A 72089-nucleotide genomic window follows, 5' to 3' on the forward strand; every position below is an offset into this window, starting at 1 on the left:
GCGAAGTCCAGGAGCCTTTGACTACGCCCTGGCAGATATAGCAAAGTCCAGGAGCCTTTGACTACGCCCTGGCAATAGTAAGTACAGAGGTGTTATATACACATATACATATATGACAGGAAGACCAGGTGCTCGATTCTACGCCCTGGCACAGAGTTACTGGGACTATGTGGTGACAGGTTTACTCTTGATGTGGTTTATCTGTGTTATGACGCATTCCATGAGAGCATGTTTTCCTGAGATGTTTTACTGTTCTACTCACTGGGCTATAGAGCTCATCCCACTCCCTTAACCCCAGTTTTGCAGGTTCAGTGGTCAGTGTACAGGGACAGTGCAGCAGAGTACAGAAAGAGTAAAAGAGCTTGTAATAGTATAGAGTGGACATGTAAATTGTAAAGAGATGGTATAGTTGTGTAATGTTAGAGTTGTGCTTGACTTAGTTGTATTGTGTTGTAAAGCTTTTGTTACATACATGATCTGTATATGTATATATGTTTTAAACCAGACTTAACAGGTATGAGTTAACCCATCTAGAGCAAGCTCTAGTCAGGGGTACAGAGTACAGAGTACAGAGTACAGAGTACAGAGATAGTGCATGCACAGGTTAAGCCTTGGTTCAGCAAAGAGTTTTTTTTTTCTTTTTCACAGAAAATGTATGTATCATGTATGAGTTTTACAGGTACACAGAGAGTATTGCAGGCTTGCTACGGGTTCTGGCGGCCTTAAGCCGACCTGAATCCTAGCGCCGGTGACGGTCCATTTTGGGGTCGTTACAGATTGGTATCAGAGCCCTAGGTTCACATGATCGGACCTATAGAGACAGTGTCGGGCTCATAGAGAGTGGTCAAGCACAATAGGAAAGCATGTCCACTAGGATAGGGTGTTGTGTCCTATCTGTTTTATGCCATGAGTTATGCATGTGCTTTATTGCTATGTGTTGTTTATGTGCTCAAGTGCTATGTTGTGTGTTGTTTTCCAGAGAGTCAAGATGAGAGGAACTCGTCGATCAGCTCGATTGACTGGAGTCCCACCAGAGAATGAGAGACCAGCTGCTCGTCCTCCTGCATTGCCAAGGGCAAGGTCTCAGAGATCTAGCAGGGAAGGTACGTCAATAGACCCTAGAAGGTCTGTCGACGAGAGCAGAAGAGGAACAGTGAGGGGAGGAAGATCAGAGGAAAGAAGGGAAGCGATGGAAATTGATCAGTCTAGAGATGATAGCATGGGTATAGGCAGTTTTGAGGAAGGTATGGGAGAGTCCCAGGGAGGTGCTCAGACCTCAGGTTTTGGCTATCCAGAGTATCCGATGGGAGGTATGTCGGAGTACTCTAGTTTTGTGCCATATCCTTCGTACATGCCATATATGTCTTATCCTCCGTACTATCCACCACCATATCCTATGTATCCCTCTTCCCCTACCCATCCAAGTGCAGCACACCCAGAGCCAAATGAACCCGTACCACCACCAGAACCAGTAGCCCCTGTCATTGACAGACATCAACCTAGCTCATCTGGAGGTAAAGTGCAAATGACGGAGTACTTGAAATTGGATGCTCCTAAATACAACACGGGAGATGATCCATTTGATTACCTCAGAGCAGTTAGGATGATAACTAGTGAATTGGGAGCAGATGATAGGAGAGCCATTGAGATGGCAGGTTTCACATTAAAATGCAAGAAAGCCAGAGAATGGTTTAAGAACTATGTGGAACCCAGAATGGACAGCATGTCATGGGGAGAGTTCGCCAATGAGTTTGCAGGGTGGGCTTTTCCTGACAGTTCTCGGGAGATGAAAGTAATAGAGTTCGAACAGTTGCGCCAGACAGATGAGATGAGTGTTGATGAATTCACAGATAAGTTCTTCGATTTGCTTCAGTATGTGGGTCAAGCCTATGATACTGATCAGAAGAAGGCAAGGAGATATACTATGAGATTGCATCCCAAGTATGCTTCCTTGATTCTTCCAGCAGAAAAGGAGAGTTTCCACACCATAGTAGACGCAGCCAGGAAAATGGAAGCTAGTGCCAATATTCAGAAACAATCAAAGGCACAGGCTTCGGGTTCTAAGGCCCCCAGTGCAGGCACGTCAGGCAGCAAGAGATGGGACAGAGCAAAAGGAACAAAGAGTAAGTTCTGGAATAAAGTGAAGTCAGGTCTGGGAATAGGTAGTGGCTCAAGCTCTGGCACAGCTCCAGTCTGCAGAAGATGCGGAAAACCACATGGAGGAGTTTGTCAGTTGGGATCTACAGCTTGTTTTCGCTGTGGACAGGAAGGGCATATTGCTCGGAATTGTCCTCAGGTGACTTTTGCACCATCCCAGCAGATGAGTTCAGGCAGTGTGGTACAGCCAGTTGCTCAGCCAGCAGCTCCAGTCATACCTCAGAGTAGTGGCAGAGGTAGAGGGAGAGGGGCAGCCTCTACTTCAGCAGCAGGTTCCCGAGGTGGAAATCTGGTAGCCCCAGCACGGATTTTCACAGTGACACAGGAGGAGGCTAACACGTCGAACACAGTGGTGTCAGGTAATCTCATCATTGGGTGTTCAGATGTGTATGCTTTGATGGACCCCGGTGCTTCTCATTCCTTTATTGCTTCGAGAGCCATAGAGAGATTGGGTTTGATCAGTTCTGAGTTAGAATATCCTCTCTGGGTCAGTGGACCTAAATGTGACCCATCAGTGGCAGTGTCAGTCTGTCGTTTCAGTCCAGTGTTTATAGAGGGTAGATACCTTCCAGCTGACCTTATGGTTCTAGATTTGACAGATTTTGATGTCATTCTAGGGATGGATTGGTTATCTACATATAGTGCGACGTTGGACTGTAGAGAAAAGGTAGTGAGTCTCAGAGACCAGGATGGGTCAGCGTGTGTCTTCAGAGGAGACAAGAGAGGTACACCCAGAGGTATGATTTCAGCCCTTCAGGCTCGTCGTTTGCTTAGGAGGGGTTGTCAGGGGTTTCTAGCTCATGTGAGAGAGCTAGACAGTCAGGTGAGGGAACCAGCCACAGTCCCAGTAGTCCAAGAGTTTCTCGATGTGTTCCCAGACGACTTACCAGGACTCCCACCTGATAGGGAGATAGGGTTTGAAATTGAATTGTTGCCAGGTACTAGACCTATCTCTATTCCTCCCTACAGGATGGCGCCAGCAGAGTTAAAGGAGTTGAAAGAACAGTTGCAGGACTTGGTAGATAAGGGTTTCATCCGCCCTAGTACCTCACCTTGGGGTGCTCCAGTACTCTTTGTCAGAAAGAAGGATGGATCCCTCAGACTTTGTATCGACTACAGACAGTTGAACAAGGTCACTATCAAGAATAGGTATCCGCTACCTAGGATTGATGATCTCTTTGACCAGCTAGCTGGAGCAGGTTGTTTCTCGAAAATAGATCTGAGATCCGGGTATCATCAGTTGAAAGTCAGAGAGGCAGATGTGCCTAAGACAGCGTTCAGAACCAGATATGGGCATTATGAGTTCTTAGTGATGCCGTTCGGGTTGACTAACGCCCCTGCAGCATTCATGGATCTCATGAACAGAGTATTCAGTGAGTTTCTGGATCACTTTGTCATTGTGTTTATCGATGATATCTTAGTGTATTCCAGAGATGCAGAGGAGCATGCCCAGCATCTGAGGATAGTTCTGCAGACACTGAGAGAGCATGGTTTGTATGCCAAGTTCTCGAAGTGTGAGTTTTGGTTGAGGAGCATTGCCTTCTTGGGACACGTGGTATCAGCAGAGGGTATTGAGGTAGACCCCAAGAAGATAGAGGCTGTAGCTAACTGGCCCAGACCCACGACAGTGACTGAGATTAAAAGCTTTCTGGGACTGGCAGGTTACTACAGGAGGTTCGTTCAGAACTTCGCAAAGATAGCAGCTCCGATGACCAAATTGACTCAGAAGAACCAGAAGTTTGTCTGGTCAGACCAGTGTGAAGAGAGCTTTGAGGAGCTCAAGCGGAGATTGACAACAGCACCAGTGTTAGCTCTGCCTGTGAGTAATGAGGATTTCACAGTGTTCTGTGATGCATTTCGAGTGGGATTGGGTTGTGTTTTGATGCAGAGTGATAGGGTGATAGCTTATGCTTCGAGACAGTTGAAGAAGCACGAGTTGAATTACCCTACCCATGACCTCGAGATGGCAGCAGTTATCTTTGCACTTAAGATGTGGCGGCATTACCTCTACGGGGTTAAATGCGAGATCTTCACTGATCATAAGAGTTTACAGTACATCTTGAGTCAGAGAGAGCTGAATTTGAGGCAGAGGAGATGGGTAGAATTGCTCAGTGATTATGATTGTAAGATCCAGTATCATCCGGGTAAGGCGAATGTTGTGGCAGATGCCCTAAGCCGGAAGTCACTAGGCAGTTTATCCCATATAGCAGCAGAGCGGAGACCAGTTGTGATGGAGCTGTATAAGCTCTTCGAAGAGGGGTTACAGTTAGAGTTGTCTGGTACAGGTGCGTTGATAGCATAGATGAGAGTGACACCTGTGTTTCTGGAGCAGATAGCTCAGAGACAGCATGAAGACCCTGAGTTGATGAAAATTGCCAGGACTGTTCCGTCAGGCAACAGCGCAGAGTTCAGATTTGATAGCAAAGGGATTCTTCGTTATGGGAGTCGACTTTGTGTACCAGATAGGAGCAGTGTGAAAGAAGACATTATGAGGGAAGCTCATAATGCGAGGTATAGTGTTCACCCAGGAGCCACCAAGATGTACCAGGATCTCAAAAGGATCTATTGGTGGCCAGCCATGAAGAAAGAGGTGGCGCAGTTTGTGACAGCTTGTGAGATTTGCCAGAGGGTGAAACTAGAGCATCAGAAACCAGCAGGAATGCTTAACCCATTACCGATTCCAGAGTGGAAATGGGAGAACATAGCCATGGATTTTGTAGTGGGTTTACCAGCAGTGTCCAACAGGATAGACTCTATATGGGTGATTGTGGACAGACTCACGAAATCTGCTCATTTTCTTCCAGTTCGGAGTAACTATTCTGTGGATAAGTTGGCACAGGTTTATCTGGATGAGATAGTGAGATTACATGGTGTTCCAGTGTCGATAGTTTCAGACAGAGGACCTCAGTTTACCTCTAGATTTTGGCAAAGTCTGCAGAGTGCGATGGGCACGAGATTAGCGTTTAGTACTGCTTTCCACCCACAGACTGATGGACAGTCAGAGAGGACCATCCAGACCATAGAGGATATGCTTCGACTGTGTGTGTTAGACTTTGGCGGTTCTTGGAGGCAGCATCTACCTTTGGTGGAGTTTGCCTACAATAACAGCCATCATGCGAGCATTGGGATGGCTCCTTATGAAGCTTTGTATGGGAGGAAGTGCAGATCCCCTGTTTGTTGGGAAGAGATAGGAGAGAAGGCTCTTGCAGGGCCAGAGTTAGTGGAGATTACTAGTCGCATAGTGCCAGTGATCAGAGATAGAATCAGGACAGCGCAGAGTCGACAGAAAAGTTATGCAGACATTCGCAGGAAACAGTTAGAATTCCAAGAGGGTAGTATGGTATTGCTGAAAGTGTCTCCAATGAAAGGAGTGGTTCGTTTTGGGAAGAAGGGTAAGTTAGCTCCACGGTACATTGGACCCTTTGAGATTTTGCAGAGGATCGGAAATGTGTCGTATAAGCTAGATTTACCGACTTCTATGGAGAGGATTCACCCGGTATTTCATGTTTCTATGCTACGGCAGTTTGTGTCAGATCCGAATCAGGTTCTGAGTGAGCCTGAGGTGGAGATTCATACAGATCTCACCTATATAGAGCAGCCAGTGCGGATTCTGGACACACAGATCAGACAGCTAAGGAACAAAGAGATTCCGATGGTGAAAGTTCTATGGAACCACCATAACCTAGAAGAGTGCACCTGGGAAACGCGGGAGTCTATGCTCCAGCAGTATCCATATTTGTTTTGAGGCGAGTTTCCTCCGGTTTCTGTGTTATTTGTTTTCGATTCATTCGAGGACGAATATTTTTAAGGGGGGGAGAATGTAATACCCGGCTAGACTCCGGCATCGGAATTCCTGTCGTCCGGTGGAATCCGGGGTGTCGGACGTCTAGAGGAGGGTAGGATTTATGTTTTACTATGTGTTATGATGTGTGTTAATGTGTTAAAGGCAAATGGAATTAAGTTTTGAGCTGAAAGGACCCAAGGCAGCTGAGCCAAGTTCGGCCGCCGAAGGTAAGTTCGGCCGCCGAAAGTGTTCAAGGTTCGGCTTCCGAAGTGCAAGTTCAGCCCCCGAATGTTGCATGGTTTTGCATGCGATTCGGCAGCCGAAGCTGAGTTGCTAAGCCAGCTCTTGTGCGATCCTTAGTCAGCATTGTGGACAGGTGTTATCACCAGATCATGTCCAGAAGTTGGTCACGTCTCCCATGCTTTATTTGCTCAGTTTGAGCAGCTCATGCACGAGTTAGCTTGTGTTCAACAAAGTTTGAAAGTTTGAAGCAAAAAGGTGAGGTTTGAGAGTTGTGACTTTGAAGAGGAGTTGATCCATTTCTCTTGTTCAGATCGTTCATCCTCTTGTTTACAGAGGGTAAGTGAAGATCTTGAACATGTTTTTTAATGGTTTCCAGCAGGTTTAGGAAAGGTGGGGTAGAGATGCATGCGTGGATAAGGTAGGGTGTAGTTTTGATGATTTATGCATGTATATATGTTTATGTGTTATGTTTGCTTTGTTGTTTGGGGTTATTAGATAGTTTTGGACCCCTGTGAACATATACTTGTGTATATGTGTGTGGAATCGTTGACGTATGCATGTTTGGAGATGTTGAAGGGAAGGAGGAGCTTGGTTTGCCATCGGGCTGAGTTCTGGATGAACTCAGGTTCGGCAGCCGAAGGTTCATTCGGCCGCCGAACCTCTTGCATGGTGGCTTAGGCTGCCACAGCTTGCCCCCGCGAGTTTTGCATGTTCGGCTCTGTTTGGAGACTTCGGCCGCCGAAGGTGCCGCCGAAGGTGCTTGAGTTTCGTTTCTGGAGAAGACGTTCGGCCGCCGAACCTGCCGCCGAAAGTGTTCTGTCCAGCCTTCCTTTGCATGCTTTGCATGAGGTTGAGAGTGAGTTTAAGGGGAGTCTGGGGAAGTTTCATAGAGTTGGTCATAAGCTAGTTTGGTCCCTCATTTGAGTTTATCTGTATCTGTACAGACCAGAGGAACCAGAGAGAGCAGCAGTGAGTACTGCTCCAGAGTTTTCAGAGCCTGCTCAGTCAGTCAGTCCAGTTAGCCAGAGGTGAGTGGAACTAAACGTAATCTTTGACTTGGACCATGAAATGCTTTTAGCATCAGTCATGCATCATGAGTATATTGTAGGTTATGTGCATTAGTATCCACGAATATGTTGCATTGCATAGTTATCTGTTGATGTGAGTAAATGCTGAATGATCCAATAGTCACAGACAGGAAGTCCAGGAGCCTTTGACTACGCCCTGGCAGGTATAGCGAAGTCCAGGAGCCTTTGACTACGCCCTGGCAGATATAGCAAAGTCCAGGAGCCTTTGACTACGCCCTGGCAATGGTAAGTACAGAGGTATTATATACACATATACATATATGACAGGAAGACCAGGTGCTCGATTCTACGCCCTGGCACAGAGTTACTGGGACTATGTGGTGACAGGTTTACTCTTGATGTGGTTTATCTGTGTTATGACGCATTCCATGAGAGCATGTTTTCCTGAGATATTTTACTGTTCTACTCACTGGGCTATAGAGCTCATCCCACTCCCTTAACCCCAGTTTTGCAGGTTCAGTGGTCAGTGTACAGGGACAGTGCAGCAGAGTACAGAAAGAGTAAAAGAGCTTGTAATAGTATAGAGTGGACATGTAAATTGTAAAGAGATGGTATAGTTGTGTAATGTTAGAGTTGTGCTTGACTTAGTTGTATTGTGTTGTAAAGCTTTTGTTACATACATGATCTGTATATGTATATATGTTTTAAACCAGGCTTAATAGGTATGAGTTAACCCATCTAGAGCAAGCTCTAGTCAGGGGTACAGAGTACAGAGTACAGAGTACAGAGTACAGAGTACAGAGATAGTGCATGCACAGGTTAAGCCTTGGTTCAGCAAAGAGTTTTTTTTTCTTTTTCACAGAAAATGTATGTATCATGTATGAGTTTTACAGGTACACAGAGAGTATTGCAGGCTTGCTACGGGTTCTGGCGGCCTTAAGCCGACCTGAATCCTAGCGCCGATGACGGTCCATTTTGGGGTCGTTACAGTTTAGATCTAAAATTATAGGCAATAACAAAATCTGAAATGTTAGATGGACTGAATGGTTGTATAATTTATTAGTAAGGGAGTAATATGTATTGAATTTAAAATATTGAGGGACTATTTACTATGAAATATGAAAATATAGGGGCTAAAGGTCTGTTAAAGTTGCAAACGAAGGGACTAAATTGATGGTAAACTTATTGATCTGGGGACTTGATTCATGACTAAATTACTAGTATCCAAATTGGGCAAAACATAAATTGCTATGAAATTGATAATAAATTACTAACATAATTAGCTCATAAATAAGTTGTTTAAAACAAAGATTATATCATTATATTTAGTCAGTACAATATCAAAGTTTGCCCATTCACTGTCCAAGTACAAAGATCATATTAATAACTTTTTTCTGCATATCCTAAAATTATCATAAGCTTCCAAAAGCCTGTACCCATATATACTCCAAAAAATTTAACCTATTTACCAGGACTACCTGTACCCATAATTACAAAAATACAAAAGTACAAAATCAATATTGTCCATAGAAAACCAGCTTCCAAAATCTTCAAGGGTATTGGTAGTATCTGCATCTTCCAAAATCTTCATTACTTGTGGCATCTCAGATAGATCTCCCATGTATGTTAGATGAACTGCCATTTCTCTGTTACAAAAAAAAAATGAAATGAAATTAATTTATTCACTATATGATCTAAAAAATAATATCCACAAATACTTACCTTCTCCTTAATAGGTGCCCTTTGGCAAGTCCTTTTATTATGCCCTAGTTGCTTACATGTGGCACATCTAGTTGTCTTTGATTTGGTCCTTACATTTGATGGAGCAGCTTCACCTTGACATATCACCATCTGCTGATAAGGCATCCATTAGTTTACCTGTTGATAAGTCATGACGCATTCTTTCACAAGTTCATGACGCATTAAGTCATAAGATATATCACCATCTGCTGATAAGGCATCCATTAGTTTACCTGCAACCCACTTAGAATTTGCATTTGCATTTTTATTATCCATTGCCCTAATACATGTATGATCACTTGCCATTGTTTTAATCATAAAGGTTCTACCATCTGGTATCACTGATGCATGTACTCTTCATGGACAACCAGCGGTGGCACATATAGCTGTAACCCTTTTCAAATAATTTTTTTCCTTGTAATAACATAATCCCCCTTAATAGCATAATATCGTAAAGCATTCCTAAAGGCAGAAGCATCAACAAAACATTGACCAATCTCAAATTGGATCTCACCTTCACCATTATATGCAAATGGATTATTGTAAAATCCATGCAAATGATCCTTCTGGTCTGGTGCATTGTCACCATCTGATGATGATGAATCTATTGAAGCTTCTGACTCTAAGTTGCTCAATCCATCACTATCCTTAGCAATATCCTTTTCATCTAACTAAACTTCTGAATCTACATGACTATCACTACTAATCTCATCTAATTCATCAATTCCAACAGTTTTTGTACAATCACTGCCATCAGAGGACTCAAATTGATATTCATTTTCACTCTCAGTCATTTCTGATTCTGTACATTTGCCCTTGCCATTCTTAGTACCCTTAGTTATTCCACTGCCACTAGCATCAGCAGACTCCAAATTGTTTCCACTACCCTTACCCCTGCCTCTAGCTAAGCCCCTTCCTCTGCCTCTTACACTAAAATTGCCTCTCCCATTATCCCTGCCCCTAGCTAAGCCCCTTCCTCTGCCTTTTATACTTACACTGACTCTACCCTTACCCCTGCCCCTATTTTCATTTCTACCACTGCCCATGTTACAATTAGTGCCTCCATCTCCATCAACTAGTATTTCAGATTGAGCCGTTAAGGGTACCTCTACAAAGTCACTTGCAGGTGATTTAGATGTATTATTTTTATGAACAGTTTGATCTCCATCATTTCTTTCCTCCACAAATACAAAATCATCATAAACAGTCTCATTTATAAATTCATTTGCATCATTTTCAGAATTCCCCTCACTTTCTTCAGTGACTTCCAAAATAATCTTTTCTTTCTCCTTACTACTGTCACATTTTTCACTATTGCACTTTTCTTTCATCTCATATTGCTTTAACCAGAAGGGCTTGAAAGGTGGAGGTTCACTTTTCCTACCAGATTCTGTGTCCAAAGCAAACTTCAAGGGCCCATCAGCAATCACAGATAATGCATAATGTTTCTCATAGCAATTCATTTTTATCAGAGGATTATCAGCATACTTTTCAAACAATTTATTCACATCATCATCCCCTTTAACATGTATTCCACAACTAGAAATAATATCCATAAAGTCAGATTTAATCCTAAATGCCTTATGGCAATCTAATAATAGACTAAAGTATGAGTACATATCTGGGTTAACATTTCGCACAATGACAACCTCCTTCTCAAAGTGCAAGACCAATTCATATAATGAAGCCACCATTTCTATCAAATAACAAAAAAAAACATTAATAATAAAACACAAATTGTAAAACAGGTAACCCTAATCCCTAAATCGTCAAAAACCTAATCATATCGTAAAACCCTAACCCTAATCCCTAAATCATAAAAATGCCCAACACCCTAAATCATAAAAAAACCCAAAACCCTAATATTTACTATATTCAACTAAGTAATTCATATATATATTACCTAAGATTGAGCTTTATAAAATAAGCGTCACGGCTTTGCCGAATAGAGATGAGATTCGACAGATTGCCAAATAGAGATGAGGTTCGACAGATCCAGATGGGTCAGAGAAATGAAGCTCCACCTTTTGTTTCTCGTTTGATTTGATAAATCGAATGGGAGAACAGGTTAGAACAAGTTAGAGAATTATATTAATGATGGGTATTTTAGTCTTTTAACTAAGACTAACGGTGATTTAACTGAAAATCTAACGGGAGGGGCTAATAGCATAATTTTTAAAAATCACAGTGACTAAATTGAAAGTTTTTTAAAATAGAGGGACGAAAAGTTATATTTCATTAAATCAGAGAGACTAAATTGTAGTTTACCCTTTATTTTATAAGTTAAAAAGTTGAATCTAGGTTTAGTTATAAAGTTGAATGAGTTAAAGCTCTTGAATAATGGGTAAGTACATATATATTTTAAAAAAATAGAATAAATTAGTGTTTAAAATCAGTTTTCAATTAAAGGGAAGGGAGCGGTTAAAGCAGATTTAGCGAGACGTGGAAGAGGCAACTTCGTTTCCTTTGTGAAACGACAAGAAGAAGAGCATATGTTATCTACACAGGTGTATTTGTTATCATATCAAAGCGAAGCCTGGTGGACCCACCGGCTTGGTGGCTTTAGACTCTCAACCGTACGGCTTCTTTAATAAAATAATACCAACAACAATAATAATAATTTAATAAACAACGAGATACGCGAGTCCAAATAATAATAATAATAATAACGAGATACGCGAGTCCAAATAATAAACAAAACGTTTATAATACTAATAATAATAATCATAATAAAAAATATATTTAAATATTTTTAAATTATAAAAAATATTAATTAATTATTTCATTAATTTTATCTATTAAACATAAAAAATATAAAATTATTTTAATTATTCACTTAATAAATAAAAAGATAAATTTAGAATGAAAATTTCTCTTTTCCATTTAATATTAAAAACAAAGATATTAATTTATTCTATCTTTAACTCATTAACAAGGCATCGAGCGTTGAACTATTAGTGGACGCGTGACTTTAACGGCAGGTCCTGTGCTGCTTCTCTTTTGTTGAAAGTTGGATTCTGAGGCAGTTTCCTGTCCATAAATTGAGAAGTATCAGTATTTAATGCATGGAGTGTGTAGCTGTGCCTCATACCCTACAAGCTACTTTTCTTCAGCTACTCCTAGCGCCAGATGGATGACAATGATCAAGAAAGGCACCAACCCTTGCTCACCACCTACTATGAGAATTGCCCAGGTTGCCAGATTGATCTCTCCAAAGAGACCAACCCTCGCATTCCCTTCAAGCTTTTATTCTACGTTTGGGTTATTGTGCTTTGCGCAGGTTTTTCTTTCTTTTCTGTTCTGGGTTTTTCTTGTTTCTTCCAAAATGTTTCTGCAATGCAATTTATTTAATGTCTGTTTTGCATTTTGCAGCTTTGCCTATATCATCTCTTTTTCCTTTCCTTTATTTTATGGTAAGCTTTTCATTATGGAATTCCTTTAATTAATATCTGCGTTATTCTTTCTTTTTTCTTTTCCAATTTATTTTAAGGTCATATGTGGATGCATTGACCCTTTTGTTCGGGTTGAATGAATTTCATAAAAAAATTTTGATTTCCTTTATAACATCCACTTTATTTCATAACTGATCTACTTGTGATTGGAATTAGTAGTTTATAGCACAATTGTATATTTTCAATGGAGTTCTTACTTTGGTAAAACTGAAAGAGGTGAATGACTTTACCTAGTGATTGTGATATTAGTGCTAAATTTTCTGGGAAATGTACCAGTAGAGTGAGGAATAGTGAGAGTGATACTCTTTCAAGGCAGAGGACAGGACATCACCCATTGTTGTTCTTAGTTCTACCAAAAACAATGCTACTTTATCATGATAGTATGAAATCATACACACAAAAATAATATTTATATATCCTCTCTCTCTCTTTGCCCAATCCTTATCAATGATTTGAGTCCGGTTTAAATGAAAATTATAGTCTCCATTGAGTGCCAGGGATTACATGATGCATTTATCTGTATATTGGTAGATATTGTTAGCATCATAGTTATCATCAATGAATTACAGTTTGAGGTGCTGCTTTCTGTGTTTTTATAAAAAAAATTCATAATTATATTTTTATCACTTCAAACCATATCCTAGGTATTGTAAATCACCTAATCATAGTCATCTTTCACACCAATTGGTTGTGAATCAACTCAGAGCGCCATTGATCAAAGGCTTGTCAAACTGTTCTTGATATATGTTCTTAAATTTTATTATGTGTAGCCCTTGAACATTCACTTTCTGCAGATAAGGGACTTCCATGTTGCAAAAAGAGAGGAAGATATTGGCTACTATGCTGGTTATGTGGGTAAGTGTATTTTTTGCATACATAGTGTACTTTTTTCTTCAATATCTTGTTTGAGAACTTGAATCCTTGATATCATTCATTTCCTTGAAGGATCTGCGTATATGTTTGGAAGAGCTTTGACTTCTGTTCTCTGGGGAGCGATTGCGGATCGATATGGTCGAAAACCTGTCATAATATTTGGCATAATTACATTGTTAGTTGTGCTGGATGTCTGTTTTTTTATACAATTGTTCATAAGTGAGATTCTGCATATATGGTATAGAAATTTGCTGATGTATTTGCTTTTGCGCTTCTGGCCTTCTCCTTTTATTACAGGATTATTTTCAACACACTCTTCGGGCTCAGCACAAGCTTTTGGATGGCAATTTCTATGAGGTTTTTTCTTGGAAGTTTGAGTGGCATACTTGGTCCGATGAGGGTACTTCATTTATTTTAGATGTTTTGAGTTCCACATGGGAATCATTTTGAGATTTCTTTTATTTTGTCCTGCTAAATGATTTCCTTGAATGTCTTCCTAATATATTACTGGTATTATGGAACAGAATGATAGAGTTTTTCACTCAATGTATGATCGAAGCTGCATTAGCTTTTGGTGTTGGTCTGTGTTTTAATACTATAGTGTGGTAGTGACAGCATAATGCATGAGTTTAAAGATTTAAGAAATTTAGAAATATGTTCTTAACTTAGCAGAGGCTTATTTTGGGATACTTTACTTTAGAATTCTTTCTAGTTTTTTCAGAGCGTCGTGCATATTATTGTTCATAATAGCTGATAGTCCATAGTTAAACATTATGATTCAATGGGTGTTTTAGCAATATGCCATTTCTTCTAGAATGGGCTTAGTTACAATTCTTTAGGAGTCCATTGCTATACTTTTAGAGTAAATCAGTTTACACCCATGTTTGTTATGATTTATTGCCATGTTTTTCGTTGAGTAAAAATTTCAGAAGTTTTATTTCTTTGAATTTTTTGACACAATTTAACTACATAAATTTGATGCTAATGCAAACTTTGGTTGTGATTGTTGATGTTTGATGACTTCAAGTAAATTATTAGAATTTGTGGAAATTACTATTTGGTTCCTCTATTTTAATGAAACTAACATGCATTAGTTAATTCCTTATTTTTGTTCGGTCTATTCATTAGTCCTTCCGTTTTGTTTAAATCAAATAGTTTAAATCAAGTTGTATTTTTGTTCGATCTATTTATGGACATTTTGATATATTTTTCAAAATTGAAAGACTAACCAATAAGTTTTTCTATATCACAGAGATCAAATAGTAATTTTTTTCTTATTATAAGTTTTTCTATAACCTTATGGACATTTTGGTTGTGCCTTCATATTACATTTCAAATCTTGTGGTTTGTGATATTGTGATACTTTGTAATTTGTAGTAATGCCTTAGTATCGAACTATAGAAATTGGGAAAGAGAAAAGAAAGAAAATGAAGATTTGTGAAAAGCTTGACTATTTCCTTAAGTTGATTAGAGTGTATATACTATTAGGCTTACAACTTGTATAGAAAGTTTTTGAATATGATCCATCAATTCTTATAATTTTTGCCCAATCCTAGCACAGTTATAGTAAACATCCCCACAATCATAGCATAATCATATTGTTGTCTTAACACTCCCTGCTAGTTATAGTATATATGTACCATGTGCACCCACCTTATCATAAATACAGTCAATCCTAAATTCTCTTAGAGATTTAGTAAAGATAGCTACTAACTAGTCACTTGAATCAACAATGATAAAAAAGTGAAGCTTCAACTCAATCTTCTATCTGATAGAGTGATAACCTCTATATGTTTTTTTCTTTCTGATAAATGGATTTGAGGCAATATGCAAGGTAACTTGATTTTGATATTTCATTTTGTTTATCTGACATCTCTATACATCAATTCTTAGAAATTGCTTTATTCAAATAAGCTTACAAGTTGCTATGGGCCATAAAATAGTATGTTTCCTCCATTATTGATTTGGTTATTACATTACTATTTTTTACTTCTCGAAATATTTGATTTCCCCACTTAGAACACAATAAATTAAAGTATATTACTTTTCTGAAGGATAACTTGTTTAGTTTGCATTTGAGTAACAACTTGTTTGTTTTCTTGTCTTTCATACAACAAAATTTGTCTTGTATATTTTGCACTTTATCTTATATGATCTTTCACGTAGGTATTTAAGATTGCCAGCTTGAAGTGTAAATAATAGAAACAATTGTATACTTTTTTTTGAACTTTTTCAAATGAGCAATACGAGATATAATTGGCATGTGGATTGGTTGGATTGTTGTACAAATTTTAGAAGTTTATGAATTTATGGATTATTGTACAACTTTAGAAGTTTTAAACTTTTCAAATTAACATTTTTAGTTTCTCTTTTTGGCATCTATATTATTTCTCATGAATTGATCCTTTTGGTTTCTCTTTTCATTTTCAATGTAATATCAATTATATTTATAGAATCGTCTTCTTTTGGACACCTTTAGGCATTTTGGCATTCGCTAATTAAAAAAAACTAAAATCAAAGTCTAATCAATTAAATTATTTAGAAAAACAAGTATCACAAGTTAAAAAAAATTGATGGTGTATTAAGTACTTGAAATAAAGCTACCTTGAGGCATTTTGGTATCTTTTAGCAAAAAAGTCATAGTCTAATATGTTTAAATTGTTTGGGAAAATAAGTATCCAAGTTAAAAAAATTGGGTAGTGTATTAATTACTTAAAATAAAACTACTTTTCTGTGGAAAATAATACATGAAATTTCTGTATGCCTCTTCATGATGCATTGTCTTTACTTTGCAAATGGCAAATATAAAGTAAATTCGTGTCTATCTAAGGAATGTGAAGACAAATTATAATGTTAAACATATAATCCCTTCTATATATTGCCTAGATACCTTTCTTGCCATATCTTTTTCCTTTGGTTTGGTTTACTAGTCTTTAGGTGTTCTAACTACTAAATGCCGCCTATGGCTCTTTGCATGATGCCTTGGCTCTTTTCTCCCTTTGTTTGTGCTATTTGGTTGGCTTACTTTGCCTATTATTATTATTCATGCTATGCAGATGCTTAATGCTATTATTATTATTATTTGTCAGGCATATGCCTCTGAAGTTTGTAGAAAAGAATATCAAGCTTTAGGAATGTCAATTGTAAGAATATTTTCTCCCTTTTTATCGTATCTTCTTTTGGGCTTTTATCTTTATCAAACCGTTGCATTATAGTTTATGGAACACAATTATGCTCTTCAGATAAGCACATCATGGGGCATTGGATTAGTTATTGGTCCAGCTCTTGGAGGCTTTCTTGCGCAGGTAATTTTTCTAATCAATGCATCATCTTACTACTTATAGTGACAAAGTTTTAGTTAGCATAGTGATGCAAAGAAACTTGAACATATTTATAGTGAACTAATACAATGTTAGAAGAATGAGCTCTATAATGTAGGAGTTGTTGGGTGTTGGACGTTATGTCATCAGAAAAATGACAAGTTTCTACATATTTAGTTGATAACATGGAATTTGAATCCATATGTTTATTCATAACATTTTTTATGCTATTCATATTGGATTGTCTTAGAGAGGAGGGTAATTTTATGTTTAGTTTTCAAGGCTATCATTTTTTATTCTTTGACAATATGCATTTAGAGATCCAAGGTTATTTTTTCTATTACGGAAAATTTTATGGTTTGCTGAATTAAGTGCTCTTTGAAAACACGGAGATAAGGATAAAAAAAGGGATGAAGTTGACATCTTATTGATTTGTTCTTGCTTTATGACTTGTAAATTTCTTTTTTTGGCTAATGGCATGAGTTCATGACCTTGAGCTTTCATTCTCATTTTTTCTTCATTGTTGTTGGCTGTTATAGGTTATAGGAAGTAAATATGTTAATATAGGAAGTAAATATTGATAGATGGGTAAATTGCTTAATCTTAGGGATTGTATAATCATAGACTTGATTCTCCTTCCTGTTTAGATACCGTCACTCAAGTATGAATAGGTTGTAATCTCTATTGTGAAATATAACAAATATTATCTTTCTACATGGTATCAGAGCCATTCTCGTAGAGATTTAATATTTTTTTCTCTCTCGACAAGTTTTAAAATTTTTGGAGACTTAGAGCTCTGTTTATTTTGGTTACCCATAAAAAGGGTAACATTTGTAGACTTAGGGCTTTGTTCATTTGGGTTATCCATAAAGGGTAACATTTGGATCTCACCATCGCCGAAATCGTCACACCGTCCCCTTGTCAGATCTGAGGTTTGTTTGCCGTTCAGGTGTTGGGTGGAGGTGTTCTTTTCGGTACTGTTCATCGGTACTGTTCACGGGTACTGTTCATCAGTGCTGTTCACGGGTACTGTTCATTGGTACTGTTCACATCGGGTACTGTTCACGCCGGGTACTGTTTTCTGATTCTGTGTTTCTTTTGTTGCAATCATTTTGGGTTGTTTGTCCTTATGGCTGAAGTTAAAACCACCACTGTAACTGATGTGATTCCTATGACGACTAAAATCACGGAACACAAATTGAATGGATCTTCAGATCAGGGAATTTTGATATCTGCAGATGAATATGCACAATTCATCCAATACCAGGCATCTCTAAAATCCTCTAATTCCTCTATCACTACAATTGCCGAGTCAGGTAACTTTACTGCATGTCTTGTGTCTTCGCCCTCCAAATGGGTTATTGATTCTGGTGCTACCGATCATATGTCAGGTAATTCTACCATTTTGTCCAATCTTGAGTCTCATGCATCGCCTTCTTATGTTACTCTTGCTGATGGCACTAAATCTTCTGTTATGGGTTCTGGTCATATCAACTTAACTCCTCTTTTTGTATCCTCTGTGTTATGTCTCCCTAAGTTCGCATTTAATTTACTTTCCGTTAGTAAACTCACTCGTGCATTGAATTGTTGTGTCTCATTCTTTCCTGATCACTGTGTTTTTCAGGATCTTTCGACGAAGCAGATTATTGGTAGAGGGCATGAGTCAGAGGGTCTTTACGTCTTGGATCAGCCACTACCTCGATCTCCTCGATCTCTGTCATGCTCCACGCGCTTAACACCTTTTTATGTTCATTGTTGTTTGGGACATCCTTCTCTCTCATCTTTAAAGAGGTTATATCCACAGTTTCATTCTTTGTCTACTCTAGATTGTGAGTCTTGTCAATTTGCCAAACATCATCGTTTACCTACACTGTCTCGAGTTAATAAACGGGTTTCGTCCCCCTTTGAGTTAGTACATTCAGATGTTTGGAGTCTTTGTCCTGTTGTGTCTAAGTCTGGATTTAAGTATTTTGTTACTTTTGTTGATGATTTCTCTCGTACTACTTGGTTATTTTTAATGAAGAGTCGTTCAGAATTATTTTCTGTTTTTTGTGCATTTTATGCTGAAATCCAAACTCAATTCAATACTTCCATCCGTATATTACAAAGTGATAATGCTAAAGAGTATCTCTCTGGGGAATTTCAGTCTTATTTGTTACGAAAAGGGATTCTTCATCAGTCCTATTGTGTTGCCACTCCTTCACAAAATGGAGTTGCTGAAAGAAAAAAATCGACATCTTCTTGAAGTAGCCAGAGCTCTCTTATTCCAAATGAAGGTACCTAAATGTTTTTGGGCTGATGTTGTATCCACTGCTTGTTTTTTGATCAATCGTATGCCTTCCTCCATCCTTCATGGTGATATCCCTTATAACATTTTGTTTCCCACTAAATCTTTATTTCCTATTGAGCCACGTATCTTTGGTTGTACTTGTTTTGTTTGTGATGTTCGTCCACAGGTTACTAAATTGGATCCCAAATCACTTAAATGTGTCTTCCTTGGCTACTCTCGACGTCAGAAAGGGTATCGTTGTTTTTCTCCTAATCTGAATCGGTATCTTGTGTCTGTGGATATAACATTCTTTGAGTCCACTCCGTTTTTTCCACAGTCATCTATTTATAACACTCAGGGGGAGGAAGATGACCTCTTGTTATACACTGTTCGCTCTCTGTCTCCTCAGACTACTCCTACACCTTTCGCTCATGTGCCAGGTCGCCCTCCCATCTTTCATGTGTATTCCAGACGCTTAGAGGACTCTGACTCCGTTCCGCTACCCGCTTCTTCGTCGACAGATCCTGCTCCCATTGATCCTTCATTGTCTGATTTGGATTTGCCCATTGCTCTTCGCAAAGGTAAACTTACTTGCACTTATCCTATTTCATCTTGTGTCTCTTATGATCAATTATCCTCTTCTTCTCGTTGTTTTGTCACTGCTTTAGATTCTATTTCAGTCCCCAAAACTGTTATTGAGGCTTTGTCCCATCCTGGTTGGCGTGCTGCAATGGAAGAGGAAATGATGGCCCTTGACACTAATGGTACTTGGGAGTTGATGTCCTTGCCCCCAGGAAAGCGGGCTATTGGGTGCAAATGGGTGTTTGCAGTAAAAGTAAACCCTGATGGATCTGTTGCTCGCCTCAAGGCCCGTTTAGTGGCCAAAGGTTATGCACAAACTTATGGAGTTGACTATTCTGATACATTCTCCCCAGTTGCCAAACTCATCTGTCCGATTGTTTATTTCCTTGGCAGCTACTCATGTTTGTCCTTTGCATCAACTGGATATTAAAAATGCTTTTCTTCATGGTGATTTTCAGGAGGAGGTTTATATTGAGCAACCACCTGGTTTTGTTGCTCAGGGGGAGTCAGGTAAAGTTTGTAGACTTCGAAAATCCCTTTATGGCTTGAAACAAAGTCCTCAGGCATGGTTTGGCAGGTTCAGTGAGGTGGTCCAACAGTTTGGAATGAAGATGAGTAAATGTGATCACTCAGTGTTTTACAGAAATTCTGATAATGGAGTAATTTTGCTTGTAGTATATGTGGATAATATCGTTATTACAGGAAGTGACATTGCTGGCATCACATCCCTAGAATAATTTCTTAAAACACAGTTTCATACAAAGGATTTGGGCTCCTTAAAATATTTCTTGGGAATCGAAGTTATGAGGTGTAAGAAAGGCATCTTCTTATCTCAAAGAAAATATGTTCTTGATTTGTTGGCAGAAACAGGAAAATTGGGTGCTAAGCCTTGTAGTGCCCCAATGATCCCTAACCTTCAACTTACCACAGAAGACAGTGAGCCATTTGCAGATCCTGGAAGGTATAGAAGATTAGTTGGCATTTTGGTGATGGAGTAATGGAAACCCCAGTTTCAGTAATTAGGCATGTAAGCTTACAAATTTGGGGATTCACACTCTTTGGCATGTGATTCTCAACAAATGGCCTAAGGCAAGAGCTTGATTATTATTAAAATTTCCAAGCACCAAGTCTCGAAGATGCAACTCATTTTTTAATTGTTGGAGAAAGAGTGCGTAAAGTATTCTTGTGGGATTGAATATTAAGTAGGATTAAATATGAGTTTAGGTACTTAGAAAATATGATTTCTATTTTTAACGCAAAGTTATTGTTTTGTTCAACGAGTTTAGGTACTTGGAAAATATGATTTCTATCTTTAAGGAAAACTTATTATTTTGTGCAACAAGAGTAGAGTGAGTGCTTTCTTGCATATATTTCCTGTTATTGATTTGATATGATGGCAAATTTTCTTCATGAACCTGTTAAAATTATTGATTAAAACATGTCAGGAAAGGACCATACTAAATGTGATTATTGTGGAAGCCTAAGCATACTGAAGAGAATTGTTGGAATCTTCATGGTTGACCAACTAGGCGTTGTAGTAGCAAGTGAATGGGTTCTTCAAGGTCACAAGTTCATTTGTTAGGAACTATTGAGCATTTCTCTCCAAATGAAAAGAGGCTAGACTCACCCTATCTTCTTTGGGTATTTGTTGGTGACAGAAAAAATACTCACAATTGCTCAAACATCCCAATGGATCCTCATTGCTGTTGAAACTTGGAAAGTCCAATTTTGTGTATTTTGGGACAATAGTGCCAGTACTTGAATTGTTTGAATAAGTAGCTCCCACGCCTTTTCCCTTTCTATTCCAACTACTACTCTCTTCCCTTGTCTAAACATTTCCAAGTCAGATGGTTGAAAAATTCTGAGTGAGTTCATCTAAGTGGGCATTGATAGCTTTCTTCCTTGTACGGTTGACTGCACGCTCTTCTTTGAACATTTGAAAGAGTTGACTCAATTGTTGTTGACTGCAATCCCCAGTAATTGTAGGCTCTGATACCATGTTGTTATGGTGCCTGCCAAAGTATTGAGTTATAGGTTTGTATGGATGTAAGTAGGGGAATCAATTGGTAAGGGAGACGAGTTTTTCATTTTACGACCTATTGCAGATTATGGTCATCAAACGGAACCTACAAGCTTTTGAGTTTTAAGTACTCAAGAACTAAATGAAATTTTGAATGCCTTTTCTTAAAAACTTGGCTGCCCTCAAATACATTTGGAAAAACAATAGTTTTAAAAATAAAACTAGGACATTATGTGGAGGTATAGCCTCGTAGGCTGTGCACTGTTCTTGGGGCTCCGAACCGAACTAAACTGGAAAGAACCAATATTGCAAGAATCGAATTGTACTGATCTGAAATTATTTAGCTATTTGGTTCTGGTTTCAGCCATACCAGAACCTTATCGGATCGGAACCTTACAGAAGAACCAATTTTATATATATGTTTTTTAATGATTTTAGTGATATTATGGTTATATTATATAATTTTAGTAATATAGTTTATAGAGGTGTAAACGAACCAAACTGTTCGTGACCTATTCGAGACTCGGCTCGATAAAAGCTCGATTAGGCTCGGCTCGTTTTCTAAACGAGCTGAGCTCGAGCTCACTTTTTAGGTTCGTTTAATAAACGAGCCGAGTTTGAGCTTAGCAGTATTCGGCTCGTTTTCAAGTTTATGAACAAGCTCGCGAGCTGACTCGTGAATAGGCTCGCGAATAAGCTCGTGAGCAGCCTCGTTCGCCAACACCAATCCTGTATCGAAAGTTGAAGGAATATGGAGGATTGTGACTTATCTATAAAAGGACAACCTTTTTACATTCTTTTTCATCAGTTTTGGGTTTGAGAGAATTCAATTAAATAAAAAAATTTAATTTAAAAGTCTCTTAATGACTTTATAATTTAAATTTTATTTTTAATTTAAATTTGTTTATAATTTAAATGAATTTAAATTATATTGAGCTTAATTATAATATAATCGAGCTGAAATTCGAGTCTAAATAAGCTCAAATTCAAGCTTTTTGAATAGAGTTTGAGTTGGCTCGTTAATGTAATAAACGAGTTTATTACGAATCGAGCTCGAACTGAGCTCGAGTTTAATATTTATTTTATGAATCGAGTTTAAGCTTATAAATAAAGTTCGAGTCGAGTTTGAGCTCAAACTCGAGTTTTTAAATTTAGCTCGAACTTGAGTTTTTAAATTTATTTTTTAATTGAGTCTGAACTTATCAAAACTTGGTTTTGTTCGGTTCGATTACAGCCCTAATATTTTATATCTTATGTAGTTCCAATATAATCTTATTAATTTATACTACTAAAATTATAGGATTCTATTTAATGAATTCAAATTTTAATATTATAAATTATTAAATAATATATAGTAGAAAATTGTAAATAAGGAAAGGTATAAATAAAATAGTTATTTGAGAGTTATTCCAAACTCAATAAAATTTTAGTTCATTGTGTGTGTATATATACTCTCTCTTTATTATTTTTATATTTTATACTACCTAACTAATTTTACAAATTAAATTATTCATGTAATTTATATATGATTCTCTCTATTAACAATTAAATAGCTATTAAAAATATTATAAAATAACCATATAATCTAATTAGTTATTAAAAATTTATAACAATATGATTTAAATAATTTAATTAATTAATCATAGTTTATTCTATCTAAATAGGTTATATATATATATATATATATATATATTTGTTATTTCAACTATAAATATATTAATCACATAATTATATTATATAAGTGAATCACATATTAGTAATATAATATATCTTTATATATTAATTAAACATATACTTTTTCATTAAATATATATAATTAATAACTATATATAAAATAATATAATAGTTTTATTGAGAATTGTAGAGAATATATATTAATATTGATATTATTATTGTTTAAATGTTAGTATTATTATTTTTTATTATTATTTTGATATTAGTTATTTATTATTTTAACTAAACGTAAAAATATTATAATTTTATTTGCAAAAATCAAGATTTGAACTGAGATTGAAATTAAAATTAAAGTTAAAAAAGAATCAAAATAAGAATTGGAACCCTACCGAAATTGCTTAGAACCGTACCGAAATCATACCGAAATTTGGTTCTAAGTATGGTTTTTAAAAATTAAAGAACCGGAGGTTTAGTTCCGGTTCTTGTTAAGTACTGAAATTGCTTAGAACCGTATCGAAACCATACCGAAATTTGATTCCAAGTATGGTTCGTAAAAATTAAAAAACCGGAGGTTTAGTTCTGGTTCTTATTCTTAACAAGAACCGTACCAAAACCAAAACCGAACAGTTCTATTAATCTGAAATAAAAAAATTATCACTTTAACAGAAAACTAATTGATAATCAATAATTTGAAATCTGCAATCTGTCGCTTGATTCAATTTGTTGTCGACTTCCTTTAGACTTCCCATGTGGAAATCTCTTGTATTTCAAAAGATTATCCGTCCTCACATTATCTGCTGTGTTATCATCTTTTTCCTAGGATAACAGGAATATTATTAATATTGTGCTAATAAATATTCTTTTTCCTTTATTGCCAAGTGGGTTGTAAAATAGGCTTAACTTTTCTGTAATCTATATTGTCTTATTTGCTAATTCAGAATATTCTTATAGGCTTTACATTTTTAATGGGCTGCCTTGTAACTTTCAGAAATAAGACCATAAAAATTGTTCAATTTAATTTTTTGTCTTCTTTGTTATTGATGGTATTGGCTTTTGATAATTTTAAATTGTTTGTTTATCCATAATATTATAGAATGTAGTTTAAGACTGAATATGGAGATTTTGGTAGAAGGAGATGTGCTTAGAAATAAAGGTCTTCATGCTTAGGTTTTGGAACCTTTGATTTCATTAGGAACTAGCAGTGATACTTGTGCTTTGCACAATTCTATGAAAAAAGTATATATGATTACCTATCCAATATAAGAAAGTAAAAAAAGTTATTTTAAATATGATGTTCCTACACATAAAAATAGTATTATATTAATATCTAATAAATAAATAAAATTTTAATTGTCATCATTATCTTATTTAAATATTTGTTCTATTATAGAAGTCAATTTTCCCCAAGGAAAGTCTTCTATATGCTTAATCTAATACAAGAAAATAACAAAATTTAAAAAATAGTCTGTAATGAATAGTTACAAATTTACATGCCTTATTTGCTAGTAGATGTGATATTTATATACTTCATATTACCGTCTTTGATGTCCATTGGCTGGTCTTTGCTTGCAGCCTGCAGAGAAATATCCAAACATTTTTTCCAAGGATTCTCTTTTTGGGAGGTACACAGTCTTTCTATAAAGAGCTGAGTAGTGAAAAATAATCCATATAGTTGACCCCAACTAGTTTAAGATTAAAGCTTAGTTGTTGTTATTATTGTAAACCTTTCTAGTTTTTACTTTATTTTACCCTTTACTTCCTCACAACAATCTGTTTTTTTAAGGCTAAATTTTCTAAACGTAATTGGTATTGCAATATTCCTATATCTTACTTTGTATTTCTATTTGCTTTTTTTTTTTTGTGGTTCTTTTTAATTAATTCTATGCTTTCTAAACATAAATGTTGTTACAGGTTTCCATACTTCCTACCTTGCCTTTTGATATCAATCTTTGCATTGGGTGTATTTGTTCTTTCTTGTTCACTTCCGGTATGTTTTTCTCTACTTGTACCGTGTTAATTGTATATCGTGTGTATGTCTATATATATATATATATATATAATATATTTATATATAACTTATATTTAAACATAAGTTTTTATAAAATCACATCTTGTATGACAAGTTGCAGTTCATAATGTCGTTGTACGAGGACTATAAAGATGTCAAAATCAAAGTCTATGCTATTCAAATAATTGAGCTTTCCGTGATGCATTTTCTCACTTTTGGGGTGGACTTGTTATATGTTGTAGATGCTGGATAGATCAAATCCATTTTTCAAAAGAGTCCAAAAAATAGAAAAGTCTTTCCAAAATCAATTAATCTTAATTATTGTTAATTTTTAGGATAAACTTTTTGATTATTATCAACCTTTTATTATTTTTTAGAATAGGGTAAACCTTCTAGTTATTATTAAGTACTGTAAGACTTTCAATTTATGAGGAATCCTTATGCTACTGTATGATCCTCACTATATATGTGGTTAGTTCATGAGAAATAAGAAAAGCCGATGAATTAAAACTATATTGAGATTTAAGACTCTCTTATTAACGTGTCTGAGGTGTTAAGGGGCTCCTTCAATGAGCTCCTTCCTTGTCCATTGTCTTGTGACGAGTTCTACGACTCAGGAATATGACAAATTGGTGTCAGAGCTACTCGTCATGGGAGATTTGACAAACTCAAGTGAGAAACTAAAATCTCTACTTCACGAAGTTCAGGCACAAAATGAGGCTAGATTGTTTCAAGTGGAAAAAAGGACGAAAGCAAGGATTACTCAATTTGAGTTCTGTATACAAAATGTCTCCACAATTGCAAAATTTCTTAATAATCCCCATGGCAATTGCAAACAAAGACTTGAATGCAAGTACAGATAACAGCAGCAGTATCTCGAATAGAAGCATTCAAATTAAAGATAGAACTGGCACTTGGGCAAGAGCAAAAGAAAGATGACTGCCATGAATCTAGCATAAAGATTTGAACGGAAGCAACAACTAAAGAGAAGTAGTAGATAGAAGACAATTTCTTAGTCCACCACACTTTATACAATGATTCCTTCTAATATAACAAAGGAATCATTCGGCCTAACATGAGCAATATATTGACTTCCAAATTAAGATGTGTTATAGGAAGTAAATATGTTGTTATAGGAAGTAAATATGGACAAATTCATTAGTAGCTTGATCTTAGAAATAGTTTGATATTAGGCTTGATAAAGGGATTCACTTTCTTAGATCGGTTTTTTGTGTATAAATATGTTGTAATCTCCGTTGTAATATACATAAGAAATATTGTTTCTCGACAAATGATTTAAATTTTCTTTCTGTTCTATTTGGAGACCTAGGGCTCCATTTGTTCTGTTCTTTTAGGTCATCCTTATAGAGTTATGTTAAATACCTAGATCTCTTGTATGATCTACGAGTTTAACTCCTTTTAATATTCATTGTTGGTCGGTGCATCCTTCTCTCCCTGCTTTAAAGAAGTTATGTCCATAGTTTCAGTCTTTATCCATTTTAGATTGTAAGTTGTGTCAATTTGCCAAACATCATTGTTTACCTATAGTGTCTCAGTCAATAAATGGGTTTCGTCTTCCTTTGAGTTAATATATCAGATGTCCGGGATCTTATCCTATTGTGTCTTAGTCTGGCTTCAAGTACTTTGTTACTTTTATTGATGATTTCTCTCGTACAGTCGTACTACTTGATTATTTTTAATGAAGAATCATTCAAAATTGTTATCTATTTTTGTGCTTTCTGTGCTGAAGTTTAAAATCAATTCAATATTTCTATTCGAATGTTGCAAAGTAATAATGCTAAAGAGTATTTTTATGGGAAATTTCGATCTTACTTGTTACAAAAAGGGATTATTCATTAGTTTTCTTGTGTCGACACTCCTTCAGAGAATGGGGTTATTAAACGTAAAAATCGACATCGTCTTGAAGTAGCCAGAGCTCTTTTGTTCCAAATGAAAGTTCCTAAATATTCTTTTCCTGATGCTCTGTACTTGTTTTATTCGTAATGTTCATCCACAAGTTACTAAATTAGATTCTAAATCACTAAAATATGTCTTTCTTGGTTACTCTCAGCTTCAAAAAAGGTATTGTTATTTTTCTCTTGAATTTAATCATTACTTTATTCTTATTGATGTAACATTTTTTTAGTCTACTCCATCCTTTCCACCATCACCTGTTTATGGCACACAGGGGGAGGAAGAAGGAGGAAGATGACCTCTTGGTATACACTGTTCGCCTTTTGTCTCATCCTCAAAATCTTTCTACTCCTTCAGCTCATGTGTGAAGCCGCCCTCCCATTGTTCATGTTGACTCCATTCCACTACCATCTTTTTTGTCGGTAGATCCTGCCCTCACCATTCCTTCCCAGTCCAACTTAGATATGCCCATTGCCCTCTGCAAAGGTAACGTACTTGCACCTATCCTATTTTGTCTTTTGTTCCTTATGATCAATTATACTCTTTCTTTTGTTGTTTTATCACTGCTTTAGATTCCATTTCAGTCTCTAAACCTATTGTTGAGGCTTTATCCCATTTGGTTGGCATGCTGCAATAGAAGAGGAAATGATGACTCTAGATACTAATGGTATTTGAGAGTTAGTTTTCTTGCCCTCCAAAAATAATCTCTAGGCTATTAGGTGAAAGTAAACCTTGATGGATCTGTTACTTTCCTCAAGGCTCCTTTAGTGGCTAAAGGTTATGCTCAAATTTATGGAGTTGATTATTTTAATACTTTCTCTCCAATTGCCAGGTTGGCATCTATTGATCGTTCATTCCTGGCAGCTACATGTGATTGGCCCTCGTACTAATTGGACATAAAACATGCTTTTCTCCATGGTGATACAAGAGTAATTATCAACAAAGGTGACACAATATTTAAATCCAGGCTTGAAAACAATGGAATATGAACCTCAAACATCAGAATGTACAAGATCAAAAGGAGATGGTATTCGTTTGTTAATTCTAGCAATTCAAGGCAAACAATGATATTTGGCAAACTGATATGACTCACATTCTAAAGTTGACTGAAACCTTTGATGAAAAGAAGAAAAAAAAAGAGAGCAAAAGATTTGAGAGAAAATACTTGATTATTCCCCTCAAGCCAATTGGGGTGTATATACTACTTACAATAGTACATACTAGGTAAGAAAATAAATTAATTCCCTAATTATAGCCTAATCATATCCCAATCATATCACACAATCATATCCCTAATTATCACTACAAATCTAGGCTATTTACAAAAATAATCTCAACACTCCCCCTCAAGCTGGAGCGTACATATCATATGCTCCAAGCTTGTTACAAATATACTCTGTTCGTGATCCTCGAAGTGATTTTGTGAAAACATCAGCTAGCTGATCATTTGAGTTGACAAAGCTAGTAGAAATGCATCCGGAATCAATCTTTTGCCTAATAAAATGACAATCCACCTCTATATGCTTCGTCCTCTCATGAAAAACTGGATTTGATGCAATATGGATGGCAGCTTGATTATCACATATCAACTTCATTTTACCAGTATCGCTATATTTCAATTCCTGAAGGAGTTGCTTCAACCAGATGAGTTCGCATGTTGCTAAAGCCATAGCTCGATATTCTGCTTCTGCACTTGATCTTGCAACCACACTCTGTTTTTTACTTTTCCAGGATATGAGATTCTCTCCAATCATAATACAATATCCTGAAGTAGATCGTCTATCTGAAGGGGAACCTGCCTAATCTGCATCAGAATAGCCAACAATTTGTGAGTGACTCTTATCCTCATAGAGTAGTCCTTGTCCTGGAGCTCCTTTGACATATCTAAGAATGCGAATGATTGCATCCCAGTGACTACTGTGTGGAGTTTGAAGAAATTGACTAACCACACTTACAGCAAAAGAAATATCTAGTTGAGTGATGGTGAGATAATTGTCTAGCAGGATCTGTAAGTGGCTCCCCCTATTCAGGAACCAGTTTGACATTTGGATCCATGAGAGATGTCTACAGTCTAACATGTCTGTTTCTTCCAATATATCCAAAACATATTTTCGTTGAGAAATTGTGATACCTGTTTTAAATTGTGGCACTTCAATCTCCAAGAAATACTTCAGTTTTCCAAGGTCTTTAGTTTGGAAATGACTAAACAAATGTTGCTTAAGCTGAGAGATTCCATCATGATCATTTCCTGGAATGACAATATTATCAACATAGACCACCAAGTAGATGCATCTATCGCCATTATGTCGAAAAAATACGGAATGATTAGAATCACTTCGAGACATTCCAAACTGTTGAACTACAGTGCTGAATCGTCTGAACCATGCTCTTGGAGACTGTTTTAAACCATATAATGAACTTCGAAGACGACATACTAAGCTTGACTCCCCCTGAGCAACAAACCTTGGAGGTTGCTCCATATAGACTTATTCGGCGAGTTCTCCATGAAGAAAGCCATTTTTAATGTCCAGTTGATGAATGGTGTAGTGATTAATTGCAGGCAGTGAAATAAGGAGGCGAACAGAAGCTATTTTGGCTACTGGAGAGAAAGTATCACTGTAATCAAGCCTAAAAATCTGTGTAGCCTTTAGCTACAAGGCGAACTTTAAGGTGATCAATTTTGCCATCAGGTGCCACCTTAACTCTATAAACCCATCGACAACCAACAGTAAACTTGCTAGGTGGTAAAGAGACCAGTTCCCATGTTCCATTATTATGAAGAGCAGTCATCTCCTCAACCATTGCATTACACCAACCAGGATGATCCAATGCTTCTCTAACTGTCTTGAGTATAGAAACAATAGACATGATGAAAACAAAAGTATAATAGGAAGGAGACAAACGATGGTTACTCACAAAATTATAAATGGGATGAGGATTTCGAGAAGAGCGGATACCTTTTTGCAGAGCAAGTGGAGTAGCTGTTGCTACTAAAGGCATGACCGAAGCAGGTGATGATGGAACTAGAGGTGAGTCATTAGAAGTACCTACATCAGGGAGATAAATATCATTGTTAGTAGCAGATGGGTGGGGCTGACGTGTGTAGACCTGAAGGGGTGGTGTAGGAGTGGGAGATGGACTGACATGAGGTCAAGGAGAGATAAGAGGTGCAGATATAGACAAAGCTCTAGGAACAAAGGTTTTGTGCATTGAACTAGAAGAAAAGTAAGGGGAGGTTTCAAAAAAGGTGATATCTGCAGAGACAAAATATCTGTTAATAGTAGGATCATAGCATTTCTGACCTTTTTGAAGCCGAGAATAGTTGAGAAAGATACATTTAACTGATTTGGGCTGGAGTTTGTCTTTACCAGGAGTATGATCATGAACAAAACATATACATCCAAAAACCCACAGAGACAACTGGTTGGAGGTCTGGTTAGGAAAGAGAACTGAATGAGGATTGTGATGCTGCAAAACAGAGGAAGGCATACAGTTGGTCAAGTAGCAGGTAGTAAGGACCGCCTCGCCCCAAAAACGCAGCAGAACATTATGATGTATAAGTAAGGTGCAGGCGATTTCAATCAAATGCCAATTTTTGCGCTCGGCAATACCATTTTGTTGAGGAGTATGGGCACAAGAAGTCTCGTAAGTAATACCTTGAGTAGACATGAAATAAGAAAAAGAGGAGGAAAGATATTCTTGTGCATTATCATTACACAAAACCTTAATGCGAATGCCAAATTGGTTATGTATTTCAGCACAATTTTTGAAAAATGGAGAATAACTCAGAGCGATTCTTCATTAAAAACAACTAAGTGCAACGAGAATAATCATCAATAAAAATAACAAAATACTGAAATCCCAAAGTTGTACTGACACGACTTGGACCCCAAATGTCGAGTTTGTTTCCCAAGTTGACATGAGTCACATGCTAAAGAAGACAAAGAAGAAATACTGGGGACGATTTTCTGCAATTTGAGAAGACTAGGATGTCCCAAACGGTTGTGAATAAGCTCAGCGGACGTGGTAGAAACAAAAGCAACTGGAGAGGTGGAGAGGTGATACAATCCTTGTGACTCAAATCTTGTTCCAATTATTCTCCCAGTACTCCGGTCCTGCACCACAACAGAATCAGTAGTAAAGGTTACTGAACAATTAAGATTTTTAGTCAATTTGCTAATAGAGATTAAATTATATGGATATTCAGTAGTGAACAAGACAGTAGTTAAGGAAATAGAAGGAAAAAGTTGTACGTTTCCTATTCCTTTAACTTGAGTTTGTGAACCATTAGCTAAGTTGACTTTAGATGGTGTAGAAGGTGAAACAAGAGTAGAGAAAAGATTGTGATTACCAGAGATATGATAAGAAGTACCAGAGTCTAGGATCCATGGACCAACAGGTGAAGACTTGGTTAGACAAGCAAAGGAATTACCGGAGTGAGCAATGCTAGAAGATGGAGGATGTTGCTTAGCTGCTTGGAACTTCAAGTATTCTTTATAGTCCTCTCCAGTTAAAGTAATTGAATCTAGGTCCTGAGATTTATTAGTAGGTTGTGGAAGCAGACCTTCTTCATTAGATTGGGCAAGATGAGCTGCCAATTGGCCGTGGTGGTCGGCCACGTAGTGCCCAATATGCATCCCGTGTGTGACCTTTCTTATCACAATAGAAGCAATGAAACTTTTTCCCTTTACCTTGCGATTTCCTCCTTGTTCTTGATTGCCTTGCATGGCCAAAACCGAGGATTCCATATCTGTAGCGTCACTCTTACTAAGGGAAATACGTAAGAGCCTAGCTGACACATCTTCTAAAGTTGGAATAACTGAACCAGTCAAAATTTGATCTTTCACAGAGAAAAGGTCAGATCGCAATCCAATTAATGCCAAAACCATAAAAAATTTATCACGTTGTTTTTCTTGCGCATCAATATCATCAATAAAGGACATAAGAGAATTAAATTTATCTTTCAGAGTTTCTACTTGTCCCAAGTAACTAGGCATATCCTGATGATTTTGTTGTAAGTGAACCATATCCGACACAACCTTGTAGATGCATTGTATATCATTAGTATACAATGTTTTGGCCTTAGTCCAAACCTTACAACAAGTTTTGCAAGACTGAAACAAAGCAAACAATTTTGGATCTAACCAATGCCATAAAAGACTACATAGTTGAGCATCAATCTTAAGCCAGTTGGGTTTATAAGTGGCAATGATATCAATGACATTTTTTGTTAAATGATCATCATACCCTTGTCCTACAAACCATAATTCTATAGATGCAGCCCAAGACACATAATTATTACTACCTTGCAACTTCACCGTAGCAATTGAAAAGAATGGTTTAAGAGACTCAGAACCTGTTTTGAGGGTGTTTTGCTTCTTAGACATGTCGAGAGAGATTCTAAAACAACAAGGGACCGAGTAGGGACCCGAATCTGCCAAAAAAGAGCCAATTCTGTCAAGAAAAAAGGAACCTACGCTTGTGAACAGTAAATCCGATGTTACTGTTCACAAAGGGCGTGTGAAGGCGAGCTGAATAGGCGACTAGACCTGTTCTGGAGTTGCCGGTGCTGGGCGATGCTGGGGAAGAATCGCCGGCGTGAAACGGTCACCGAAAGATGGTGCATGCGTCGGCGCGTGGTCGGAGATAGGCTGCTTGGGGTGGCGCATGGGGCCGGATCTGGAGGCGGTACTTTATCGGAAAGCAGATCGGAAGCCGGCATGGAGAATGGGCTGGGTGGTGAGACTAACTGATTTCCAAAAAGTCACCAAAGCAAGGTGGCAGATTTGCCACTCAAAGGTGAACCAAGTTTCTTGGCTCTGATACTATAAAACCTTTGATGAAAAGAAGAAAAAAAAGAGAGCAGAAGATTTGAAAGAAAATACTTGATTATTCCTCTCAAGCCAATTGGGGTATATATGCTACATACAAGAGTAAATACTAAGTAAGAAAATAAATTAATTTCCTAATTATAGTCTAATCATATCCCAATCATATCACACAATCATATTCCTAATTATCAATACAAATCTAGACTATTTACAGAAATAATCTCAACATTGACAATGATTAAAACTAAGGACACAATTTCTTTAAAGTGATTAGGGAAGGATGTCTTGATCATAATGATTGTCAAATGGAGTTGAGGTACTAGAACAAACAAGAGACCTTAGTACTTGTTGTTTAAGAACGTAGAGACCTCCTGACTTACGACCTCGACCAATAATCTGCTTCGCAGTAAGATACTATAAAAGACAATGATCGGGAAAAAATGAAACACAACAATTCAAGAACCGAGTGAGTTTACTTACAGATAGTAAATTAAAAGAGAATTGAGGCAAATACAAAACAAATGACAAAGAGATAGATGATGTAGGACTTGGAATCCTAGAACCCATGACATGAGAGGTAGATCTTATCAGCTAAGGTAATAGAAGATGAGGCTGTATGGGACTAAAAGGCTGATAGGAGATTATAATTACCTGTCATATGACCTGTAGTACTAGAATCAATGATCCATATGGATAAAGAAACAAAACATGAGGTGGGTTTATCTGATCCCGTGATAGTATTGATAGAAGAACTGATGAGCCTTAATAATTCTTTATATTATGAAAATTGAGCATATTCTTCTGCAGACACTAAAATAATTTTCTCAGTGGATGATGTGATTTCCATTTGATGAGGTTTAGAAAATTCCCAGAGAAAAAGAAAGGTAGCTTCAAAGCAAACCCCAAAGCTAAATGATAAGACAACACCAAGAAGAACATAGGAAATAGCCAACAGAAAAATATCACCAAATAGGCAACATAGCCCTTAGAAGCCACAAACAGAAGAAACTTTTACACATCAGTAGAGGATGATCAAACCCAAAATGAAAAAAGGCTAATCTCCTCAATCGGAGTACCAAACTTCAAAACAGCATCCAAGGCTGCAATACCCAAGCTGAGTCGATGCCAAAAGAGGAGTTAGAAACACTGGAGGTTGCTGGAAAAAGCTCATGCGCCAGCGTGTGGCGAACGCTGGTGAGGGCCACGTGCTGCTTTCTGGAGGCCGGATTTTGGGGAATGACTGGTTGGCATGCGAAGCTCCTTTTGGGACAGGCCGTGAGTTGTTTAAGTCACGCTAAGTAGGTGACCAACTCTCCTTATATGAATAAAACAGGAAGCTTAGCAAGCAATACTCAAAGTCTTACACACAACACAACTCACAAATATTCACATATTACAATAGTGAAAATAGTGATTACTATTTGCATATACACATTACAATTTGCATATAGTATATACATATTCTCATAACTCACAAATTTGTTTTTTGCTATTATTACATTTTCGCAAATTCACAACTCACGAGAGGCAGTTCTCTTTGGGGCAACAATATACAATTTCAATTTTCAATCACAAAAATAAAATTAATTGTGACAACAACATAAAGAATGCAAAAAGAAATATCAGTCAAATTAAGAATAGAGGAAGAAAATTGCAGTCACTAACTTGGAGCACAAAAAAAAAATCTAGTTAACTTTGACAATTACACCAAAATAGAGGAAGCTTCTTCTTCTTCTTCTTCTCTCTCTCTCTCTCTATGTGTGGTTTGGCATGGAGTTGTCTGTGATTTGAGAAAGGGGGCAGAAAACCTTGAGACACACCTTACGACCTTAGTGCACTTAGTGAAGGGCACTTGACTTGCCAGTTGCAAGGCGCATGCTAGTGAGCCTCCTATGGCGTGCGCTTTGCTTCTTAGGTATACCTTTGACTATTATACTAATTTTCCACCTCATGAGGCATGTCCTAACTTCTCGTTTAGGGTTCCTACCATGGTTTTAAATAACAGCCGTTACGTAACGTAACGGCCGTTATGTAACGGGTTTTGGGAGGGTCGTTACCCATTACGTAACGTAACTGCCGTTATGTAATGGGTTTTGGGGGGGCCGTTACCCGTTATATAACGGCCCCTCCTGATTTGCAGGTGTAACAGCCATTACTAATGATTAAAATTCTTTTATATCCTTTATCTCTTGTTCCCTATTCTCATTTTCATTAGTTTCTACACTTTTCAGCAGCTTCAAAAGACTATATTTTTTAAGTTTTCTCTTCCCTTTCTTTTTCAAATTTCAATCTTCCCTGCATATTTCTCATATAAACTTAGATTCATTATAAACTACTCTATTTCCAAGCTTATTTCTTCTAAAAAGTTAGTTAAATTTTATCTATTTTAGTTTTTAATTGTTGTTTTTTTTTTCCTTTTTTTTGTAAGTTTTTGTGGATTAAAGTGTTAGTTTTGAGTTAAAATTGTACTTTGAGCTATTAGTTTACTCGATCTATAAAGATTATATTGATTTTTCTTATTTTAAACTATATGATGTTTAATTTAAGTTAAATAATCTATATTTTATATATTTATATTTATTATGTATTTGTATACATTGTTCTGAATTAAATTTAATCAATATCATTTTATTTATGAACTTTGCAAATTTTTTTAAAAAATTTGCGTAGCGCCAGGCCGTTACCGTTACGTTACGGCCGTTACAGGTCTGTTTCCATTACCCGCGATCACGACCGCGAATGTGGCCGCGACCGTGATTTAAAACCATGGTTCCTACTCATCATAGACATAAAACTTGGTATCTTCAACTTGCATAGGAAACACATGAATTAGAGAGATATGGGCCTGATAAAGTGATGAATTTGGGCATTTTTGGGGTGGAAAAGGCATTGCTAAAGGAAATCCATTTGGGTTTGTCACTGGGTCTAGGGGTAAAATAGTTATTTTTTGAAACGTGAAGAAGCTTTCTTCCTAAAGTTTGGCCTTATGCTAAGAAAACATAGTTATCTCCTACTTCCAAATCCTAAATCAATTAGAAAAATTATTTTAGTTCTATTTCTTCTATGTATGGCATGTAAAAAAATATATGGGCAGCCACAAGACTTCTGTTTTAGTTAGTATTTCATATTTATTATGTAGTAGGATTACTTAAACTAAGTACTATTATGATTTAGTAGTTTACTCTTAATAGGACTCTATGTAAGCCTATAAATAGGCCTTTATTTCATGTAATTTCTACATCTATGAGAACAACTTTCAGATTTCTTTTCAAGCTCAATTCTTATCAATTTATAAGTATGCGGATTCGAGTTATCATCCTACTCTAAGGATGTGGCGTCAAAGGTGTTAATTTTCTTTGTGGCGTTCTACTTATCAAAGAAAATTAATTCTATGTATCTTTAATCTTTTGTTTAAGCTTAATCATTGTAATCGAGTCAGTCTCATTGTTTAAGCAATGGTATGGCTGAATACATAGAAGATGTTAAGTGTGTGCTTTCCTTATATTGAGTTGTCTTTTTCCTTGTTGGCCAAACTCTTTAATGAGTTTTTGGTAAAGTTTTTTTTTTTTTTTGGGTGCTGGTATCCTTGAATCACGTCAATTACAGAAGTCTGATGTGGTAAGACTTTTTTGCCCCTGGTATTTTATGGGTAATAAAACTGCTTTTCCAGCCTTTGTTGCAGTAATTGACTTTTCTTTATAGTAAGTACTTGTGTTCATTTTCTTCTCCATTTACATGTTCTTGCATTACTATTGTACTCTAAATAGCCTTGGTGCCTAAATTTGGACACTTGTAGGAAACATTGCACAACCATAAAGGAAGTGACAAAGAATGCAATGAGTCTAACTCAAATCAAAGAGCAGAAATGTGTGAAGGAAAAAGCCTAGTTTCTGAAGAAAGCCTGCTGAAAAATTGGCCCTTAATGTCCTCCATTATAGCGTATTGTGTGTTCCAACTTCATGACATGGCCTATGCAGAGGTAATTCTTAAGAATTTCATTGCAGTCCATTTTATGTGACATTGATTATGGTTTTGATCCCATCTTATCATAATTTTCATAATACATGTATGTGCATATTTGGATGATTTTGGAGATATAATATCTTATTTTAGGTGCACCGTGCACATACCTTATTCCTTTCAAATTTCTTAATACTATAGTTCTTGTGTTATGAGAGATTATTTTGGTCTATACTTTTTAAGTAAGGAAAAAAAGGACGTTATGTTGGTAGGTCCAATTGCTTATTTGAAGCTTACGTTGAAACAGAATGCATCATGTTTTGGCCTACCCGAGTTTACATTGTTTCTTTTTTTTGTAAATATTGATCTGTTTTGATATTCAGTCTTTCTTATACTGTTTCTTCAGCTTTTCTCGTTATGGGCTGTTAGTCCCAGGAAAAATGGGGGATTGAGCTATTCCACTGCAGATGTTGGTGAAGTTCTTGCAATTTCAGGTTGTATACAGCAACCATTTTCATATCATTGATAAATGATAAATTTCCCTCTGTCCCTAGTTCTTTAGCCCTTGTTTGGCATATATTTCTTGTAAGAAAAGAATTGAATTCTATTAATAGAATTCAATTCATTTCTAGTCATAAGAGAATTTCAATAGGAGAATTTATTTATTTGGGATCAATTTAAATATAATAAAGTTCAATTGAACTCTTATAATAAATTTAAATTGATTTAATTATTCTTTATTCTTATTATTTCTAAACCAAACATAAAATTATAAATAATAATCATTTTTATCACATTGAATTTTTCTTTTTTGAAAAATCACTATTAATATTTTCACAATATTTAAAATGTAAACTTTATATAATTTTTTACCATTAAAGAATATAAATTAAGATGGGACTTCTTTTTTTTTTCAAAGATTAACAAAATAATATAATAAATTCTTAATATTAATTTTTAAATGCATTAAATATTAAATATTAATAATTAATATTAAATTAAATTACTTTTCTAAAGAGGAGTTATTAATTAAAAAATAACAAATAAATTTAAAATTAAAACAAAAAAAATAAAGGATAAAAGGAAAAGAAAAAAAAAAGAATTCTCAAGGGCTAATTAAGTAATTTTATATAAATAGCCTTAAAGTAAAATCGTTTCTTGCAAAATCTTAACAATTTTGACAAGATTTACTTTTAAGTCAAAGTTAATTCTCACAAGAATTCAATAGAATTGAATTTTTACATTATTAGTTTTGTTAAAACACAAAAATTTAAAAAAAAAAAAAATTCTTTTGATTTCTTTCAAAATTAGCCATTCCAAACAATGGGTTAGTCTTTCAGGAATGCACTTTTCTTCAACTATTATTGAGTTGTTTTCTCTTGATAATAAAGTTGGTTGATGCTTTCACTACCAAATATATTCACTTACGTATTGAGAAACATGTGTTATACGTTGTCATAACTTTAAATTTATGAATATCATGTCTATTTTTCTATTTGGCATGCAAACATCAGGCTTTGGACTGCTGCTCTTTCAGCTATTCTTATACCCACTGGTGGAAAGAAATTTGGGACCTGTCATGGTATCTCGCATAGGAGCAGTATGTCTTCGAACCAACTTCCTTGCATATAACTTGTACTTCTGTTTATTTATTTCCCTTTTTCATGTGATCTTTTCTTGCTTTTAAATGTGAAGGTCCTGACCATCCCATTGCTGTCTAGCTACCCTTTTATAGCTATGCTAGAAGGCCTCAACCTCACACTACTGATTGACTGTGCATCTGTGCTGAAGAATGTGCTCTGTGTAAGTGCATGCTCCAAATGAGAGTCTCTTCTAATGTTTATAGCACTTACTAATTTTGGAATTTGGATTGTCAATGGTGTTAATATTGTGTTTGGAAGTGTTTCACATTTTTTTACATGTACATAGATGCTTATCTTAATCAATGTTATATATACATCTACAGAGAAAATTACTATTTAGTTCCTATTGTGTGGGAAAATTCATTAGTTGATCCCTCAGTTTTAAAAAATATATTAAAACATTCCTGAAAGTTTAAAAAATTTATTAATTAGTCAATTCCTTAATTTTAGCTGTTAAGTATTGTAGAAAAAAGTCTCAAGTGCTCTCAACAAATTGGGATTAATTAGTAGACATTTTTACGAAACTGAGAAACCAACTAATGAGTTTTCCCATGTCACAAGGACTAAATAGTAATTACTTAATAGTGAAAACTAATAGAGGGACTGATACAGGACTAACTAATAGATTTTTTAAATTTCAAAGACGTTTTAATATATTTTTTAAAGCCGAGGGACCAATTTATATATGTATATGTATATATATACACCTTCAATTTTTTGTGATCAAGTGCTCAAACAAAATTATAATTTCTTTCCACGTGTATTTGGTTAGAACTTATTACAGAAATACTAATGAACAGTGTGATCCACTTGTGATCAAATGCTAACTTTGATGGGAAAAAAAGAAGGAAGAAAGTTACAGCATTATTAGCCAAGGGACAATCAAGAAAGTCACATTGAAACCCACAATAATTAATGAATAACAGACTATTGTAAAAATGTTCAGCATAATAAATATGGTTTCCATTTTACTATTTTATCTATAAAAGAATTTTGTGATATCCATATTCTTTCAGTGCCATATGCACTTCTTTAGAAATTATTGACTTTTTTTATCATCTGCTACAAAAAATTAACGCTTAAGCACTCAAATGGAAATTGTGTAGAAGTTTAACCAATATTGGTGTTGTTATCCCTTTTAAACATTTATTTTCCACTTCATATAAAGAACTAAACATTCATTAAGAAGGGAAACTAAATAATTCTAGATTATTCAAATCACACTTACAGAATGAATATGTGATATACATCTTGTATTACCCAATGAAACCATATTTGTATGCCATTATTTGATTAAAGTTTCCTCAAGTTCTGGAGCATTCCATTTGAGCTGGGATTCTGCTATTGATCCCTTCACTTTTTATTAGTTTTTTAGCATCAAAGAGTTGACGTGTGCAATTATTTTCTGACTAGCAAAAGAAAATTAAAATCTAGGAATTGGTAAACTTTTAGTTTGTAGTGAATGTTGACTTATTTGCTGATTGCTAGTGATATAATTTGATTTGATTACGGATTTTAGGCATAAATTAGGATCCTTAATTATCTCTGTAATTGTTTTGATTATTTGCTTCCTATTTAGTCATATTTCTTTGTGTATAAATAGTAATATAAATCACTTGTAAAGATTAAGAGTAACATGCAAGAATACTCTAAAATTCTCCAAAATTCTTTATGATATCAGAGCTTTTTCCTGATTTTAAGGTTTAAATTTAATTTTTTCTCTTTAGGGTTTCTAAAACCCTAGATCTACCTTTTTAGTACTGCCCTATCTAGGGGACTTTTTTCGTGTCACTGCCGCCACCAGCAGGGTCGTCGGACTGTCACCGGCTAGCCCTCCAATCTGACGCCAGAAATCCACCCGCGTGAGGCTCACACGCCCTTACTTTCCGACGCGTGAGGTTCTGTCCGATGCTGCTACACTGCCCAGTCCACTCCGACGCCATTTTCGACCTCTTTTTAGCCATCTTGTGCGCTACCTGATCTCTTGGTGATTTAGTTGGGCTCTCTTATGTATACAACCTTGGATACATCCTATTCTTTCACGGTTCATTTGATTTTATTATGGCAGAAAGTAAAAAGGTCTCGGTTCCTAACTCTGATAAACCTTCCTTGCAATTTAGTCCCGATGAAACCAATTATCTTGCTTGGTCAAGATTTTGTTTGTTGTTTATCGAGGGTAGAGAACTGCAGACTATGTCACTGGTATTAATTAAGAAGCAACTAGATGAGAGTAATCCAGATTTTCCTCAATGAGACTCAGATTTTCTTGTTATGACATGGTTACTTAACTCAATGCAACCTCATATCTCTAAGTCCTATTTATTACTTGATACTGCTGCAAAGATATGGAAGGTTTTGTCCTTAACTTTTTCTAAGATTGGGAACAATGTCCAAATTTATGATATTCGGAATAAGATCTATGATACTAAGTAAGGAGAAATGATTATCACCCAATTTTATTCTGAGCTACGTGGCTTATGGCAGGAGCTTGATTATTGTCATGACTTCCAGAGAGATTGTACTGGAGATGCAGTTAAATTTCAGAAAATGATTGAAAGGGAGCGGGTTTATGATTTTCTTGTAGGGTTGAATAACGAATATGATCCAATTCGGGTTCAAGTGTTGGGGAAAAACCCTTTTCCTTCACTAGAAGAGGCCAATGCCCATATTCAACCAGAGGAAAGTCGCCGATATGCTATGCTCTATATTGCACCAGTTGAAAAGGCTAGGTTGGCTACTAGTTTGAGCATACTGTAGCCTTCTAATTCTGAGAAGAATCACCTGCATTGTGACTATTGTGGGAAACTGAGACATATCAAGGAGACTTGCTGGAAGTTATATGATCGTCCCACTAGAGGCCTTGGGAGCCTTTAGAGCTCAAGCTAATTTATCAAAAACTGTGGAGGAGCCCTTTAAAGAGACAACAACTGCTGAGTTCCTTTCCCCTAATGAAATTTAGAGTCTCAAGCACCTCCTATCTCATATTGATACATCTTCTTTCTCTGGTGCCACATCTAACTTTGTGAAGTCAGGTAATTCTTCCTCTCTTGATACTGTTCCCTCATTTATTGATTCTGGTGCGAATAGACACATGATAGGCTCTTCTAAATGTTTTTTCAATTATTTCCATTCTCTAACCAAAGACAGTGTCAAAACTGCTGATGGCTCTTTTACTCATATATTCGGAACAGATTCTGTTATTTGTACACCCAATATTAAATTATCATCTGTCCTTCATGTTCTCCGTTTTTCTATCAACCTTTTATCTGTTAGTGCTATCATCAATTCTCTTAACTGCAAAATTGAATTATTTCATGATCATTGTGTCATTTAAGATATTCTCATTGGGAAAAGTATTGGCAATGGTAGACTGCATAATGGCGTATTGAAGAATTTTGAGAGGAATTTTTTATTTTTTATTTTCTTTCCTGATCATTTGCTCCAGTTGCAAAAATAAACTCAATCAGAGTCCTGTTATCTTGTGCAACTAAATTGGATTGGGACTTATAACAGTCTGATGTGAAGAATGCATTTCTCCATGGAAATTTAGAGGAAGAGGCATTCATGGAGATTCCTCTTGGATTTGCTGATGAGAAGACACAAAGAAAGGTGTGCAAATTAAAAAAGGTTTTGTATGGGTTAAAACAATCTCCCAAAGTTTAGTTTGACAAGTTTAGCATAGTCATGATATCCTTTGGTTACTGTTAAATTTGGGCCAAGCCTAACTCACCCCAAAAGCTAGCTCAAGGGAGAGGAGTGCCTATGACTCATATAAGGGGCACATTACCCCTTTCCACAACCGATGTGGGATTCAACACACCCCCTCACTCCCAGAATTTTATTGGTGCGTGACATATTTATGGAAGGTCCAATATCAGATGGGGAGGCTCTGATACCATGTTAAATTTGGGCCAGGCCTAACTCACCCCAAAAGCTAGCTGAAGGGGGAGGAGTGCCTATGGCTCATATAAGGGGCACATTATCCCTTTCCACAACCGATGTGAGATTCAACAGTCACCAACATGCAATGTTGATCACATTCTGTTTATTAAACATCACAAGCTTTGAAGAAATGAAAGCCTTAGTTAAAAATGAGATATGGGAGTTAATGTCTCTTCTACCTGGAAAAAAAACCAGTTGGCTGCAAATGGGTGTTCGCTGTGAAACACAAAGCAGATGAATCAATTGAAAGATTCAAGGTTATACTAGTTGCTAAGGAATACACTCAAACCTATGGAGTGGATTACCAGGAGACATTTGCCCTTATTGCTAAAATAAACTCAATCAGAGTATTGCTATCTTGTGCTGCCAATCTTGACTGGGACCTACAACAATTTGATGTGAAAAATGCATTTCCCTATGGAGACTTAGAGTAGGAAGTGTATGAAAATTACTCCTAGATTTGCTTATGAAAAAGCATAAGGAAAGGTGTGTAGACTAAAGAAGGTTTTGTATGGTTGAAGCAGTCACCCAGAGTTTGGTTTGATCGATTCAGCAGAGTTATGATTTCCTTTGACTATCAACAGAGCAATGTTGACCATACTCTATTTATCAAGCTTCACAAAGGTAAAATTACTTTTTTCATAGTCTATGTTAATGACATAGTAATGATAGGGGATAACACTGAAGAGATGACTCAGCTGAAAAAATTTTTTGCTCAGGAGTTTGAAATTAAAGATTTAGGAAAATTTCAATATTTTTTGAATCAAGGTTGCCAGATCAAAGAAGGGGATCTTTATTTTTCAGAGAAAATACATTCTGGATCTTTTGGAAGAAACTGGTATGTTAGGCTGTAAACTAGCAGAAACTCCCATTGAGAGCAATCGCAAGCTTCAAGCAAGGATTGGTGAATCAGTGGAGATTAGCATATATCAGAGGTTGATAAGCAGATTGATGTATCTTTCGCATATTCGACCAGACATAGCATTTGCAGTTAGTTTAGTCGGTCAGTTTATGCATGATCCTCGTGAGTCTCACATACAAGCTGTTTTTTGCATTTTGCGATACTTGAAGTTTGCTCCTGGAAAAGGTTTCCTATTCTCTAAATACGATCATCTCCGCATACACGCATTTACATAAGCAATTGGGTTAGATCCATTGATGATAGGAGGGCAATTAGTGGTTACTGCACACTTGTAGGAGGAAACATTGTCACTTAGAGAAGCAAAAAGCAAAGTGTTGTTGCTCGATCAAGTGTTGAGGTGGAATTTAGAGCGATGGCACAAGGTGTTTGTGAACTCCTATGGTTGCAGAGATTATTGGAGGAATTGAAGCTATTAGAGAGGGACAAACTCCTCTTATGCTGTGACAACAAAGCTGTCATCTATATAACTTAAAATCCAGTTCAACATAACCGAATGAAGCACATAGAGATTGATCGACACTTCATTAAAAAGAAGTTAATAAATGACGTCTTGAGATTATATCATATTACATTTGATGAACAATTAGCTGATGTGTTTATCAAAGAGCTCAGCAACAAGATCTATCACACCTTGGTTTGCAAGTTGAGCATGTGTGATATCTATGCACCAACTTGAGGGGGAGTGTTGACCAACATAGAAGGTTCTTAATTAGGAGAATTCAGATCTTTGGAATTCTAATTAGACTTGATTATAGGGCTTGATTATAAGGATTTTATTCTTATTGTAAATATTTATATTTTAGGTTGATTGTTTGTGTATAAATACTCAAATCTTGTAAAGATCAATTCAATTGGAATAGAATAAAAAATTTCTCTCAAAATTCTTCAGATTTGGTTTGATTATTGATTCTAGGCATAAATTAGGATCCTTAATTATCTCTGTAATTATTTTGATTATTTGCTTCTTGTTTAGTTGTAATTCTTTATGTATAAATAGTCATATAAATCACTTGTAAAGATTAAGAGTAAAATACAATAATACTCCAAAATTCTCTAAAATTCTTCCATTAAAATTTTGTATTTTCAATTTCTGTTGCATTTATATGTTGCATAGCTCTTAAATTTTCTAACAAGGAAAGGTAGATTCCTTTTCTATTTAGAAATTTATTAAATATTATTGCAAACCTTCCTATGAAGATGTTCCTGCTCCATAAGATTAAGTTCCTAAATAAGATCATGTAATCTTTTTCAAATATTCAAAATAGATTAGCCTTAGGGTTGATGCTTCTGGAATTTTGTATGTGATACATAAATTCTTCCAGGACTTACCCTATATTCATATTTTATTTTTCTTCATTGAATCCTACAAATCCCCTATTGCAACTTTAATTTATTACCTGATCAATTAGCAGCAGTAGTTCTGATATCTCCAGGGCAAACAGCCTTGAGCTTTATTTTCTTGTACTATTGGATCCTTGGTTCCACTTTTTTCCAAACTCTGACCACCACATAGTTCCTACTATTTCAGCACTCAAAATTTCAAATACTATGGTTATAGTTTTTACTTGCTTGCCTATGTGAATACAAGCTTTCCAACAATATATTTAATTCTATGTACAGATGAGGATTAGGGCTGGGTGGGCCATGCTCATAAATGTATTTGTGCGTATAGACTTGCTTATATATATATATTGGCAACGGAGTTTTCTTTCATAAGAAACTTAAAATAACGGGAAAAACTTGCATAATTGATCTGTACAAAGCATTTGTGCTGTAAAACAGACAAATAACTGTCCATCTCTCTCTTTTTCTCCCCCTCGTGTTTGCATTTGACTAAACTTTTCTATTTATTTTTTTTCAAATATGCAGGTATCAATCACAACAGGATTGTTCCTTCTACAAAATAGAGCTGTGGTATGCATATGCACTCGCACACAAACATACGAATACATTTATGCATTCAGAATTAAAAAAGACCTGACATTGAATATGATATCCACTAACTAGTGACTTTTTTCAAAATGAACTATATTCTCCTCAACTTTTTCAAATTCCTTGCTTTTGAATCCTTCAAAACAATATAAACTTAGCCTTTGAGTTTTAAATAGACTACCTTTAATCTCGACATCTTAAATGAAACAACCTTTTCAAACATGAATTTATATATATTTTACACTTCACTGCAATTGAGACTAATCATTATTATATATGAATAATTAAGGGATTAAAAAGGTTTCATGTCAGGAGTGATATAACACTAGAAAAGGATTAAAGCAAATAATAAAGGAAATTGAGAACCATCTCTTAACTGTATCAATCATATCAAAGCCTGTTGAGATAATAGAAAACTGGCGATTCTATTGTGCCTACAACCCTAATCAACTTAGAAATAGAAATCCTAATTGAGTTAGGAAAATCAAATTAGGAAGAGAAACCCTAATTAACTAGTAATAGAAAAAAATCCTACAATTTCTAGTTTCTATTTTCATATTGCTTCCTAAAATAAGTGCTAAAAACTCTAGAATTATGATTTGCATCAAAGTTCTTATTAGAATGCAATTTGAAAACTGAAGTGCAACAAATTTGAGAAGTCAAGGACAACACAGTTAACTTTGGTAAAAGAAAAAAGGATTTAAGTGTATGTTTTGTCAATTTCCATGACACAAACATATATATTGTTGAGATTATTTCTATAAACAGCCTAGATTTGTACTGATAATTAGGGATATGATTGTCTGATATGATTGGAATATGATTAGACTATAATTAGGGAATTAATTTATTTTCTTACCTAGTATGTACTCTTGTAAGTAGTATATATACCCCAATTGGCTTGAGGGGAATAATCAAGTATTTTCTCTTAAATCTTCTGCTCGCTTTTTCTTCTTTTCATCAAAGGTTTCATGGTATCAAAGCCAAAAAACTTGATTCACTTTGAGTGGCAGATCTGCCACCTTGCTTTGGTGATTTTCTGGAAATCAGTTAGTCTCACCACCCAACCCATTCTCCACGCCGGCTTCCGATCTGCTTTCCGATGAAGCACCGTCTCCAGATCCGGCTCCACGCGCCACCCCAAGCAGCCTGTCCCCGGCCACGCGCAGCCCATTCTCCATGCCGGCTTTCGATCTGCTTTCCGGTGAAGCACCGCCTCCAGATCCGGCCCCATGCGCCACCCCAAGTAGCCTGTCCCCGACCACGTGCAACCCATTCTCCACGCCGGCTTCCGATCTGCTTTCCGGTGAAGCACCGCCTCCAGATCCGGCCCCATGCGCCACCCCAAGCAGCCTGTCTTCGGCCACACGCCGGCGCGTGCACCATCTTCCGGCGACCGTTTCACGCCGGCGACTCTTCCTCCAGCATCGCCCAGCGCCGGCGACTCCAGCCCAACAGGTCTGGTCGCCTGTTCAATCTGCCTTCACACGCCCTCCGGCCATGTGCGGACGCGTGCACCATCTTCTGGCGACCGTTTCACGCCGGCGACTCTAGCCCAGTAGGTCCGATCGCTTGCCCAACCCGTCTAACGTTGGATTTACTATTCACAGGCGCAAATCCTTCATTTTTGGCAGATTCAGATTCAGTCTCCATGGCCCAATCAAATATTGCCCATTCTAGTAATTCTTTTACTTATCTAACCAAGTCTTTACCCATTGGTTCATGGATCCTCGACTCTAGTACTTCTGATCATATCTCTGGTAATCCCTCTCTTTTCTCTACTCTTGTTTCACCTTCCACACCATCTAAAGTCACATTAGCTAATGGTTCACAAACTTAAGTTAAAGGGATCGATAACGTATATCTCCTTCCTTCTATCCCTTTGACTAATGTTTTATTTACCCCTGACTATCCATACAACCTAATCTCTGTTAGCAAATTGACTAAAGCTCTTCACTGTTCAATCATCTTTACTACTGAATCTATGGTTGTGCAGGACCGGAGTACTGGAAAGATGATTGCAGCAGGATATGAGTCACAAGGATTGTACTATTTTTCCACTTCTAACTCTCCAATTGCTTTTGTGTCTTTTACCTCCGCTGAACTCATTCATAGTCGTTGGGGACATCCAAGTCTGAACAAGTTACAAAAACTGGTTCCTAGCCTCTCTTCCTTGCCTTCTTTAGAATGTGAGTCTTGTCAACTCGAGAAGCAAACTCAAGCTTCTTTTCCCAAGCGAATCAATAATAAGGCCAGTTCTATGTTTGACATTGTTCATTCAGATATTTGGGGTCCAAGTCGTGTTAGTACAACTCTGAGATTTCAATATTTTCTTACCTTTATTGATGACTATTCTCGTTGCACTTGGCTTTTTCTGATGAAGAATCGTTCTGATTTGTTCCCTATTTTTCAAAAGCTTTATGCTGAAATCCATAATCAATTTGGTATTCGCATTAAGATACTGTGAAGTGATAATGCAAAAGAATATTTGTCTTCCTCATTCACTCATTTCTTGTCTACTCAGGGTATTACTCACCAAACTTCTTGCTCTTATACCTCACAACAAAATGGAGTTGTTGAGTGGAAAAATCGACATTTAATTGAAATAGCTCGCACTTTACTCCTACATCACAATGTTCTGTTGCATTTTTTGGGGGGAAGCTGTCCTCACCGCCTGTTACTTGATTAACCGAATGCCTTCCTCTGTTTTACAGTATCAAAGTCCTCATTCTGTCCTATTTTCTAACCAGAATTCCACTCAGTTGTCTCTGCGTGTTTTCGGATGTATATGCTTTGTTCATGATCATACTCCTGGCAAAGACAAACTCCAATCCAAATCAGTTAAATGTGTCTTTCTCGGCTATTCACGGCTTCAAAAAGGTTACAAATGCTATGATCCTACTACTAACAGATATTTTGTATCTGCAAATATCACCTTTTTTGAAACCTCTCCTTACTTTTCTTCTAGTCCAACACACAACTTTTGTCCCTAGCGCTTTGCATGTACCTCCGCTCCGACTCCTATTTCTTCTTTGCTGCAAGTATGTCCATCTCTCACTCCTATGCCACCTCTTCAGGTCTATACACGTTGGTCTCACCCATCTGCTAATAACAATGACATTTCTCTCCCTAATGCAGGTACTTCTAATGACTCACCTCCCGTTCCGTCATCACCTACTTCGATCATGCCTTTAACAACAGCAGCTACTCCTCCTCTTGCTCTTCGAAAAGGTATTCGCTCTTTCCGAAATCCTCATCCCATTTATAATTTTGTGAGTTATCATCGTTTGTCTCCTTCCTATTATACTTTTGTCTCTGCTGTGTTTGCCGTCTCCATACCCAAGACAGTTAGAGAAGCATTGGATCATCCTGGTTGGTGTAATGTCATGGTTGAGGAAATGACTGCTCTGCATAAGAATGGAACTTGAGAACTGGTATCCTTACCACCTGGTAAGTCTAGTGTTGGTTGTCAATGAGTTTACACAGTTAAGGTGGAATCTGATGGTAAAATTGATCGCCTTAAAGATCTCTTGTAGCTAAAGGTTACACACAAATTTTTGGACTTGATTACAGTGATACTTTCTCTCCCGTAGCCAAAATAGCTATTGTTCGCCTCCTTATCTCATTGGCTGCAATTAATCACTAGACCCTGCATCAACTAGACATTAAAAATGCCTTTCTTCATGGAGAACTCGCTGAAGAAGTTTATATGGAGCAACCTCTAGAGTTTGTTGCTCAGGGGGAGTCAGGCTTAGTATGTCATCTTCAGCGCTCTTTGTATGGGCTAAAACAGTCTCCAAGAGCATGGTTTGGACGATTTAGCACTGTAGTTCAACAGTTTGGAATGTCTCAAAGTGATTCTGATCATTCCATATTTTTTTGACATAATGGCGATAGATGCATCTACCTGGTGGTCTATGTTGATGATATTATCATTACAGAAAATAATCATGATGGTATCTCTCAGCTTAAGCAACATTTGTTCAGTCATTTCCAAACTAAAGACCTTGGAAAACTGAAGTATTTCTTGGAGATTGAAGTGGCATAGTTTAAAACAGGTATCGCAATTTCTCAACGAAAATATGTTTTGGACATATTGGAAGAAATAGACATGTTAGACTGTAGACATGTGGACACTCCCATGGATCCAAATGTTAAGCTTGTTCCTGAACAGGGGGAGCCACTTAAAGATCCTGCTAGATACAGAAGATTAGTCTGCAAGCTCAATTATCTCACTATCACACGACCAGATATTTCCTTTGCTGTAAGTGTGGTTAGTCAATTTCTTCAAACCCCATACAGTAGTCACTATAATGCAGTCATTTGCATTCTTAGATATATCAAAGGAGCTCCAGGACAAGGTTTACTCTATGAGGACAAAGGTCACTCACAAATTGTTGGCTATTCTGATGCAGATTGGGCAGGTTCCCCTTCAGATAGACGATCTACTTCAGGATATTGTATTATGATTGGAAGGAATCTTATATCCTGAAAAAGTAAAAAACAGAATGTAGTTGCAAGATCAAATGCAGAAGCAGAATATCGAGCTATGGCTTTAGCAACATGCGAACTTATCTGGTTGAAGCAACTCCTTCAGGAATTGAAATATAGTGATACTGGGCAAATGAAGTCGATATGTGATAATCAAGCTGCCCTCCATATTGCATCAAATCCAGTTTTTCATGAGAGGACGAAGCATATAGAGGTGGATTGCTATTTTATTAGGCAAAAGATTGAGTCCGGATGCATTTCTACTAGCTTTGTCAACTCAAATGATCAGCTAGTTGATATTTCTGCAAAATCACTTCGAAGACCACGAATCGAGTATATTTGTAACATGCTTGGAGCATATGATATGTACGCTCCAGCTTGAGGGGGAGTGTTGAGATGATTTCTGCAAATAGCCTAGATTTGTACTGATAATTAGGGATATGATTGTGTGATATGATTGGGATATGATTAGGCTATAATTAGGGAATTAATTTATTTTCTTACCTAGTATGTACTCTTGTAAATAGTATATATACCTCAATTGGCTTGAGGGGAATAAACAAGTATTTTCTCTCAAATCTTCTGCTCTCTTTTTCTTCTTTTCATCATAGGTTTTATATATATATTTTGTTTCTCTTTTGTCTTTAATACTGAGTGTCAACCTTAAGTTAGGCCACTTTTTGTAACATGTCAGGCACAGAAGCAAAGGGGAGCTGCAAATGGGATTTCAATGTGTGCAATGTCCTTATTCAAGGCGATTGGTCCTGCTGCAGGAGGTTTCATGTAAGTTTCTTTGCATTGAATTAGTTGGTTGGTTTCATTTTCACAAGTTCATAGCATTGGAGCAGAACATGACTATATTTGCATGTCATAAAAAATTCCTTTGCTTTGTGAACTTTATCAAATTAACATACTTTTAAAGTTCAATAAACACTGGAAATATGGTTTAGAAAAAACTGAAAATGGAAAATGTGATAGTATTTGGTGCATTTGATCTCCTTAATGTTCTCCTCACTTGCAAGCAGCCATTTGAGGGTCCAAAACTGCGTATCTGTTAGTAGAATGAGTGTTTCTATAGCCCTCTTTGACCCCAGGCTTAATATACAATTTTCAGTATGCCTATACCACTTGCATCCAAGATGCCTTTCAAAACTCTACCTAACTAAAATTTGGACAAAGTATAAAAAAATTACCGATGGTTAAATGACTTTTCAGGAGGAGGAGATGTTTTTTTGGTGATAAGCTGTACTCTGTATTTTACTTCTTTAGAAATTAGTATCTAAATGCTCAAAAATAATTCTTGGAATCGAATTTAGATATTATTATTTAAAATCTGCATAATTAAATTATTTTTAAAGAAATTACAGAAATAATTTTGTATTATTCTACCTCTGTATCATTGGCATTTTTTGCAGTTTTAATATATTTGTTTATTAGATGCTTGTTAGCTATTAGGTTTTTATCAGACTTGCACTCCCCTTTGAAATGGAGAAATAGGGACTGAAAGAGATAGAAAGAAACTTGGTTGAGAAAAGAACTAAAAGGAAAAGGATTCAGAGAGAATTGATGAGATAGAAAGATAATCTTTGTATTGATTCTTGAAATGCCTTACAAGATACTTTTGCTGAGATTTATTGCTTTCAGTAGCTGTTCTAAACCATCGTTCTTAGTATCTCATGACTTAAATCAATTTTCCACCATATTGATTCTAATTTATAGAGTAGACCTTAAATCTTCATGAATCTTATGATTTTTAATTCAAATCTTACTATTTTCGATAAGATTCCACATCCTAACAATTTAAATCTATGAAGTAAATCACAAATGTATGTGAATTACGACTAAATTGAACGAATTAATGGGGAACCAAATGAATATTCCAATTTGAGTCGATGGAATATTCATCCTCCATTCAATCAATTATTTTCTAAAGAGTTGTCGGATCTTACACTTCCAGAATTTAAGATTTCATTTAATTTTGTTGTGAAAAGTGCACATAAAATTTTTCCTTAAATATTTTTTTTTCCACCACTCATTCTTTTCCTGTTCCTTCCATCACTCATTCTTTTCCCTTTTCCTCGTCTTTTTTTCCTTTTATTAATTTATTTTTCTAATTATAGTTGTATTATCTAATTTTATATTAATATACTTTAACCTTTTAATGCAACATGCTATTCTTTTTTATTTGTTTAATTACCTGATCAAATTAAAATGAGTAGTACATGCATAATGATAATCATTTCTACAATTCAAGGCTGCATAACTTATAATATAAAATTTTATAACATAAGAAAGATATGTTATTCTATGTAAAGCATAACTCTAATTAGATAAATGATCATTCATATTTATCAAAATTTGTCATTGTGATAGTTTTTTCTTGTTTTTATTTGAAACATATATTATTTTTAATTAATTTTTGAGTATTTTTGCCAAAGCTTAACATTCATTTCTCGATTCCAATTCATAAAATAAATATTTTGATTCTCCATCTGACAACTATGGCATTAACAGGATATAGTTGTAACAAAATCAGCTACTACCAATGACATCTTTCAACTAGTCAAGTACTATAGACCACCCTTGATGAATATTATATTTAGGAACTTGACTATTATGTTTAGGAACATTATGATTATAAGAGTTCCTTGTTTGCCTATGCATAAACTTTGATTTTCTTGGCTTTCTTATCTTCTTTTTTTTTTTCGTGTATAATATTTACTATGTTATAATTGTTGCAGTTCTCCTTTGCCTCTTATAATTTTGTTGCCAAATTTGTAATTCTATGTTAGGGAGTCATATTTACCTATGACTAACTCCAGCTTGATAATAATTAAATTATCATAATTGTCAATGACTCAATGTCTCTTAATACTCTTTATCCACCTTTGTGAATTTAGAATCTATTGATGTTTTTTTTCAGCATGTTGACTGTGTTCATAGGAAATTGCATATTAAAAAAAACATATTTTGCTCTAATTAATGCCAAGTATTTTAGTTAAAATAAGATGTAATGCTAAATAATCAACATATTTTAAAATCTGAAATCGTTTCTTCATCAATTGTATTTCATTTCATAACCATGTGATGTATTCATCATTACAACATCATATAATAATATGTTAAAATTTAAAAGTTATTTAACAATAAATATTTTCATTGGTTATACTTTCAACATTCACAGCTTTTCATGGGCTCAAAAGCGTCAAGATGCTTTCTTTCTACCAGGTATTAACTCTAAATTTAATATGCTCTTGTTCTTTGGGTTTAAAACCGATTAACAATTTTCATCCTTGATACTTTTATGACTCATTGTTTGTTCATGTTGAACTTGCCTTATCAACATTCTATAATTATTGTATATCGATCTAAGTTTGGAAAAAAAATAAATATGGCAGCTATTTTATGCTGTGAAATTTGTGAATATAGAAAGTTTTTTATAAAGTATTTTTCCATTTTTGAGGATTAAAGATAATTTGTTACTTGAACATGTTAAGAATGTTCTCAGTTCAACATATGACATTGTTTTTTCCATGCAATATTGTTGTGGTTGATAAGTTCCTATAGTTGTAGAAATAATAATTCATGTTTTCTTTTCCAAATGGAGATACTAGAATCTGCAGTCTCATGTATTTCTTGATATTCGATGTATTTATTCTAATTACTAAATATAATTTCAATGAAGGTGGTTATGAAATTATGACTATATATAGATTTCAAGTAGAGTAAGGTTGATCTTGAGCACGTTTCTTTCTTCTCTTTTTTTCTTTTATTTTTTCCCTAGTGTGTGGGGATGCAAGTTGGGGGTAGGGGTTCTGGCCAGATTTGATCTTTCTTTAAATTAGATTCTTTATTATGGAATAAGTGTTGTTTTAAACATTTCAATGATTTTTTTTTAAAAAAAATTTATGCCTACCGCTTCTATTTAGAAAGATCTCTGATGAGATGATGTTTCTGTTGTTGCAGGTGATCAAATTGTTTTCTTCATCCTAAACATAGTTGAGGTGATTGGCCTGCTAATGACCTTCAGACCTTTTCTAGCTCTACCATCAAACAATATTTCATAGTACAATTCTAGAGACTCATCAACCAAGATATCTAAGTTGGACGAGTGGTAGAAAATTTTTTTCTTCTCCACTTCCATCTTTCTATATTTCAATCAATCATGTAGATTGGAATTGAGATATTTAGATAGCAATGCCTTTCCTTGCGCTGTTTTACTTATTTTTAACCTTGTGGGAATATTGTTTAGGCCCTTTTTCAGTGGCTGTGTAGTTTGCAACATTAGGCGTTCGTTATTCATGCCAACAGTGAAGATTGTTGTAGTCCTTGCTTGTGATAAATACTAAACTAGTAGTTGATGATCTACTTTACGTTATTGTTTGCAACATGCGGAAAAAGAAATGAATTCATTTCTAATAAGATCACAATTTCTTTTTTCTTCTTTTCTATTTCTTTTAGAATAAATTAGAAGAATTAAATTATTTCACTTATTACGTCTCTAAACATCAAAATTGATTAGAAAAAACCATGAAATTGTAAATTCTAAGTTTTCAAACAGGGTAAAGAATTGATGTTGCTGAATTTATACCGCAAGAAGGTAGAGATAAATATAGCATTTTCTGTGAATCCGGTGATAATGTGGCCAACTATTTTATAAGTGGCAACGCCAGCTAATAAGTTCGCAATCCTGCGATCTCACACAAGATGAAAATGTATTCGATAACGGTAATACTATGTCAAGACTCGACCTATTGGGGGAGAGCGAGTCTTGTCGTCAAACTGGATGTTAAAGTATTTGGGTCTCCCTTTCCACATAGGAGACCACATTTTTCAGATATCAGATCTCTACTATGTGGTCCTTATGTCCTTATTATGCGGTGACCACTCATAGTCTACTTTAAACGGATGTTATATAATATTGAAAATCACACTAATAAATTTAATTATTTTAATTATATTTTATTCTTTTGGATTGATGAATCTAGAAGAATTTTACTATTTCCATTTAAATGTTGATCCTATTCCATTGTGTTAGGAGATCATAAATGCGCATGGTTTTATTTTTTCTTAATTTATTTGGTCAATATTTAAATTTACTTTTAAACTTTTTTAATTTTTCTTTTTCTGATTTGTCAAAAAAAAATTTCAGCACCATCACCTTTCAAACCATCTCATCTTTGTTAACATAGATGTCAAGAAAATATAAGATTAATTATATAAAACAGCTCAAGAACGAGAAGTCACCTATGAAAAAGTCACCATTCATGATAAGCACTAATGTCACAATGTGGTTCTCTATGTAGAAGAGTTAAATAATCATCACATCAAATTAGAAAGTTTAGTGTTTGTTGGGTAATATTGGGAGATCTTTGTTATTTTATTTTTTTAAGGCCAAAAACAATTTTAAAATTTTAAAATTTATTTTTTAAAAATTAATTTCTAAAAACTGGTTGTATATAATAAGTTTATGAATTTTTATATAAAATAAGTAATAAATTACGTTTTTGAAATATGATGTTTAATACTAAAATTAGAATACAAATAGTTATGCATAAAAATAAAAAAATAAATTATTTTTATAAAATATATGATATTTTAATAAAATAAATTTAATATTTTGTTTCTATACTATAAGAAAACTCATCAATTAATTTTTTTTAATTTTAAAAAATGTATTAAATTGTTTCGAACATTTTAAAAAAATTTATTAGTTAATTTTTACATTAATTTTACTCGATCTTATAAAACATTTAAAATACTTTCAATAAAAATAAATTAATTAGTAAATATTTTTATAAAATTAAAAGATTAATTAATAAATTTTTTCATAGTATAAGAACTAAATATTTAATGACTTAACAATTAAAATTAATAATAGGTATAATTAGTAGATCTTTTAAAATTTCTAATAAATTTTAATGTAATTTTTAAAATTGAGGAACTCATATGAGTTCACTCATATTATAGGAATAACATAGTAAATTTTTTTTATTGTAATAAAATAAAAATATATTTTATAAATTAATTGAATGAATATATATTTAAAGAAAGTAAATGAATGTGGTTGATGGAGATGAAATTTAGAAATCATTAATTGTAATATGAGAAATGATCAAAGTTGTAAAGAAAAATAACAGTTTGATAGAATATGTAGTGAGAAAATCAATATATGTTCTTTTTATTTTCAAGATTTTTTATTTAAAAAACATTTTTTAATAAGTAGTAAAAATAAAAATAATTTAATAAATAAAAATAAAAATATTTAAAAATAAATTATTTTTATTAAATTTTCATTTATTTATGAAAAATAATTTATATTTAGAAAATATTTTCTATAAAAAATATTTCTTATGAAAAAAATAACTTTTTTTCATCATTTAATTTTATTTAAAAAATAAAATATATTAATAAATTAACCTATAGAGATCTTAATAAAAATTTATATCGCAGGAATTAGGTTGATGACGTGGTCGGAATAGAATTATACTATAATTAGCTAGACCTGCAAGAAAAAGAAGGTAAGATGATTGTGGGTGTCCACGGCAATTATCCCGACGTTCAAATCAATATGCTGAAAAATAGAGAGAATACAATAAATTGCTTAGAATTTGAATAATATAAGAGAATAACATATCCTTACCATTCTTCTCCTTTTATACTGCAAGAATATGGAGATAAATATAACATTTTCTGGTAATTCAGTGATGATGTGGCTTGCTGTTTGATAAGAGATATCGCTTACTAATAAATTAGTAATCCCGCGATTACAGGCGTAATAGGGATACGGTGGACTATGCCTGATAACGATAACTTCATCCCGAAACTCATCCTATCTAAGAGAGGGCGAGTCTTGATAATGAATCGAGTGTTTTGAGGTGTCCGGATCTTCTTTCCCTTGGGTGATACTGTATTTCCTACTTATCAAATTTTTACTATGTGACTCTGTCTTGTGGTGACAGCTCATGGCCTATTTTGGGTGATTGTTATGTAGTATCAAAGGTTCCACGCTGGTTTTCGATTCTTCAAATTCGAAGGAGATAGTTGTTTCCCGAGATCTAGGCTCACTAAGATTGGTTCTTTGCTGCTCACATCGTTTTACCTATCTAGCCCCTCAATAATGACTATCAAGCTTCTCGTGCCGCATTTAAAGCCTGCCGTCAAAACTGTCTTATAAAAACTCTTCTTCTTCCCCAAATATCACTTTCGCTTTCTCCCGTCATCTTTTTTTTTTCAGAGAGACTTGATCAAAACTTCTTTTTCGTTTATACTTTCTATAGTAATTTATGTTTCCTTTTGCTTTTTCAAAATGAACAGGAATACTTTCTCTTCTCTTACTCCTAGTGGAGATTCTGCTTCAACCTCCTCCGACAGCCCCATCCGTGCTCTGACCCCATTATTCCATTGAGGAAAGCTCCAAAAATTGAAGGCAGCTCTATTAGCAACATTCCCGCTACCTTATCAGAGCAAGATATAGAACGCTTTTATGATATATACCAAATCCCTTGAGAGACCTTTCGCATCTTTACCCCTTCTCCATGCGTTCGTGTGAATGACTTAATTCCTGTGGAAGACACTGTCATGGTCTTCGAGGAGCAGCAGAAGGTAAGTCTTCGGTTCCCCATAAATCCATTTTTGATCGACGTTCTTCGATTTCATAAGCTTTCAGTTGCTTGATTTCACTCCAATAGTTGGAGAATTTTGATGGCCTTCCAGTTTGTTTGCCTTAATAACAACATCAAACCGAGTGTAGTCCTCTTCTCCTAACTGTACCAACTATGTGCCTGCAAAAATGAAAAATTTTAATATTTTAACGGGCGAAAACACCTGACTATGTTTGACCAGATACCTTCTTCATTAAAGCAGTGAAAAAATAAATTTGTTGTCCTTCGTCACCGAACATTTGGGGGTTTTGGGCGCATTCAAACAAATTGGCACTTTTGGATGGAACTGAGGAAGGATGGGGTCCCACCAAGGAGGGAGAGGGAGAAGGATGAGGCTTTAGCCTCTCTTTTGACAATGGCTAAGTCTCTGAAGAAAATTTTTATTACCTAGGTGGTGAGGAACATTGTTTTGTCCTAGAGGAATCACCTTCAGGCGAGCCAGACTTAGGATCCTTATCCATCTAGCCTCCCTAGCCTTGGGGACAGCACCTCCCTAGCTAGGGATCATAGTACCTCTCTTTCTACCTTTTTTAAATTTCAAGCTACCTTGCTTACTTAGTTTTCTCTTTTTGCAAATATGGCTGGGTCTATAAGCAAATTTGCTGAATCGGTGCATGCTGCCCACAAGGGCAAGGCTGTTGCCGGGGCTTCTAGTCCCTCTACTAAGCGCGCTCGCTCCGTAGAAGAAGTGATCATGCTTCCTCCTCCCCCAAACCAACCTATGGCAAAAGAGTCAGCCCATTTACAGCCTGAGTCTTTTGTGTGGGGAGCCTCTGCTCCTTTCCCAACTTCTAAGCTTCCTGCTGTTGTCCCCCTCCTTCTGAGCCTACTCCTGCGAGAGTGGGGGTTGAATCCTCTTAGCCTCTGAGCATCCAGCGTCTGGCATTGGCACTAAATCGGGCGCGTTCACTCCTTGATAATCCTTCCCTAGTCGTTCTGTTAATCAAAAGTGCCTTGAGGCCTGCGGATCATCACTGCCTGAATGAGATCGAGACAGATGAGCTTTTTGATAACGTCATGCACTATGTCCTGGAGAGTTCCCTCTGTGCTTATGTGGCCAAGGAGCATCACAAAACCCTAAGGCGGGAGTTTGGCACCCGAGAGATGGATAGGAGGCTCTTGATCGAGGAGTGCTCGAGGTTGAAGACTCAGGTCGATGAAGTGGAGGGCACTATGAAAGAGATCCTGGAGTCTATGGATAAGCTCCAGGCTGAGCTAAATGAGGCCAATGCTTCAAGCTAGTCCTTGAAAATCGGGCAAAGACTGTCGAGGATCAGGTGGTCCTGTTGCATCGCTAAGTCTTGAGGCTCGGTTTGCTTCTACCAGGGTTGCTGAGCTTGGGGCAGAGCTACAGGAAATGGTGGCCCAAGATGGAGAAATGTTCGTATAAGGCCAAGATTCGGTGAAGAAGGAGCTGGTGAAATGATTTCCTCCTGAAGACTTTACTTGGATAGACAACATCTTCCCTGAGGAAGAGGGAGATGAGATTGGAGAGGAGGAGGGATGAGATGAGCATAGCCCCCATGATCGGGTCTCTATGGACAATGTGATTGATGTAGATAATACTGATGTAATAAAGACTCGGGAGGAAACTAAAGATATCCCTCCTCCTATGTAACCTTTTATGACTTCAATGAAGATATTTTCTCATATCTCGTTATTATTTTCACTGAGCGCTTATATGCCCCATACTCGTTCAGAATCCTTGTCTAAGACTTAAAATAATTTCTTAATAAAAACTTTTGAACAGTGGAAAGAACACTTGGATATATGGCCTAGTGATTGCCTGCCTTGGGTCTGGCATACCCTATGGGATTTCTTATAATCTCGAAGCTAATGCTCATCCATGAGCATCCGTCCTGGGGCTTAGGCCTCAAATGTCTCAAAGGTTTTATATAGGGCTATCACCCGATAATTGAGTCTTAGCAAAACCTGCCTTGTGACCTAGCACGAAGGCTTTGATTAGTGGGACCAACGCTCATCCTTTTGACCTGGCTTATGTTTGCGCTACTGCTTATGCCTTAAGGTTTCTTATAGGGGATTAACACCTGGCGAGACTTGCCTCGAACGCTTTTAATTGATGGAACCAACACTCGGATTGTAGCTTGACAAAATTTGCCTTGTGACCTAACCTGGCAGAACCTGCCTTATGCCTTGTTTAGTGGGACTAATGCACAGATGGTCTGGCAGTACCCACCTTGTATCATAGCCTCGCGAAACCCGTCTTGTGGCCTTATTTAGTGGGACCAATACCGGGATGGTCTGGTGGTACTCGCCTTGCAATCTGGCCTGGCGAAACCCGCCTTATGGCCTTATTTAGTGGGACCAATACTCGAATGGTCGGCGGTACCTGCCTTATGTCTTGGCCTAGCGGAACCCGCCTTGTGGTCTTATTTAGTGAGACTAATGTCCGAATGATCTGGCGAAACCCGCCTTGTGGCCTTATTTAGTGGGACCAACGCTCGGATGGTCTGGTGGAACCCGCCTTTTAGCCTCTCCTTGTTTCCTTAATCTTTTTCTCTTTTTGAGAAGGGCATCCCATCATTTTTTATCACTGAAGAACACAACATATGAAAATATCTCGTCAACTTGTTATTGATAAAATTTTCTTATGTGTACAAATATATCAAGAGTGGGAAATCATTTGACCATCTAGTTTGGCTAGCTTACAAGACTATGGGCGAATGATTTAAATGGTCTTTTTTAAGTCTTGCCCAACTTACCAGATCGGTAATTACATCTGTAGCCTGCTCACTTTCCTTGATTATCCCTAGGTTCTTCCATTATAACATGTATAACTCCTACAGGTTCTTGATCAGGGGGTGGTTTCGGGAGTTATTTTCTCGAGTTCAAGTCCCCTTTCTTCCCTGCCCTTCTTAGTGAACTTCCGAAGAGTGGCATTCCTTATCAGCCTCTCAATTTCATCCTTTAGTTGTTGATACTCTTGCATCATATGACTATGATCTTCGTGAAAACGGTAGTACTTGGTCCTGTCTTATTTCTCTTCTTTCCCGGAGTTGAGCTTGGGCGGCCACTTAATTTCCTTGTCATTTTTCCTAATTCACATTAAAATACGAGTCCGTGAGTCATTTAATAGAGTATAATTCTTATTTTATGTTGATCATCCCTCCTTCAGGAGATGGAATAACTCCTGCGATCTCCTTTGTGTCCTCGCCTCTTGGGTTTTTTACTTTGCTTTTGGTTCACCCAAGAATCCTCTTTAAATGCTTGGACTTTATCATCCAACTTGATATACTTTTGAGCTTTGTCAATCAATTGTTGATATGTCGCAGCTGGATTTTTAATTAAGAAATCTATGAATTTAGCGTTGTGTATTCTTTTCTTCAATGTTTTGCACGCTATTTTATGATTTAATTCTTTTACCTATATGGCTTCAGCATTAAACCGTAAGATAAAACTCATTAAAGACTCATCCTCTCCTTAGCAGATCTTCCAAGTTAGAAAAAAATTTTTTAGGAGGTATACAATTAATAAATCTGAATTTAAATAACGCAGCAAACTGTATAAAGTTTTGGATTAATCCTGGACTCAAATATTGGTACCATTTCTGAGGTAAAACTGTGAGCAATGATGGAAACACTGGATACAACACAAAGTCATTAGCATCCTGAAGCTACATAGTCATCTTGAAGATTGCCATGTGGCTTTTGGGATCTATTGTTTCATCATACTTGTCCAAACTAGGCAGCTTGAACTTGGTAGGAAAGATTTCTGCTAAGATTTTTTTCGAAAAAGGCGAAACACTATATAAGTTGAAATCTTCTTGTTCTTTTTGGTGCCTTTTGCACGGCCCGTACTAACTTCCAAATGATATTGTAACGACCCGAAAATCGGACCGCTACCGGCGCTAGGATCCAGATCGGCTTAAGGCCGCCGGGACTCGTAGCAAGCCTGACATGTAACCTGTAAACCTGTTTAATCCCATACATGATCAACAATCATACATAAAAATTTAAAACTTTTCTTTCATACATTCTATCATACACCAAACTCAACCTGTGCATGCACTGAACATAGCCATAATCATAAACTTGACCCTTCTGTGGGATCTCATCAATGCCCCCAATGGGTGGCATAACAAGTGTTGAGTTGGCTAAACATAGTCATCAATAGACATTAAGATCATGTATCAAAAAGGGATTACAATATACTATGGTCAAGCACACTTCTAACCTTAATATCGTTACTTTACATATCTATACATCATTATACAATCTGTCATGTCCACATTCTAACTATTACATACATAAGACTTCAGTACTCTTCTTGACTTCTCTGTCTAACCCGTACCTGCAAACCTGGGGAATTTGGGAGAGGGGTGAGCTACTAGAGCCCAGTGAGCAGAATCATAAAGCATTTACAACACATGCTATCATGGAATGCATCACATCACAACTAATCATATCAAGGATGAACTTGTCACCATTTAGCCCTCTACATATTCCAATCATGCCAGGGGCGTAGTGCAGGCCACACCTGGTCTTTCTCTTATACATAACATAACATACATAATCCATGGTGCCGGGGGCGTAGTGCAGGCCACGTCCGGTCTTTCTCTTACATAGTGCCAGGGGCGTAGTGCAGGCCACACCTGGACTTCCATACCATATCATCATGTCATAACATATGAGGGCTAATGGATCATTCAACATTCATCCACATCAACAACATATTATGCAATGCTATATATTTGTGATTTCTAATGCAAACAACCTAAAATAACACATGGCCTCCGTGATGCATGAACATGCTCAAAACTGATTTATTTACTTAAGAGCATAAGAGTTATTCCACTCACCTCTGGCTAGCTCTGACCCTGACTGAAGCAACTGACTCACTGCTGGGGTCCTCGGTTCCTCGGGTCCGAACCTACACAGGTGGACTCAAATGAGGGACCAAACAACTAGAACATAACTCTAAAAACATCCCCCAAAAAACCCCCTAAAACATCTCAAAACATCCATGCAAGAACATGCAAAGGAAGGCTGGACAGGGCACTTTCGGCGGCAGGTTCGGCGGCCAAAAGTCCCTCCAGAGCCGAAAGTCAGGCAGGTTCGGCGGCCGAAACTCCCAGACAGAGGCGAAACTCATGCATGTTCGGCGGCACTTTCGGCGGCCGAAACTCCCAGACAGAGACGAAAGTCTCCTTTCGGGGGCAAGCTTTGGCAGCCGAATGCTGCCTCCACAAGAGGGTTCGGCGGCCAAAAGTCCTTTCGGCTGCCGAACCTGGTTTCTCCCAAAGGGCAGAAACTTGGTTCAAACATGCACAAATGCCTCCAAACTCAAACCATCATGCATTTAGCTCAACCAAAACATGCATACAAGCTCCTAGGGGTCTCAAACTACCTTAAACCCCAACTACAACACATCAAACGCACATTACAAGCCACATTGCTCAAAAACTCATCAAAAACTCATAAACTCAACATAAGCTTACTCATGCATTTTCTACCCCATGAACTTCATAAAACTTACTTAAAACATAATATAAGCTAGAGATCGACTCTTACCTCTTAAAGATCGAGAGTAGAGGTGACCAAACTTGGAGTTGGGAGAGATTTGAGTTCTTGAACCTCAAAGCTCCAAAACTTAGCTCAAAAGCTCAAATCTTCAAAACCAAGTTAAAACAAATGAAAAACTTGAAAGATCTAGAGGAAAAACATCAAAGATCGGTGAGGGACGGCGGAGAGCTCACCTTGGCCGAAAATGGGGAAAAAGCTCGCCCGTTTTCGGCTAAGGGACCCTTTTATAGTGGCTGGCCAGGTCACGTTCGGGGGCCGAACGTGCCTCCGCATGCATGCCATGTTCGGCAGCCGAACTTGAGGTTCGGCGGCCGAACCTGGACTTCCCTCACTTATGCCTTCGGGGGCCTAAGGCACACCCGAAATGCATGCATGTTCGGCAGCCGAACTTTGAGTTTCGGCGGCCGAACCTGAGTTTTCCTCCAAAGTTGTTTTCATGCAAAAACTCATTTCCTTTTTACTTAAAATCATCAAAAACATTAAAACATTTCATGAAAATATGGTTTTACCCTTCTAGAGGTCTCCGACATCCGAGATTCCACCGGACGGTAGGAATTCCGATACCGGAGTCTAGCCGGGTATTACATTCTCCCCCCCTTAAGAACATTTGTCCCCGAATGTTCCTCAACTAGCACCTAGCATGGCATACACATATCCAACATGCAAAGCACATAAAACTCACAGGGAACTAACCTCAAAAAAGATAAGGGTATTGCTGGAGCATGGACTCCCGTGTCTCCCAGGTGCACTCTTCCATATTGTGGTGGTTCCATAGGACTTTCACCATCGGGATTTCCTTGTTTCTCAGCTTTTTGATCTGGGTGTCTATGATCCGCACTGGCTGCTCAACATAGGTGAGATCCTCTTGGATCTCCACATCAGGCTCACTAAGAACCTTGCCCGGATCTGACACAAATTTCCTCAACATTGAAACATGGAAAACCGGATGGATTCTTGCCATTGACGCAGGCAAATCTAGCTTGTACGACACATTCCCAATCTTCTGCAAGATTTCAAAGGGTCCGATGTATCGTGGGGCTAGTTTACCTTTCTTTCCAAAGCGAACCACTCCTTTCATTGGAGACACCTTGAGCAATACCAGATCCCCCTCCTGAAACTCTACTTGTCTTCTGCGGATGTCTGCATAACTCTTCTGTCTGCTTGCAGCAGTCTTGATTCTCTCTCTGATTATGGGTACCACCCTGCTGGTGATCTCTACAAGTTCAGGCCCTGCCATGGCCTTTTCTCCAACTTCCTCCCAGCAAACAGGTGACCTGCACTTCCTCCCATATAAAGCTTCATATGGAGCCATCCCGATGCTAGCATGATGGCTGTTATTGTAGGCAAACTCCACCAAAGGTAGATGCTGCCTCCAAGAACCACCAAAGTTCAGCACACACATTCTAAGCATATCCTCGATAGTCTGGATGGTCCTTTCGGACTGTCCGTCCGTCTGGGGGTGGAAGGCAGTACTGAAATCCAATCTAGTACCCATGGCATTCTGCAGACTCCGCCAAAACCTGGAGGTGAACTGGGGCCCTCTATCCGACACTATCGAAACAGGAACCCCATGCAGCCTGACGATCTCATCCACATATACCTGCTCCAATTTGTCCACAGAGTAGCCACTCCTGACAGGGATGAAGTGAACAGATTTGGTGAGTCTGTCCACAATCACCCATATGGAGTCCAATCTGTTGGACGCCGCCGGTAACCCCACTACGAAGTCCATAGCTATATTCTCCCATTTCCACTCTGGAATAGGTAGCGGGTTAAGCATTCCAGCCGGCTTCTGATGTTCCAGCTTCACCCTCTGACACACTTCGCAGGCTGACACAAACTGTGCCACTTCTTTCTTCATCGCTGGCCACCAATAAACTTTCTTCAAATCTTGATACATCTTGATGGCTCCGGGGTGAACGCTGTATCTTGCATTGTGAGCCTCCCTCATAATGTCTCCTTTTAGCCCTATGTCATCTGGTACACACAATCGACTCCCATAGCGGAGGATCCCCTTACTGTCAAATCTGAACTCACTGTCCTTGCCTGACTGAACAGTCCTGGCAATCTTCACTAACTCTGGGTCCTCATGCTGTTTCTGAGTCACTTGCTCCAGAAACACAGGTGTCACTCTCATCTGGGCCACTAAAGCACCGGTACTAGACAACTCCAACTGTAGACCTTCATCAATGAGCTTGTAAAACTCCTTCACCACTGGTCTCCTCTCTGCCGTAATGTGGGATAGACTGCCTAGTGACTTCCGGCTTAGGGCGTCTGCCACGACATTCGCCTTACCCGGATGATACTGAATCTTGCAATCATAGTTACTCAGCAGCTCCACCCATCTCCTCTGTCTCAAGTTTAAATCTCTTTGACTCAGGATGTACTGCAGGCTTTTATGATCTTTGAAGATCTCACATTTTACCCCATAGAGGTAGTGCCTCCACATCTTGAGTGCAAAGATTACTGCTGCCATCTCAAGGTCATGTGTGGGGTAATTCAACTCATGCTTCTTTAGCTGCCTAGAAGCATAAGCAATCACCCTCTCATTCTGCATCAGTACACAACCCAGTCCCACACGGGACGCATCACAAAAGACTGTAAAGTCCTCATCACTAGATGGCAGAGCTAAAATTGGTGCTGAAGTCAACCTCTTCTTAAGCTCTTCAAAACTCTCTTCGCACTGGTCGGTCCACAGAAACTTTTGATTCTTCCTGGTTAGTCTGGTCAGAAGAGCTGCTATTTTCGAGAAGTCATGAACGAACCTCCTGTAGTAACCTGCCAAACCCAAGAAACTCCTGATCTCCGTCACTGAAGTGGGTCTAGGCCAGTTAGCCACAGTTTCTGTCTTCTTGGGGTCCACCTCTATCCCATTCTCTGACACTACATGCCCCAAGAACGAAATGCTCCTCAGCCAGAACTCACACTTAGAGAACGGCATTATAAGGAACTCAAAATGCCCATATCTGGTCCTGAAAGCTGTCTTTGGCACATCCTCATCTCTGATCCTCAGCTGATGATACCCCTATCTCAGATCTATTTTGGAGAAACAACCTGCTCCAGCTAGCTGGTCGAATAGATCGTCGATCCTTGGCAATGGGTACTTATTCTTGGTAGTGACTTTGTTCAACTGCCTGTAGTCGATACAAAGTCTAAGGGATCCATCCTTCTTTCTGACAAACAAGACTGGAGCACCCCAGGGTGAGGTACTCGGTCGGATGAAGCCCTTGTCTACCAGCTCTTGCAACTGTTCTTTCAATTCTTTCAACTCGGTTGGAGCCATCCTGTAGGGAGGGATAGAGATCGGTCGGGTTCCAGGCATTAATTCTATCTCGAACTCTATCTCCCTAGCAGGTGGTAAACCTGGCAGCTCGTCTGGGAAGACGTCTAGAAACTCTCTAACCACTGGCACTGAGGCGGGCTCTCTAACCTGACTGCTAAGCTCTCTCACATGAGCCAAATACCCCTGACATCCCCTCCTAAGCAACCTACGAGCCTGAAGAGCTGATATCAGACCTCTAGGTGTACCCCTCCTGTCTCCCCTGAAGACTACCTCTGACCCATCCTGACCTCTGAACCTGACTACCTTGTCCCTGCAGTCCAAGGTAGCACCATGGGTAGATAACTAGTCCATCCCTAGAATGACGTCAAAATCTGTCAAGTCTAGAACCACAAGGTCGGCGGACAAGCATCTTCCCTCAACAAACACAGGACTACACTGGCAGACTGACTCTGCCACTGATGGATCACACTTGGGTCCACTGACCCAGAGAGGACACTCTAACTCAGAGATCATCAACCCTAACCTCTGGACGGCTCGCGGTGCAATAAAAGAATGAGATGCGCCTGGGTCCATCAAGGCATACACATCTGAACAACCAATGACTAAGTTACCTGCCACCACGGTGTTAGATGCATCTGCCTCCTGCTGTGTCATCGTGAAGATCCATGCTGGAGCTGATGGACCTTCACCTCTGAAACGTGCTGAAGAAGAGGCTGCCCCTCTCCCTCTGCCTCTGCCACTGGCCTGAGTCGTGGCTGGAGCTGCTGGCTGCGCTACACTACCTGAAGCTGTCTGCTGGGACTGAGCCATCAGGACTGCTCTTGGACATTCTCGAGCCATATGCCCCTCCTGACCACATCTGAAACAGGCTGTCGTCCCGAACCGACATACCCCCTTGTGTGGCTTACCACACCTTGCACAAACTGCATTATCCGCACCAGAGCTTGAGCCACTCCCTAGTCCCAGACTGGACTTAACCTTGTTCCAGAACTTGTTCTTCTTAGACTTCCTGGGACCTCTGTCCCACTTCTTGCTACCTGAAGCTGCTGCACTCATTGAAGAAGAGCCTGGGGTCTTAGAACCAGAAGGTTGTGCCACTGACTGTTTAACTGTCCCCTGAACGATGGCACTGGCCTCCATTTTCCGGGCCATATCCACTATGGCATGGAAGCTCTCCCTATCTGCTGACTGGATCAAGGAGGAATATCTGGAGTGGAGTTTCATGATATACCTCCTTGACCTTTTCTGGTCTGAGTCAAGGTTTTGCCCTGCAAATGGCAACAACTCCAAAAATCTGTCTGTGAACTCCTCTACACCCATCTCATCAGTCTGCCTCAACTGCTCAAACTCTATCATCTTCAGCTCCCTTGAACTATCTGGGAAAGCCCATCCTGCAAACTCGTTTGCAAACTCCTCCCAAGACATGCTATCCACTTTCTGGTTCACATAATTCTTGAACCACTCTCGTGCCTTCTTGCACTTAAGTGTGAACCCAGCCATCTGAATGGCTCTACTATCATCAGCCCCAATCTCATCTGTGATCACCTTGACCCTCTCAAGATACACAAACGGGTCATCCCCTTTTTCATACTGGGGAGCACCCAACTTCATGTAGTCGGTCATCTTGACCTTGCTCCCACTGGCCGAGCTAGGTCTAGAAGGTTGAGCAACTGGGGCTGCTGGTTCTGCTGGAGGAGGAGGAGGTGCAGCATCCCCCGGGGTAGGGTTTGCTGGATTTGGATAGTAAGGTGGGGGTGGATACATTGGGTATTGTGAATATGGTGGATAATAAGGTGGGTACGGCATCTATGTGGGATAAGGGCTAAAGCTGTGGTAGTCCGATGTGCCTCCCATCGAATACCCAGGGTTTTATGAGAAGGGTGGGTAGTAAGGTGGCTGAACAAATCCCGAGACCTGAGTGCCTCCTTGGGATTCTCCCATTCCCTCTTCTGACATGCTAACTCCCAAACTGCCATCCCTCCTCTGCTCTACATCCATATCATCCCCCATGTCCTCTGACGCTCCTCCCTGAACTGTTCCTCTGACTGATCTGCTTCTACCCAGATCCAAAGACCTTCTAGGGTCTCTTACTGTTCTTTCTCTGTTAGACCTACTAGACATTGCCCTAGGCAATGCTGGAGGACGGGCGCTCGTGCCCTCATCCTCAGGTGGTACTCCAGTCAATCTTGCTGCTCGACGAGTTCCTCTCATCCTGTTTTCTGAAAAACAGTACACATCACATAAACATTAGCATCATATGGTTCATGTGGGCACACATGAACCCGCATCACACATCATAGCATATCATTAATGCAAATGCATATAATCATGGTATTTCACATCATCATGCAAGACATGACTCCACATCCTTGATTAATGAGAAATAATTTTTTCTTTTCAAGAAAATAAAGTCATTTTCTAAATTTTAAATATTTTGTTAACATCACTAAATTATCTATATATAAATTTATTAATATTATTTATTTTTAAAAATTTCAATAAAACAATAAAAAATAAATTATCTTTTCCAATATATTTTATATCAAAAAAATTCGACAAATAAACAGAATTTTAACAAAAAAATATCTTTCCGACTATCTCTTAGTCTGCCATTAGCTTCTACACGTTGTAGTAATTGGAGAAAATAATTTGCAAAAATTTACCTGGACGAAAGTAGAAGCATAATTAGCCATAAGATCGGTGTAGCCAGCAACATCATATTGTAATTTTCTAGCACGTAGAATAAAATAGGTGTTGGCTATGTCGTCGCTGCCTGCCACCACTAAATACAAGCTATTGCTTAAGATGAATTGTGTTTTTTCTTCTCCGACAAGTCGTTTCAGCTTCTCTATATATTCTTTGAAGTATTCCAATTGATCAGCTAAGGAAATGACCGACTGTGTCAAAAGGTTTCATATTTAATATCAATCTTGTCAAATTATCTCAACCTTTATAACATAAAAGGATTAATTAATTTATTTTTTTAACAGATAAAAAATTTGTTAATTCAATTTATAATAAATAGAGGGGGAATAATTATTATTAATTTACGGCTAATTTTGATGTCAAGGGATCATATCCTGCGCCGCCTGAAGCAAACGTGACTCCTGTTATGAGATCTGCAGACGCCACCGTTGAGTCCAAATAGGCCGGCAGTGTGTCTTTGATTCCTAATTCTTCAGCTGAAAAAAAAAATTTATTTAACAATAACATTATGAAGATTATATTTCATTTTACACATTTGTGTAAATATAATAATTTTGTTAAAGTTATTATTTAAAAAATATTAAAAAATATAATTTTTAATAATAAAAAAATAATAACTAATTTAACTTTTTCTCATTAATGTTCCAGATATAACAACTAATAACACAATTGATTGTTATATTGAATTTTAATAACCGTTATAAAATATTTGAGGATATTAGTATATCACTTAAAATTATTATAAATTAATAAAAAAATATAATTTATAGATTTTTTAAACTTAAAATGAATATAAATTATTATTTTTATGAAAAATATTTTATACTTAATTATTATTGATGTATAATTATTTTTAATTATTATTACTATTTTAAAATTAATGTATAAAAAATAATAATTTTTTATTAAAATTTTAATTTATTTTTATTATAATTTTAATGATAGACTATTGTATCATCATAATTAATATTAATAATCAATTTATAATATTTTCATTAAAAAAATTTTTAATGATGGTTTCACGATTGAATAAAATAACTTTCGGCGGCCGAAACTCCCAGACAGAGACGAAAGTCTCCTTTCGGGGGCAAGTTTCGGCAGCCGAATGCTGCCTCCACAAGAGGGTTCGGCGGCCGAAACTCCCAGACAGAGACGAAAGTCTCCTTTCGGGGGCAAGTTTCGGCAGCCGAATGCTGCCTCCACAAGAGGGTTCGGCGGCCGAAAGTCCTTTCGGCTGCCGAACCTGGTTTCTCCCAAAGGGCAGAAACTTGGTTCAAACATGCATAAATGCCTCCAAACTCAAACCATCATGCATTTAGCTCAACCAAAACATGCATACAAGCTCCTAGGGGTCTCAAACTACCTTAAACCCCAACTACAACACATCAAACGCACATTACAAGCCACATTGCTCAAAAACTCATCAAAAACTCATAAACTCAACATAAGCTTACTCATGCATTTTCTACCCCATGAACTTCATAAAACTTACTTAAAACATAATATAAGCTAGAGATCGACTCTTACCTCTTGAAGATCGAGAGTAGAGGCGACCAAACTTGGAGTTGGGAGAGATTTGAGTTCTTAAACCTCAAAGCTCCAAAACTTTACTCAAAAGCTCAAATCTTCAAAACCAAGTTAAAACAAATGAAAAACTTGAAAGATCTAGAGGAAAAACATCAAAGATCGGTGAGGGACGGCGGAGAGCTCACCTTGGCCGAAAATGGGGAAAAAGTTCGCCCGTTTTCGGCTAAGGGACCCTTTTATAGTGGCTGGCCAGGCCACGTTCGGGGGCCGAACGTGCCTCCGCATGCATGCCATGTTCGACGGCCGAACTTGAGGTTCGGCGGCCGAACCTGGACTTCCCTCACTTATGCCTTCGGGGGCCTAAGGCACACCCGAAATGCATGCATGTTCGGCGGCCGAACTTTGAGTTTCGGCGGCCGAACCTGAGTTTTCCTCCAAAGTTGTTTTCATGCAAAAACTCATTTCCTTTTTACTTAAAATCATCAAAAACATTAAAACATTTCATGAAAACATGGTTTTACCCTTCTAGAGGTCTCCGACATCCGAGATTCCACCGGACGGTAGGAATTCCGATACCGGAGTCTAGCCGGGTATTACAGATATTTTTCAAAGCTTCATCTTATTCATCTTTGGACTTGGCCTTCTCTTTAAACGACATTTTGATCGCTTCTACCCGAGCCATTGGGGTGTCTATAAAAGGTTCCTCCCTTCTTTGGGGAGCCATGTTTGATGCCTCCTTCCGAGCCTTATACTGGCCAAGAGTAGCCTATAGCCTTTGGATGTATTGGAGTATCTGTTTGTTATATAAATTATTGAGGTCTGCCTCATTGACCATTAGGAGCGTATTTTGTCCATTGTCAATGGTAAAAGAAACGATGATATTCTCGTTGGTAGCAATATTAGCAGCAGCTCAAAAACTACCGGCCATTTTGAGAGTGACAGGAGAGAGATATTTTTCTACGAGAGAAAGAGTAGAAGGCCGGTCATAATCCAAATGAATAGAGGATTCAATGGATTTTTCGGCAACGGAACCAAATGATGTTGCAGGGATTAGATTGATGACGTAGTCGAAATAGAGTTACGCTGTGATTAGCTAGACCTGCAAGGAAGAGAATGTGAGGTGGTAGTGGGTGCTCACGACAGCCACTCCGACGCTCAAGTCAATATGCTAAAAAATGGAGAGAACGCAATGAATTGTTTAGAGTTTGAATAATATAAGAGAATAGCATACATTTACCTCTGTGATTATTTTCCTTTTATATTGTAAGTAGGTGGAGATAAATATAGTATTTCCTAATAATCTAGCGATGATGTGGCTAACTGCTTGATAAGAGATATCATATGCTAATAAGTTGGGATACGCTGGACTATGTCTAATGGTATAATGGAATACGCTACACTATGTCTAATAATAGTAACTTAATCTCGAGACTCGTTCTACCAGGAGAGGGCAAGTCTTGATGATGAACTGGGTGTTTTGAGGTGTCTGAATCTTCTTTTCCTTGGATGGTATTGCGTCTCCTACTTATCAATTTTTTACTACGTGTTCCTATCTTATAGTGACAGCTTAAAGTCTATTTT

The 72089-nt window shown here is 37.1% G+C and overlaps 3 protein-coding genes across 4 annotated transcripts; 2 read left to right on the top strand and 1 right to left on the bottom strand.

The window, feature by feature from the left end:
* The first annotated feature begins 11892 nt into the window (after window positions 1–11892).
* LOC110622613 (protein ZINC INDUCED FACILITATOR-LIKE 1) lies at window positions 11893–54229 on the top strand. 2 transcript variants are annotated; one of them, XM_021767182.2, is made up of 17 exons: window positions 11894–12232; window positions 12325–12365; window positions 13199–13259; window positions 13350–13452; window positions 13575–13677; window positions 16367–16420; window positions 16520–16582; window positions 24715–24764; window positions 25054–25129; window positions 36692–36874; window positions 37262–37349; window positions 38370–38455; window positions 38551–38658; window positions 45232–45276; window positions 50480–50568; window positions 52970–53013; window positions 53752–54229. In XM_021767182.2, the coding sequence occupies exons 1-17, from the start codon at window positions 12082–12084 to the stop codon at window positions 53850–53852; spliced, it is 1446 nt and encodes a 481-aa protein (XP_021622874.1). In that variant the 5' UTR covers window positions 11894–12081; the 3' UTR covers window positions 53853–54229. The 2 variants fall into 2 exon arrangements, with proteins under 2 accessions (XP_021622875.1, XP_021622874.1); XM_021767183.2 differs by lacking the exons at window positions 24715–24764; window positions 25054–25129 and having other exon boundaries at window positions 11893–12232.
* Window positions 45283–50279, top strand: LOC122724582. The gene has a single exon (XM_043959944.1). The coding sequence runs from the start codon at window positions 46397–46399 to the stop codon at window positions 47132–47134; it is 738 nt and encodes a 245-aa protein (XP_043815879.1). The 5' UTR covers window positions 45283–46396; the 3' UTR covers window positions 47135–50279.
* A 14587-nt stretch (window positions 54230–68816) lies between the features above and the next one.
* On the bottom strand, window positions 68817–69514 carry LOC110622635 (GDSL esterase/lipase EXL3-like). Its single transcript, XM_021767223.2, has 2 exons — window positions 69327–69514; window positions 68817–69172 (listed from the first exon to the last, which is right to left on the bottom strand). The coding sequence occupies exons 1-2, from the start codon at window positions 69486–69488 to the stop codon at window positions 68888–68890; spliced, it is 447 nt and encodes a 148-aa protein (XP_021622915.2). The 5' UTR covers window positions 69489–69514; the 3' UTR covers window positions 68817–68887.
* Window positions 69515–72089: the final 2575 nt, after the last annotated feature.

This window comes from Manihot esculenta, chromosome 9 (genome assembly GCF_001659605.2).
Source record: "Manihot esculenta cultivar AM560-2 chromosome 9, M.esculenta_v8, whole genome shotgun sequence".
Lineage (NCBI taxonomy): Eukaryota > Viridiplantae > Streptophyta > Magnoliopsida > Malpighiales > Euphorbiaceae > Manihot > Manihot esculenta.

Excerpts from the sequence above, each read along its gene's own strand:
- LOC110622613 (XM_021767182.2), top strand. The coding sequence starts at position 12,082 with ATGGATGACAATGATCAAGAAAGGCACCAACCCTTGCTCACCACCTAC. Across the intron at positions 13,260-13,349 it reads CTACTATGCTGGTTATGTGG|GATCTGCGTATATGTTTGGA; the intron begins GTAAGTGTATTT and ends ATTTCCTTGAAG. Across the intron at positions 53,014-53,751 it reads AGATGCTTTCTTTCTACCAG|GTGATCAAATTGTTTTCTTC; the intron begins GTATTAACTCTA and ends CTGTTGTTGCAG.
- LOC122724582 (XM_043959944.1), top strand. The coding sequence starts at position 46,397 with ATGAAGCACCGTCTCCAGATCCGGCTCCACGCGCCACCCCAAGCAGCC.
- LOC110622635 (XM_021767223.2), bottom strand. The coding sequence starts at position 69,488 with ATGTTATTGTTAAATAAATTTTTTTTTTCAGCTGAAGAATTAGGAATC. Across the intron at positions 69,173-69,326 it reads CCTTGACATCAAAATTAGCC|TCGGTCATTTCCTTAGCTGA; the intron begins GTAAATTAATAA and ends CTTTTGACACAG.